This window comes from Sciurus carolinensis (genome assembly GCF_902686445.1).
Source record: "Sciurus carolinensis chromosome 19 unlocalized genomic scaffold, mSciCar1.2 SUPER_34, whole genome shotgun sequence".
Taxonomy (NCBI): domain Eukaryota; kingdom Metazoa; phylum Chordata; class Mammalia; order Rodentia; family Sciuridae; genus Sciurus; species Sciurus carolinensis.
The window spans coordinates 172,973-245,061 of record NW_025920112.1 but is presented as its reverse complement, the minus strand read 5'-3'; the positions used below and the strand labels follow the sequence as shown (position 1 = coordinate 245,061).

Sequence of the window (72,089 nt, the reverse complement as noted above, 5' to 3'; positions counted from 1 at the left end):
AGGGGGAGGGCCAAGGTGATTCAGGCAGATAAGGACCCAGGGGACACCAATTAGCAGCCCCTTGTTTGCAGTCCTTGATAAAGGCAGGTAAATTTTGGTAATCAATGGCCTCCGGAGATCCTTGACATTGCATTTTTCCAGGGGCAGTCTCCAACTTCCAGAGGCAGATGGCTTTATGGCTTCATTTCCTTGATTTGACCCGATCCCCTATTTCTACACTAACTACCTGTCCTTAATTCTGGCTTCATTCCACCCCCCTTTTGCTTTAGGAACTCCTAACTGCTATAAGGAAAAGAAAGGGGGCGCCGATTGTTCTGACTGCTTTGAAGCTGAAAGGGGGCAGCAAGGGGCAAGCAGTTTGGAGTTCCTATTTTAAAAATCGGGTCAATCGAGGGGTCCAAGGTAGAAGTCTGGGTGGGGAAGAGCAGGTTGTAAAGTCATCTGGGGGTGGGTGCTTCTATGATAGAAGAACAAATAGACATGCGTACTGAAATGAGATTAGTACAAAGTAAATGTTGCAGCATCTGAAACATGCCACTGAGTATCAAGAAAATGACAGAAGTCAATCTCTCACCAGGAGGTAGAAGAACTGAGAAATTATTCCCATAACTAGGCCTAACAAAGGTTGGAGAGGACAAGGCCTTCATTTGGGGACTTTAACATTGTCCAGGTTATCAGGAATGTAAACACAACATTTAACTCTTAACGTCATAGATGTCCCCAGAAAATATAGTTAAGGTACTTAATGTCATCTGATTTTTGTAAAATATCCCTTTATTGGTATAACCTGTGTTTAGTAGAGATCTCTATACTTCTGTTACTTAGGGATAGATAATCATATGAGCAAACATAGATTAAGTCTACCTGTGTAGCTTAGGAAGGTCTGCAGGCCTTAAACTGACTAAAAACTTCTGACTCTGGCAGTTTCTCTTGATAGTTATCAGGCACATTTGCTGAAGAATCTTTCTTTTATTTGTAGCTTCCAGTCTTTATTCTAGTGGGCTAATACAAGTGTACATCTTAAGTTACATTTAACTATTATTTCTTTTAAATGCCCAAGAATGGCTGTATTTTGGTTTTAACTATTTTGCTGGGTATCTAAGATCAAGTTGGTCAAATTGACCTGGTTTCTGTCTTGTTAAAGAGTCAGCTGAGTTCCCACAGGGGCCACTCATAGAGAACTTAAGAGCAGCTTCTTAGCTCCACCAGTGCCATTGGTTAGGCTGGGTCTTCTTGATGAGGTGGCTTCCTTTGGAAGCATTAAGGGATGTCTCCCTTTTTCCATGACCCTTCTCTGCAGCAGATGCACTGAGTGATTTTTCATCCTCTAGTCTCAACAATCTCCTTGATCAGGAGGTTGTGTGACCAGAGTTGCAAAGCTCCTTAGAGAAGTTCTCTTGTTCATGGGTTCAGGTTGACTGAGGGCAAAAGATCCAAATACTGGTCTATCTTGCCTTCTGTATTTAATTCCAATTTCTAAGTTTGATCTTAATCATCCAGCAAGCCAGTCTCACCAGTCATAAAGTAAGAGTACTAGGCTTTAACTTCAATGTCTGTAACTTTACAATTATTTACCCTTTTATCTAACTGGAGTCTGCATTAGTACTGGAAGTTACCACTATCTGTTCTATAGGTGATGGCTTATTATCACAAGTTACCTAGGTTGTGTGTTCTTGAAGCAGCTACTTCTGCAAAACATTAACAGGTAACAGTTTTACAAAATGAAATTAGCAAGAGAAAAATATATTCAGTTTGTATAATAGCTATCTTGAATTTTGACTGAGAACCACATTATATTCCCTATTTGAGATCATAATAATTTTACAACAAAAAATAATCTTTTGAATATAACTTTAAATATAAATAAGCTGAAGTCTGACTTGTTTTGGAGCCATTCTATTATGCAGTAAGGTGGGAGGCAGAACCTTATCTCAGGTAAGGCATGGCTCTTTACAGATCTTAAGTGTTCTAATTCTGATTTTGATCTTTGCTTCTTCCTTAAATATCATTAAGTAGTTTACATATACTGTTTCCTGAGTCTATATAAATTTTATAGCTAACACAATTTAACATTGTATCTAAAACATGAATCAAAGAAAGGCTGAGAGAGCTTTTAACTTTCCTTTTGTGTGTCAAAGTGGCAAAATGTTTTCATGTTTCACAATATTAACCTTTAAACAAGTCAGGCTCTAACTTTTATAAATACATTTATATTTGAAATTCTTTATCTCAGTGTAAAAAGTAACAAATTTTACATATACCCTATTGATAGCAGGTCCTATAATAGAACATTAAATGATAGAAATAAATCCCCAATTAAAATTTACTCTTTATAAGTTTAAGATTACCATTAGAAACAAGTTTAATCTGGAGAATAGCAGAGCTTAATAAATTCCTTGCTTTAAAAACTTGTGTATCTGAAAAATATGAACACATTTAATATACAACTAGTGACCATTTCACAATTACCTTGACACTTTTATCTTACCAAATTTAGTTTTTAAAGAAAAATTTAGACTCTGTAACATAGTACAATAGTCTAACAGTTGTTTAACCATAATTGTATAAACCCCAATTTTTAAGACTAATTGTTCTAAAGAATAAAACTTAATAGACACAAAGTTAAGAGTAAATTAGTGTTTCTAAGAAATCCTTGTCATTTTACCATATAGATTAAGCTTTGGTTTATATCAGAACATTAGTATTTCACCATAGGAAAAATCTTAAATAGCTTTAGCTGTCTCACATACATACAACCACTTAGTTTCACGCAAACTCGTTGAAATTTGCCCTTTAATTACACACAGACTTTCTTAGCACTTACTTAGACCCTCATGTATTTCATCACACAAGCACTTTCTTACCCAGAAACATTTCCTTTTCCCTTTTACTAAATATATTTCCGTACCCAGAACCTTTTATTTTTTCTTTTCTATTTGTTGACCCCTTTTTGTTCACATTCTGAGACAACTCTTATGAAATTTCTGAATTTAGATAAATTATTTTAATAAGATTAAAGATTTTGTTGTTTATAGTACTCTAATTAAAACACAGTTGAAACTTTTGGGACCCTTTGTATATAGAATTGCACTTGTTAGGACATAACTCTTAGTAACCTTGTTTTTAGTTTAGTGATGACACAAAGCAAGTTTAAACCCTTTTATTTACCAACCTATGAAAACACCAATATGTTTAAGTATGATACCCCATGGATTTTAAGGAGTTAAGAGTACTTGATGTTATTTAACAATTAGCATTTTAAATTTGTAAATTAATCAGATGTCTCTACAAACACATTTGAGTAATCCAATACATGTTAACTCTAATTTACTTATTCTGTAAAAACCAAGATATCAGACAAGTGTCCTGAACAGTATTTGCTGTCTCTTTCCTGTTGAAGAAAAGTCCTAGAAACAATTGATATTAGACATTTTATTAACAACAATATTTTATTAGCTTGACCACCTAGAGATTTGAGAGTTATTTTCAAAGACATTTTACTTTTATTAGTTTACCCCATTTGAATTGAACCTTTAAATCATGTGAATTAAAAGTATCTGGATCCATTTTTAAATTTTAATTTTAGGAGCACTCAGTTTTGATACAGACAAAACATGACATCAGACAGCACAATATACAAATAACACAAAATCATAGGCCTTGTAACTTTATAGGTGAATATCCATTGCAAAGTAACAGATGTTCAAAATCTCTAGTTGAATAAAAAATAGAAGTGATCAAAAAAATCATGAGCTCAAAAAAATATAGAATTAAAAAAAAAAGAGTCCTGGAAAAATGATACGGCCATTAATTACTTTAGTAAGGCACCATAAAATTTACTTTTGCTGGAGTTTATGTGAGGCTCTTTTTTACCTTTTTTTTCCTTGGGTTTTAGACCAGTCTCCTACTGAGCCTTTAGGCTTCCTTTATTTACATTTCAATGTAAGCCTTGACTGAGATCTGAAAGGATCTAACAGGTTTTAACAGAAGCCTTGTGCCTAGGGCTTTTTAGCCATCCTCATCAGGACAGGTTGGATGTCAAAGAAAATTATGACACCTTATTTTCCATTACTTTTGAGAATGAAGCTACTTTGCTAAGTTCCTCACTGAGATATGCCATTGGTTATTGAGTTGCCTATGGCTGCCTATCCAGGATTTATTTTCCCCTTTGTGGCAAACAGGTTAAATCTTGCTTCATAGTAAACTGAAGACAGGAGCTTGAAGTAAGGCTCCTTCTTGATATTCCTGGGGCAGAATATTGTCCTATAGTTGCTATTTTCTGTAGTATTGAACCTGTTGATGACATAATTAAGCTTTATTTTTTGAGATCTTTTAATTCCTTTTAGCTAAGAAGTTTAGGAGTTCTGCAATGGCCTTTTGATATTCCTCCTGGGTGGAGGCACATAAAGGATATACTTTACTTACTGGAGAACAATCACAGAACGTTTTATCTCTGAATTTTGTTAAGTCCTTAGCTAAGGTTTGTCCAGAACAGGTGAGGGCCATCTAAATCCTGAGGCAATACTGTCTAGGTTAGTTAAGACACAGTATCTGGTTCCTCAAAGGCAAACAGAAATTGCTATTCAGAGTCTAGCATAAACAGGAAAAGCCATCTTTTAAATCTAACTTAGTAAAACAAGCAGCAGTTGGAATCCAAGATAAAAGTGTATGGATTAAGAACTACAGGGTGGGGGAAATTACTGCTTCATTATTCTAAGGTCTTGGACTAGGCAGTTTGTTTTTTAACTCCTAAAAGGGGCAAATTGCATGGACTATTGCAAGGCATTAAAAATTTCTATCAGTTTGAATGATCTTTAATAAGTCCTTTTTCTTGCCTATATGTTCCCTTTTCTTTCTTTTTGATGTCTATTAAAAATGGAAGATGCAAGCTGGAGAAGATCATCTGAGGATTGATCAGGGCCACGTGCCAATTTTGTAATTTCCTCTAAATATAAATATAAATACGATAAATTTATATTTTAAAAGTAGGTGGCCCTTTATGGATTCAGGATTCAGAGTGGTGTGCTTTCTTATTGCTTTCCTAAGTCTCTCCATGAAAATAGCAGGACTTTCCTGAAGGCTGCATAATAGTTTTTTTTTTTTTTTTTTTTTTTTTTTTTTTGGCATTTTACTCAATATTCGAATCCCAGTTAGGATGGTTTCTGTGAACTGCCTGTTCTCTAGATGGTTAATAGCATAATTTTCCAGGTGAAGTCATACCTGGCATAAGTTTTGAAACATCTCAATATTTATTAGGATCCTTCAAAAGCCTCCTTAAATTTATTTTTGTCTGTCTTAAGTTGGGAGGGTCCCCTTGATTTTCCTCCCTTCGTAGGGGATTCCTCAAGGCTTTCACCTCTCATGGTAGAGATTATTGCTGTGAATCTTGGTAACATATGAAAGGCACTTTTCTTGATCATTTGTAATTTAGCAGTATGCAGGCTAGTGGTGAACCTCACAATAGTTTTGAGAGAGAAGCTCCCTTAGAAGTATTAGGGACGTCTCCCTAACTTTGAGCTTCCTTACGGTCCAGAAAAACCTGTCTCTCACTACCTGGCTTTGCCAAAGTTATTTCTGGCCTTCTTCAACAAAGTGCTAGGGTGCTAGTTTGCCTGTGCTAGAGACCCTGGGAGGATTCAGACTTAAGGGCATTACTGTTTTCCTCCTGCCACTATAAACTCCTATTATGAAAATGATGACAAAAGTAAAAAGTGTGCCTTTTGCCTATCTTTTTGCCCTGTAGACTAAAGGAATCTCCGGAGGGTGAGGGGACATCTATTGGTTGTTAGGCGTATAACGCCCTTTGCTTGGAGGGTCTCACAGGAGGGGTTTTTAAATGCCTCCCTCTTGCAGCTTAAAGAGAACACCATGAGCACATTAAGCACAGGAACAGTACTGGGGAGACTCTAGTGTCTAGACTAGTGAAGGCTAACTATTCGAACAATGGGAACCTGGGCATTTTCATACTAATCATCCCAGGCCTTAATCCTACAGTCCGAATTCCTAATGTCTGACCAGCAAGGGAAGGGGAGCATCCAGGAGGGAGTGGATGTGCGGAGTGTTGTGCACTGTATGGCCCATACGGAGGCAAAGGTAATTGGCGCTTTCCCTCAGTGCCACTCGTCTACCGATCACTCTGGATACCTCTCAGGGCTGTCGGGAGGGGGAGTCCTGCGAAGGAACCTCTGGGGTCCACCCGAGAGTACCCGGGCCGAGAACCCCACAGTTGTTCCAACCCTTCCTCCACCTCCACACATCCTGGGCAGATCAGGACTAGGGACACTGTGTACTCGCAGCAATTGCGCTCCAGGCCTGGACAGAAAAGTAGGAAACAGCTTCAGTACAGTCCAACATGCCTACAGAGCAGGTGATTGGAAACTTGCCTGGGCTGGGAAACCTCTCACCCAAGTCTTAAGAATGGTGGCTGCACTAACTGCATTTAAGTAGCCGACGGGTGCCCATTTTGCCCTCCAAAAATAAAGAGACAGAAAGCTGCACCTCAAACAGATGTGGGGTGTGTGGAGAGAGAAACTTAACTTACCTTGGCGTAAATCTCTGTGGGACCTCCAAATCTGATACTGCCGTTTACCGGTGGTGAGTTCTGCTCCTTCTAATGTTGAAGATTGAACACTAGAGAAGCACGCCAAGGCAAGCATATTAAGCCGGTTTTATTTAAAGGTAATAATACAGACTTCTCCCGGCAGGAAGAAGGGGGCCATGGCTGATGTTCTAAAGTCCCCAGAAGTGAGCACACCCTACATCTTTTATAGGTTAAAGTCTCTTTTGTTCTCCAGTTCTTTCCCCCCTTATCTGTCCTTCCTGCCTATGTGACTAGGCCTGGTTTTGCATTAAGTGAGAAGCCATGGGCAGGGGGAGGGCCAAGGTGATTCAGGCAGATAAGGACCCAGGGGGCACCAATTAGCAGCCCCTTGTTTGCAGTCCTTGATAAAGGCAGGTAAATTTTGGTAATCAATGGCCTCCGGAGATCCTTGACATTGCATTTTTCCAGGGGCAGTCTCCAACTTCCAGAGGCAGATGGCTTTATGGCTTCATTTCCTTGATTTGACCCGATCCCCTATTTCTACACTAACTACCTGTCCTTAATTCTGGTTTCACTATGGTGGCTATTTTCCTGTAGTATTGAACCTGTAGTATTAAACTTTATTTTTTAAGATCTTATAATTCGTATTGGCTAAGGAGTTTAGGAACTCTGTAATAGCCTTTTGATATTTTTCCTGGGTGGAGGCACATAAAGGATGTCATTTACATACTGGAGAACAATCACAGATGTTGTACCTCTGAATATTGTTAAGTCCTTAGCTAAGGTTTGTCTGGAACAAGTGAGGGCCATCTCTAAATCCTGAGGCAACACTGTCTAGGTTAGTTGAGATACATTATCTGGTTCCCCAAAGGCAAACAGAAATTGCAATTGAGAGACTAGTGTATACAGGAAAATACATCTTTTAAATCTAACTTAGTAAACCAAGCAACAGCTGAATTTAAGAACTACAGGGTGGGGGGAAATTACTGCTTTATTAAATTATTTTAAGGCTTTGGACTATTTAGGTTGCTTTTTAACTCCTAAAATGGGTGGATTGCATGGGCTGTTGCAAGGCATTAAAAGTTTCTATCAATATGAATGATCTTTAAGTCTTGAATGATCTTTATTAAGCCTTTTTTTTTTGTCTTTATGCTCCCTTTCTTTCTTTTTGATCTCTATTATAAAAAATGGAAGATGCAAGCTGGAGGAGATCATTTAAGGATTGATCAGGGCCGTGTGCCAATTTTTGTAATTTCCTCTAAATGTTTGGGGCTGACTGAATGATAAATTTATAATTTAAATGTAAGTGGCCCTCTATGGATTCAGGATTCAGAGTGGTGTGTTTTCTTATTGCCATCTTGAGTCTCTCCATGAAAATAGCAGGACTTTCCTGAAGGCTTCCTAATAGTTTTCTAGGCATCTTACTCATTGTTTGAATCCCAATTAGGATGGTTTCTGGGAACTGCCTGTGCTCTAGATGGTTAATAGCACAATTTTCCAGGTGAAGTCAAATACCTGGTGTAAGTTTTGAAACAACTCAATATTTATTAGGATTCTCCAAAAATATCCCTATTTATTTTTGTCTGTCTTAAGTTTGGGGGTCCTCTTGATCTTCCTTCCTTAGTAAAAGTGTGCATTTTTGCCTATCTCTTTGCCCTGTAGACTAAAGGAATCTCCAAAGGGTTAGGGGACATCTATTGGTTCTTAGTGTATCATTCCCTTTTCTTGGAGGGTCTCATGGGAGGGATTGATTTTAAATGTCTCCCTCTTTCAGCTTAAAGAGAACACCCTGAGCACATTTAAGCACAGGAACAGTAATGGGGAGACTCTAGTGTCTAGACTAGTGAGGGCTAACTATGCAAACAAAGGGAACCTGGGCATTTTCATACTAATTGTCCCAGGTCTTAATCCTACAGTTTGAATTCTTAATGTCTGACCAGCAAGGGAAGGAAAGCATCCAAGAGGGAGTGGATGTGGGGGAGTGGTGTGCAGCCAATCTGAAGGTGAAGGTAATTGGCATTTTCCCTAAGTGCCATTTGTCAACCGATCACCCTGGATACCCCTTAGGGTTTTTGGGAAGGGGAGTCTGGAGATGGAACCTTTGGGGTCTTTCTGAGAGTAGCCTGGGTCAGAGAACCCTGCAGTTGTTCCAACCCTTCTTCCACCTCCACACATCTTGGGTAGGTCAGGACTAGGGACACCATATACTGACTACAATTGCACAATGGGCCTGGACAGAAAAGTAGGAAGTGACTTTGGCAGAGTTCAACATGCGTGGTCTGTACAGAGCATGTGATTGGAAACTACCTGGGCCAGGAAATTTCTCACTCAAATCTTGAAGAATGGTGGCTGTGCTAACTGCATTTAAGTAACCCACAGGTGTTCATTTTGCCCTCCAAAAAGAGACAGAAAGATGCACTTCAAACAGATGTGGGGTGTGTGGAGAGAGAAACTTACTTACCTTGGTGTAGATCTCAGTGGAACCTCCAATTATAGAGATCACTGGTTGCAAAGGGCCAATAATGGTACTGCTGGTTTTCCTCCTCATTAGGGGACCCCATGACCCTGAGAGGAAGGACTGTTGAATCTGTTGGTCTTTGAGCAGCTGGGGAACCTGCCCAGTGGCTCCTTGCTCGTGCACCGGCTGCTGGTCCTATGACCGGTTGGGTAACTGTGGCTGCACCAGCCGAGTGGTGCTGGTTTTCAGGGGGTACTGGAACCCTGGGTTGATGCAGGGGAGGAAAGATGACTTCTTCTTCCATGCCTCCCTGAAAAATAGAACACAAAGAATGCAGGGGAGCAGAAAGCTTAGGTTTGGGGCGATCTTCCTCCGTGGATTGTGCCTTTAGTGCCAGAATCTTTCCTGCTAGAATAAATGGTTTTAACTAGGGAGTGGAATTTTCTACAAGATCCTTCCAGACCAAAATGTAGGGGATTTGGTCCAGGTGCCCCTTGGGTCCTCTGAGAAGGATCCTTACTTTTAAACTTCTGATCTTCCAAACATCAAAGATTCCCTCAGGCAGTCAACCTACTCCAAAAGTGGGCCATTCAGATCTGCAAAGAATGGTTAGTTTTCCTTTCTTTATGTCCACACTGAGGTTATGAGTATGAGTGTGTGCATCCTTAAAATGATCAATCACCAGAGTCAAGGGAGCCATCTGAGTTTGTCCCATGTCATCAGTCACAAAAAAAGCCACAAACAAAAGACTTAAGAAAACAGACAAAGAAGAACAGAAAAATGCCAGAGGTCGAACTAAAATAGAACCAAAAGTAAACTGATGGCCTCACGCCATAATGCGGGAGCGACCCATGACCGGTTTCAAATCCTACAGGAATTTGACCAATTTCAGTTCTTCAGGGGGACTTACATTCCCTCCAGGAGGGCCTGCAATGTCTTCCAAGATCCTCCATTGGTGACCCTCCAGTGCATCTGCCTAGGTCCTCTGCCAATTCTAATACAAAAGACCTCTACAGGAACTTGACCAGTTTCAAGTTCTTCAGAAAAAATTGCCAGACACCCAGAGACATAGACACACTTACTGGCTAGTGATTGACCCTTTGGTTTGGAAGTCCTGGGGGTCCTGGGGGATCCCAGATGAGCCCCCAACTGTTGTGCCCAGTTCACAAATCCCCAAAGACCACCAGGGAGCCATCTCCAATGCAAAAGCAAGAGGGCCTTTATTGCAAACTGAAGCTCAGACTCACAGTGTTCACTGATGCAGCATGTACTGGTTGAGAGCCCTCAGTCTCCATTTAGTGGGATAAATGAACTCCACAGTAGAGCAGGAAATTTGAACAAAGCAAAGTATGCGATTAGCTGATCTTTCAGCATGTGTGGTTTGGCATGTTTCCATTGGCTTAGGGTACCCAGATCTTAACATATTGACATATGTGGTTCAGAATGTTAGGCATTGACTCGTCAGTTCCTGATAGAAATCTAGGCCTGAAATCTTTCATAACCTAAATGCAGCCTGACATGGCTGTGGTTCAGTTCCCTTTTCAGCTGCCTTCTGTTCCTGATTCTCAATAAAATTTTATGTGGACAGTGAGCAAATCCATAACACTGCATAAAAACTTTGCTGCCTTGAACTTTTCACCATCAGATTAATTAGCCCACCACTTTTTAATTAAGTCTCACACACAGTCTCAAGACATGGACAAAATATAACATGGATGTTCTCTAGTCCAATTTTTGATACAGACCCATTCTCCTCTGAAACTTCATGAACACAGTCTTTACTGTCTTTGTTCTGGACTTCTGAGCTTCCATCAGAATATCTCATTAGACTCAGCTTCCAACATTCTAAACTTTCTCCAGCCTGAATCTCCAAACTGTTCCAAAGTCTTCCCACAAACCAGCTTCAAAGACTTCTGAAACACATGTTCAGGTAAGTCACAGCAATGACCCCAATTCTCAGTACCAATTTATGTGAGTCAACTTTTTCTTTCTGGGACCAAAATACCTGAAAATAACAACTTAAAGGAGAATTTTCAGATGTTCAGTCTATGGGCAGATAAGTCCATTGCTCTGAGCCCAAGGTGAGTAAAGCACCATGGCAGAAGGGTGAGGTGGAGGGAAGCTGCTCACTCATTGCAGCATGGACTTCTTTACACTGTTCCCCTCCTTTCTTGGAGACTGGAGGGATGGTACACCCTGCCAGACATGCCTACAGTGACACATCTCCTCCAGTCATGCCCACCTGCTTACAGTTACCACCAATGGGTCCACTTAAACTGAGATGGAGCTAATAAGTTGCAGTTATTAGAATCTGTTCAGTACATGTTTAACATTGCTATCTTAACAGAAGCTTTTGGGAGACACCTCATATTCAAACCATGAAATGAAATGTCACAGGACAGGAGTAAAAATACATTAAGTGGTCAGTCTTATGAAATACTGAGAGCAGTTGTTTCTGTATTTATTGTGACCAAGATGAAAAAACTCACACTATTACTACATATTTTCACAGATTTAACTCATATATCACAGCTTCAAGAAGTGCTTTGTGCTTTCCCCAGCTGGCACCACGAGAGAATGTTACCAAGCGTTTAATTTTGCACTAAGGTATACACTCTGCATGATGGTGAAAGTGGCAAGAGCAGTGGCTTCCATGGGAGTGAGTCCACTGCCCATTGGGCTTCACCAAAATCTGCCTGCTAGTCAGAGACCATAGGGTAGAGGATTCCAGGAATGAGGGCACATGTGTGCAAGAATGGAGATTCTTGGACTGTGCTACTGTCCAATAAGGTGGTTGCACAGGATAACAAATACAAAGGCCAAAACCTGTGCCCATTTGTTGGAGAACAAGCTGATGTCCTCTAGCACGGAAGAGTCCCAGTGAGCCTGCCTCCACGTGGCTGCTCATTGCCTCAGTGAATGAGTCTGTATCAGAGACTGAACTTGGGTTTCCACTGCTGAGAGGCAGGATATTCATCAAGTAACTCTTGAAAAGAGAAACAGATTGATAAAGTGAGGGAAGGCCTGCAGAGACTTCTCAATGAAATATGAATGACAAATCTATGAAAAATGCTCAATGTCATGTCAACAAGGAAAGGCAAACTGAAACCACAGAGAGACATTATTTAAAATAAGTTAGAAAGGGTTTTATGAAAATGCAAAAAGCCTAAAATCATAAATACTGATGTGATATGAAGAAAGGATAAATCTTTTACACTGTTGGTGATATTATAATTTACTGCAGCCATTATGGAAAACAGCTTGGGGGTTCTAAGAAATATTAAAGGTAGAACTCTCACAGGATCCAGTAATCCTGCTACCTGGTATAGAACCAAGGAAAGTGAGGCAATTGTATCAGAGAGATGCCTGCAATTTGATGTTTCTTGTAGCACTATTCACAAAACCCAATATATGGAATCAGCCAAGGTGTGCATCAATGGGTATATGAATAAAGAATGAAGCAACATGGGTTGTACTGGTAGTGAGTCATTAAGTGAAATAAGACAGAACTGAAGACAAATGCTATCTGTTGTCACTCAATTGTGGAAAATAAAATGTTGATCTCTTAGAAGAATGGTGATGAGACTGGCAAGAAAGTGGGTTCAGAGAGAGAAGGAGGAGAGGTAAGGAGGTAAGAGGAGGAGGTGAGGAGAGGAGGAAGTGAGGGGATGAGGTGAGAGGAGGTGGTGAGGGCAGGAGGTGAGGGAAGGAGTTGAGAGGAGGTAAGAGGAGGAGTTGAGAGGAGGTAAGAGGAGGAGTTGAGAGGAGAAGCTGAGAAAAGGCACAGACACAGGAAGAGGAGGAGGAGGAGTAGCTTCGGTTTTCTCTGTGTGGTAAGGTGAAGGCTGGCTGCAGGAACAGATGGTATGTTTCAAATGTCCAGAACATGTGAAGCTTCCCAAGACATCCACTGAAGCAATGAGTGTTGGAAGAGTATAAGGTATTTTTTGTCCTGATTTGCTTGTTGCACATTCTAAATACATAAGATTTCCCCAGAAAGATGATTCAACATTATTTCTCAACAATAAGAATAGCTCATGCTGATCAACTCCTGCACCGACTCCATCTAAGCCTCCACAGCTACTTCTAAAGGGGCCCCAGGTAGGAAGCAGCAGGGGGCTGGAGGGACAACTGATGTTCCCTGGAGAGTGTCAGTATTTGAACCAATTATTGGGGCCCTCTTTGGAAGTTCTCTGTACAGAGGCATTTGGAGCAGGTGGACACAATCACAGTCCTAAGGTGCCCATTTACATGTGCCTTTCTGAAAAGTAACCCTCTTCATTGTGCCCTTCCTGATCTCTTGCCATTGTCCACACTGAAGTTCTGGTTACTGATGTGCACCTCCTTCGCTGAATCTCTCCTGGCCTCCCACTCTTCCAAAATCTGCATGTGCCTGTCACACCAAGTTCCTCTGTGCTAGCAATGTCTTCTCAGTAGGACCTCTTCACCCTGGGACACCCAGCCTCACCTACCCATTAAGTGTGAAGAATTTCTCCGCACACAAATTTCCCAGATTCAAGAGACACCCTCTGAGTAGTCTCTTCCACTCTGGCTCCCCTCCTTGATCACTTTCCTGAAACTTCTTACCTAAAATACTCATTGCATTCCACCTCAATCATGAGCAATTTCTATCTCCACAGATAAAGGTGCTCCCTATGATGTCACAGCATTGATTTTTATATTGGTTTAGGGAGCAGGATTAGTTTCCACAGGGTCAAATTTTCCTCTAAAAATTATTTTTACATGACTGGGAGGAGGAATTGGTGGAGAGAAAGATGGAGACAAGAGATGAAGAGAGAAAGGAGTTCCGTGCCAGAGCAGGAGGGGGATCTAAGGTAGGAGCAGGCCACCTCCTGCACCGTCCCTGGAGACAGGCTGAGTGTGTGGGTATAGCATGAAGAAAGCTGAAGCATTTAGTGGCAGGAGAGTTGGATTCTGACCCATCTGGTTTCCCCACCAAATTTATACTTTTCCAAGTTGATTCAAGGGAATGTGAGGGGGTCTGGACAGAGCATTCCTCTATAGTAAAGTGCTGAGTGCATTAGTATTTTCACTAAAAACCTGTCTGCCTCTGAAATAAGAGGAAGTATGTCATCATAGCATAATTTAACTTAGTTATAGTCACCAATAAATGCCTTTGGAAGGTAGACTGTAGGAGGTAATTGTTCCTGATAATAATGGAGCCATTACTCAGTTGAACACTTGTAGAGTTGCCTGCTTCTTGTTGATCCTCAGGTCTCTCACTTACAAAACAGAGGATTTGGGTGAACATTACCAAGTATCTCACACAGCTCTCCATCCTGTTCTAGAATAGCTGGTTCCTCCCTCCTGAGACTAACTCTGGGCAGCAGACCAGAGCCGCAGAGCTGACCAGGTGGGAGGATTTGCTATAAGCTTGAAGTGAGTTCATCTCCACATAAGCAAAGTCAGGTGAAAGGGCCCAGGCTCCTGTCCCTGTGGACTTGGACACTGGGGATCAATTAGAGGGAAGATAGGACACATAAGGCCTGCTGGAGGAAGGGCCTGCACACCAGGTGCCGCAGCTCCTCCCTCTGTCCCCCTGTGTGGAACCTGAGTAACTGTGACATGTGTTGCTCTGTTTTGGTTGAACAAGGGAACAGCGAAGGAAGATGTGTGAGCAAATAACATCATAATAATGCAGGGAAGCATTGCATAAGGAAAAAGAGCTTTGTGGTTTCAGCATGAAGTTGATGACTAGAGGAGGTACCCTGAGCAGAGCGTCTTCTGAGGACTCCTTCCTGGTGCCTCTGGTGTCTCCTGTCAGGAGAGCTGGGTGAGATCAGGGCTGGGGCTCAGTGGCAGACCTAACTGTTTAGCCTCATAGAGTGTGGGCATGGCTTGGGGTTTAAATGTTTTCAAGAATACAAGGGACTGTCAGAAGATAATGTTTTAATTAAAAACTACTTCTCTCAAAATGCAAACTCAAGAACTTCAGATAAGTTAAATCAAGGCGATAATTTTGAATTGATTTGGGTTAGACTTAACTAATGGAGACACTTTGGAGATGAGGAATTCCTATTATAACATGCTCTGATGCACAAAGCATATACCATTCCATAACAACTTGGACAAACTAAGGATAAACTTAAGTATAAAGTGAGGTGATGTGAACCTGTGAAAATTCTACCTTGTACTGCTCTCAAGTTGAGGCAATGGATTTCTCTGCCCGTGTCTTCTCAGTGTTTAAAGTATGAAAGGAAGAGAAGAGATGAACACATATTCAGGACTATATGTGTTAAACATAGAGTTTGCTTAATTCCACTTTACAGCTGTCTTATGAGATTGGTGGGATTGATTTAGCTGAGACTTGGAGAAACAATTTGCTTATTGGTCTTGGGCTGTTGTTCATAATTTTTTTTATAATATTTTTAAAATGTACATTACCTGTTACTTTGCAAGATAAACTCAGGGTCCTACACTTGCTACACTTAACATTTATTAGGCCCTGTTCAGGAAGGGTTTTACTGTTTGACACATGTTTGACCAATGTGACTCAGGATGATCAAAGGAAATGCTCATCATAGACCCAACTTGTAGCCACAGGAAAAGTATTATCCAAGGGTTAACATGCTCAAGAGTGTGGTGTTTCATGTAATTATAGTTTATAAAATAATATCCCATGTCCAATAAAGAAAGTCTCTTGTCACGCATGGAAATAGACCCTCATGTCTAACTCCAATGTCATAGACCCTAAAGTCTTCAATCCCAAATATACAGGAAACTGAAAGGAACTAATCTCATCCAGGTTCCAGACAACAAGTAAGTTTTCTCTTTAGAAATAAGTAGTTATTGTGCTAAGTACCTTTAAACAACTTTTATGATGCTCTGAACTGTAACCCACACAGTAGAGAATCTAACTATAAACACACCTTTCCCTTTAAAATGAGTGAGTCAGAGTGTGTTTATTGCTTGGTACTGTCAGGGCTGCTGGCCCCTTTCTTCCTCTGAAATTGAATGTGGCCTAAGCAAAGGAATGAAGAAAGTACCATAAGAGGTTCTCATGTCTGACTTTCCAGGTGTGTATACTATAGACTGAGTAAAACATTATCTAGTCAGATTTGGTTAGTTCAGTCTATATTACTAATTTACTCATGAGGCTCATATTTGGTTCAGTCAATCAGAAGGTCTGCTGAGACTCCTATGCAATAGCCCCTGAGCCAGGGGGCAGAGACAGGATTCAGTGGGTCCCCCCTGTCCCTAAGCAGCACCAGCTCTGCTGATGTGCCTAGGCCTCAGGGGTCCCTAGCAGGCTTGGCTTCCTCTGCTAAACCCAGGGTAGCTCCACTGTCCTCACTGCCCACTGCCCAAGCTCTGTGGGGCTCCACCTCTAACCTCTGCTCAACCAGAGCGTCCTGTGTGAGCTCCAGGGGACCTACCCATGCCACACCCACTGGCCTCTCACCTGGTCCAGAACAGAATACAAGTCCTCTTTCCTCCCTCACACCTGCTCTGGACCCTTGAGCTTCCAGAACACTCTGTCTCTGTGCTGTGCTGAGGATAGCCAGGCTCCTCCAGGGCTGGTCCTGCTGCTCAGTCTGTGCACAGTGTTCCAGAGCCTGAGGCTCCCACAGCACCTCCTGGAGTGGTTCTCAGTGCCCTGCCCAGCTGTCCCTCTGTGCTTCCCCCAGCTTCATCTTTTTCTAATATGAATGAATATATAACCTCCTAGTATATATTTCAACTTGTGGTTTTATTATCTATATCACCCATTAAATTTTAGCTATAGGTTGCTGAATCCTGTATATTTTAATCATGAGCAAGTCTATATGTAGTAGCACTGACATAAAATAGAAACACTGAGCATATTTTTAAAGAATAAATGCATCTCAGTGATGAGAATTTTCTACTTTATAACTTTTCTTATGAGGTCATGAGTTTTTGTTTTGAACAGTGTTAGAAGCAGAGGAGCCTGTGATCCCACCTTTCCTGCCTGCCTAGTGACTCTCTGCTCCCATTAGGTTCCTGACCACACATTTCCCACCCTTGGTTATTTGTCAATTAGACAGTTATAAAAATGCATTCCCAGTCTTTATTACAAGCTATCTTTCACAATTTTACTCATGTTTACCTAACTATGAAACAAAAATTGATCCTAAGTGCTAAATGGGAATAATGGCAACAGAATATCACTTGCTGTTCTTTCCTGTTGAAAGAGCAATGATCCAAGATGACTACACAGATTAATATCTGGGACAGGATGTGGCATCAGCATGTCTTTCAAATGGAAGAACACAAACATAGAAAGCAGAAAGTCACACTGAGACTAGATGAGGGAGGAAGTCAAACATTTGTATTGCAAATCTAAGAAATGACAAAATTGCAGTTAATGTGAATTTTGGAGAAGGAATGAAAGAAAAAAACCAATTGCCAGAACAGAGATGACATAAAAAGAACACAAGAGGCTGTGCAGAGTCTAGGTGCAGATGCACCAAAACTCAAGAAAAATCATCTAGGAATGGAAATTTACACTTCCTTTCTCTTATGAATTCTCTGTACGATTGGTATAGGATTTATATTTTGCTTCTTCTACATAATTAAGTCTGGATGGGGTAAGTGCTCACCTGTGTGAGCTCCAATCAGGGAGCTGCCTCCCCTCACCTTCCTTCCCAGGTGCACAGCTCAGCAGTCCTCAGTTCCTGCCTGAACCTAGGAAGTTAAACTGCAGGACAGCAAGGGAGAAACATCCTCCCTAAGATCCAAGTGCCTGACCTAGACTGAATCATGGAATTGGGCATGACATTTTGGAGGAGCAAAATAAAAAAATAAATTGTGTTGAACAAGTTTTTTTTGTAGACACAATCAAAAATTTCCAAACAATTGCTAAATGTGATACTTAGAATTGGTTAATGAGAGAAACATCATTACCCTATGTACATGTACATTTACACAAATGATATGAATCTACATCATGCACAATCATAGAAATGAAAAGTTGTACCCTATTTGTGTACAATGAATCAAGATGCAGTCTGTAAAAGTCAAAAAAATATTTGGTCAGCATTTAGAAGAAGGCAGAAGCTCAAAGTTTGATCCAAGACCTTAATGTATTTCAGAGTGTTCTTCACATCTGCTTTTAATATTTAGAAAATGAAGACTTTAATGCCTTAGTTCATGGAACTTGGACTGTGGGCAGATTATAATCAATGAAGCAAACTGAAGAAGAATTCCCACAAGTTATTGCATCTCAAAGATTCCTACATAGAACAAACACCTGAGGGCATGTTTACTTTTTCCACATCTATGTATGTTTCCATTATTATATTAGTTTTAGCATGCCACCATGTCAGACAGAATGAAACCTTATATATTGTTAAATATGTTATTTTTATCATATATAATTTGCTTACTCAATGAAAGGAAAATTCATATGAAAATCTACATGTTTGATTTTCATTTTTTAGGACTTCAGAAAATGGAAAACTTTCTAGAAGAAAATATCCAAAGAACACATTATAATTAGGGTGACTCTTACAGAACAAAGGATACATTTACAATCCAAGAGCAATGCTTTGAGTGGTGACCCACTTTTAGGACCAGCAGAGAAGCTTCTGTTGAGAAGGTGAGCAGACAGTTCCTGGGAGAAGACCCAGTACTCAGCTGCAGTAGTGCCTGTGGGAAGGGATAGTAGCAACAGCAGATGTGGAGCAGACAGGTCACTGAGGATGCAGGTTCAAGCACACAGGGAACTTCTGAGTCACACAGCCAGGTCTGTGGTGAACCAGAGCACTGAGTTGAGGAAGGGAAGCAGGACCCTGGCTCCTCAGGAGCTGAGACTGGTGCATAGTACTGAGGAATGTCCTGCCAGGAGTCAGCAGGGAGGAAGGCTCCAGGTACTTCACTGGGTTTGCTGTGCCTGTACTAGACTTTGTATTCAGGACCATGTATGTGTCCATGTATGAGAGGCTGAGATGGTTACCAGAGAGAAGTAGGGCAGGAAATTCTATTCAGGTTTTAAAAACTACTGAACAAAGGCTATGGTTTTGGAGGAAGAAGATCCATTAACAAAGTCTAATAGAGTCAATTCCTTCTTATTCTCCCTCCTTGTTTCATTTCATGATTATTCCTTAGCATTTGTTTTTGTTTTTCTTTCAAGGAATTTAAAGCAGTAGCCTTTAATGGAGAAATGGAACCAAATTTCAAATGACTTTATTTTGTTGGGGTTGTTTCCACCAAATCAGAAAGGCCTACTTCTCTTGCTCCTGATCATCTTTGTGTTTGTTCTCGCCTGTTTGGGGAACTCAGGAATGACCGCCCTCATCCTCTTGGACCCCCGGCTCCACACCCCCATGTACTTTCTCCTCAGCCAGCTCTCCCTCATGGACCTGATGTACATCTCCACCACTGTGCCCAAGATGGCCATCAACTTCCTCTCCGGACAGAAGAGCATCTCCTTCCTGGGCTGTGGTGTGCAAAGCTTCTTCTTCCTGACCATGGCCGGATCAGAAGGCTTAATCCTGGCCTCCATGTCCTATGACTGCTTTGCAGCCATCTGCCACTCCCTCCACTACCCCATCCGCATGAGTAAAATGACATGTGTGAAGATGACCCTGGGGTCCTGGACACTGGGCTCCATCAACTCCCTGGCACACACTGTGTATGCCCTCCATCTTCCTTACAGCAGATCCAGGGCCATCAATCATTTCTTCTGTGATGTTCCCGCCATGTTGCCTCTGGCCTGTGTGGACACCTGGGTCTACGAGTACATGGTGTTTGTGAGCACAAGCCTCTTTCTCCTTGTTCCTTTCCTTGGGATTACTGCCTCCTATGGATGGGTTCTCTTTGCTGTCTTCCACATGCGCTCAAAAGAGGGAAGGAGAAGGACCTTCACCACATGCTCCACACATTTGACTGTGGTGACCTTTTACTATACACCTTTTGTCTACACGTATCTCCATCTCAGGAGTCTCCGCTCACCAGAAGACAAGATTCTTGTAGTTTTCTACACCATCCTCACTCCCATGCTCAACCCCATCATCTACAGCCTGAGGAACAAGGAGGTCCTGGGGGCCATGAGAAGAGTGTGTGGAATGTTCTCCTCCAGGAAGACATGAGCATGGCTGTTGCTGCTCCTCTGTGTGGCTTCTTTCCATGCTGACTAGCACTTCAAAGCAGAGCAGTAAACCACATATATAACTTAAGATTTTCTAGTTATATGTTTAAAAGTAATATTAACTTAATTAATAGGTTATGATATACAGCTATAATGGTTATTAATTTATCTAATTGAAAACATCATAGTTAATCTGATTGCTAATTAATATTTATTATAAATTGTGTTATAGTGTATCATAAGTGGTATATTCTGTTTGCAAATATACTATCACCAGTGTAATAGTATCTGTGTTGATGTGTAATGTCCTCACTTCCGTGTATTTGAGACACAGTCATGCTTGCATACCTTGTCTCCTTCTAAACCATCACAGTGTTGCAGTGTATACTCACAACACACAGCCCAGTTCAAGGGTCCCATTGCCACATCTGCCAGGGTACACACAGCACAGGACCTCTGGGTGACTGACAGTCCTCCCCTTCAGGGTCAGATGTGGCTTCTTTTTCTGATCATTATTCCTGGTGTTGGGACAACGCATTTTACCCACACGCTTTAAAAGATCTGTTTATTTTCTTTTAAATTCCCTTTTCTTTCCCTCCTCCCTCTGCCTCCCTCTCCTCCTTAAACTCCAGTGATCTTCTTTAGATACTTCCATATCCATTCCTCTCCTTTTTATTACTATTTTGCTCTAGCGTCTACATATGTGAGACAACATTTGCTCCTTGATTTTCTGAGTCTGGCTTTTTTCACTCAGCATGTCTGCCACTTCCATCTATTTACTGGCAAATGCCATAATATCATAATTCTTGATGGTTGAGTAAAACTAATTGCGTGTATGTTCCATGTTTTCTTAATCAGTTCTTCTAAGAATGGGCACCTGGGCTGGTACTATAACTTGGCTGTTGTGAATTGTGCTGTTACAAACATTCATGTGACTGTATTGCTACAGCATGCTGACATCAGTTCTTTGGAGAAATACTGAGGAGTTGGATAGCTGAGTCTTATGGTGATTTCATTCCTAGTTTTAAGAGGAATCTCCCAGCTGCCTTCCAGAGTGGTTTGACTAATTTGCAGTTCCACCAATGAGTGAGTGTGCATTTCCCTAAAATTCCCAACATTTATTATTTGTATTCTTGATAATTGCTCTCATGACTATAGCAAGATGGAATCTTAGTGTAGTTTTACTTTGCATTTCACTGATTGCTAGAGATACCAAATGTTTTTTCACAGTTCTTTATACATTTGCATTTCTTCTTCTAAGAAATGTCTCTTTAGTCCTTTAATCCATTTACTGATTGGGTTATTTGTTTTGGCAATAAGCTTTTAGAGTTCTTTATATATTTTGGATATTATTCCCCTGTCAGAGGAGCAGCTCACAAACAGTTTCTCCCATTCTGTAGGCTCTTTATGCTCTCAGCCATTTACTTTTCAGCACTGAGTCTTTTTAATTTGATCCATTCAACTTGTTAATTCTTTATTTCTTGAGCTTTAGGGTTTTTGTAAGGAAGTCAGTGCCTGCACTGCTATGTTGGAAGATAGAAGATAAGTAGTAGATGCTATTTTTTCTCCTAGCAGTGGCAAATATTCTGACTCAATTTCTGAGTTTTTAATCCATTTTGATTGGGCTTTTGTTCAGGATGAGAAATAGGGATCTCATTTTATTCTTTTACATATTTTCTAGCACTATTTGTTAAAAAGGCTATTTTTTTCTGCAGCTTTTTTTGCACTTTTCTCAGGTATTAGATGACAGATGTGAATTTCATTTGTGTCTTTTATTCTATTCTGTTGATATTCATGTCTGTTTTGATACCATTATGGTACCATTTTTGGTACTATAACTCTGTAGCATAATTTGAATTCAAGTATTCTGATGTGTCCAGCATCACTCTTCTTGCTCAGGATGGTTTTGGTTATTCTGGGTCTCTTATTCTTTCAATGAATTTTAGAACTTGATGATGTTGTTGTTCTGTGAAGAATTCCATTGGTATTTTGATGGAAATTGCATTGAATGTGTATACTTATTTTGACAATATTAATTCTGCTTATCCATGAACATGTAAGGCCTTTCCATATTCTAAGGTCTTCTCCAATTTTTTCTTCATTGTTCTACCATTTTAATTGTAGAGCTACTTCAACTCCTTTGCTAGATTAATTTCTGAGTATTTTATATTATTTGTTTGAGGTTATAGTGAGTGGAATTATTTTCCTGATTTCTTTTTCAGCAGAATTATTGTTGGAGTAAATAGAAAGGCTACTGATTTATAAGTGTTTATCTTGCATTCTGCTACTTGCTTAATTTGTTTATCAGTTCTAGAAGTCTTCTGGTACTAGCAATGGTACCAGAAGTCTTTCAATGGTACCAGTCTTTCAAATACCCAAAATAAATCGGTATTTGAAAAGATAAATGAGATTTACAAACCCTTAGCCACACTAACCAAAAAGAGAGAGGGAAGACCCCAAACAACTCTACACATTGAAGGATTATTGAGGTTCACATCAGGCTAGTTTATGTGTAGACTTAAACTGCTAATACTTTGCTGCATTTTGAATATTTTTCAGCCCCAGGATCTCTACTCCATGAACTTTAACTTGAAAATGAATGTTCTGATCATTTTCCAGCCCATCTTAGAGAAAAGGGGAACCAGGAATAGATATACTGTTAGCAACAGATGTATAGCCTTAAAATAAATGTCTACAACTGGTGAGGTCAGAATTTAACATCAGCACCACTAACAACCATGATTAGTTCAGACATGAAGCAGCAGGCGTTTACTATGCATCCACTACATTAAAAATCACAACAGAATAAATGCATCAGGAATTGTATAAACTACATAATTCTATCAGACTGTGTAATTACAGCTTTTTCTTTAAATGCAGAGAAAATAGGGTAGGGAGGCAAGGGAAAATGTGAAACATTTAAAGAATGAGCAGAGTAGAAATAGAAGATAAGTAGTAGATGGTGGCTATGGTGGCTATAAAGAAAGAGAATAATAACATAATTAAAAACCATAAAGTAATGAAAAAGAAGAAGGTAGAACATCAAAGTTTGGCTAGTAGTGGAGGAAGAAGTAAAGAAGGGATAAGGGAAAAACCCAAGGTAGAAACAAATGAATGTAAGATCAAAACAACTCAAGCTAACATATAATTTTATCCCACCAAAGTCAAACCAAGGGTGAATAATAAGTAAGCGAAGAAGGAAATTGAAATGAATGTAAGATTATATGAAAATATATATCCAAATCTACCTATCTGCACAGTGAGAAGAAACACACATACTCAAAATCATTCAAAATGATAAAACATAGCAAGTAAAATTAAAAGTACAATTTTAAAAAAGTAAATGTATAGGGAATAAAGCATGGTAAAAATTTTTAATGAAAAGCAAAGGGTGTGTTTCCACAGTGGCTATCAAAACTGTTGGCCAGGATGGACGTCCCTTGCCTCTACAGTTGGTCATTTGTTGTGTTTATTGTTTGGCTCTGTAACGTCCTCAGGGGTGGTTGAGTCCAGTGTCTGGTTTTCTCACCGTGGTTCCAGGTCTTGGGCTGAAGTCAGAGCTGGTGGTATAACTCCCAGTGCCCCATCTTCCAGTATTGTATGGTATAGACTGGGGAGTGCTGACCAGTGGTGTTCTCCCATTGCAAGCTTGGTGCAGAGCTCTAAACTGGAAGTTCCTGTAGTCGGGATTAGGCATGTCTGATCTTTGGAACTATTTTGATGGGTATTTTTTATTTGACCCATAAACCCCTGTTGCTGGGAGGTGCTGGCTCTGCTGGACATCTGAGTCTCTGGGGCCTCCTGTAAACTCCTCTTTTAGGATGTAGAATCCAAACCTCCATAGGTCTCACCTTCACTGCTATGAATATGAATTACCCATGGTCATGCTGGAGAATGGACACTCCTGTCCGACTGGCTGTTGCCATTTTCCAATTAGCTTGCATGGGATGCCAGCAATTTAGAGCCACCTCTGTCCTTAATATCTCAAGGCTGGATCACTACAGGCACCATTCTCTCTGTGCCTGCTTCACTCACCCTGACTCAGGCACAATCTGTACCCCACAATAGGTGACTGCTCTGTCCAACTAGCAATACTTCATGAGTTCCTGATCTCCTGCCTCTGCTTCTGCCTTGAGGCCACTTAGAAATGGTGCCCAATTTCAGTGACCCTGGTTTGCTCAGGACTCTTAACCTGTGGGCCTGGCAACTTTGGCTGCTTTTCCCTCAGTAACTTTCTTGTAAAGGTTAATTTGAATTGTTAACTCGATTGGATTAAGGGAGGCCCATGATTAAGAGGCCTCTGAGTGTGTCTTTGAGTGTGTGTCTAGAAATGATTGGCACGTGGGATAGTGAATGAAGTGGAACCCCTCCCTAAGCATGGGTAGCACTGCCCAATAGCATGGAATAAAAGCTGGAAGGACAAGGAAGCAGATGCAGATGGAAGTGTGACTCTGCTTGAATGAGTTCTTGATTCCTGCTTCAATCATCTGAGGATATCAGACTCTTGCTTCTTTACTCTTCCAAAGTGAACTCTGCCAGGGATTCTCCGGAGAGTTTCCAGATGCCTTGGTCTTGGACTAGGGTGGTCCTGTTGATGTTTCTTGTTCTGGGTCTTAGATGATCTTGGACTGTGCAGGTGCTGTTCTTCCAGCTCTCAGCTGCACATGGCCATTGTGCACTATCCAGATTCTAGTAATGTAAGTCAATCTAATAAATCTGCTTTTATAATCACAGGATCCTGTGGATCCTGTTCCTCTAGAGAACCTGACTAATACATTTCCCCACAACCTGTGAGTCCATGAAGGACAGCCTCCCTCTGCATGTCACAGACTCCCCCACATCAACTTTTCCCTGTTCTGACCTCTCTCTCTGCCTTTGCTTCTCTTTCCCTCAGAATTGACTGCCACTTGCCAAACTGATGTGAGTCTAATGCATGACTTCTCATATTGTGCACAAAGCACCCAACTTTCTGTGTCCCTGTGTTTGTCTTGTTTTGATGTGGTTTTACTGTCCACAGTGAATTTTAGTTAATTTCCTTAGATTCACACCTTGCTCAAGAGCAGTCTTCTTATTTTTTAAATCTCAAGCTAAGAAAATGCTGGGAAGGGCACCCTTCCTCTAATCTGCCATCTTCTCTTCCACTAATTTTTAGTTTTAATCCTTCTAGGGATATTCAGTTCCAAGTGGATCCAAGAAACCATGCTTATTATTCTCCTGGTGTACAACAGGTAAAGAAGCTCTTTCTACCATAGGGAGAGTTGCTTACACTTTTCTTTCATTGCCCTATTCAAACTCTTGATCCAATACTGTCCATGGTCCTTGAACTTCACTGAGAGATTCATCCTTGATTTTAATCATCAGTGGTTCATCTGGGCTTGATGTTGGGATGTCTGTTTTGCTAAAATCTATGCTGTTAATATCTCGTACCTCTCAAAGGACACATGAGTTTACCATCTAAAGCCTCATAGACAGGCTTTCAGATATAATTGTCACTATGTTCTTGTCCTTTCTAATCTATTGTTTGTTCAGTTCCATGAGTTGTTGACCACATGACTAATTCCTTCCTGGATGTAATTCTGAAATCTGTGCTTTCCACATTTCACCAAACCCATGCTCATGTGCTGTCCTGAGGTCCTGTAATCTGAGAATGAATTAAAACAATTTATCTGCTATTTGACCTGCTAATATCTTTTATTAATCCTATTTCTTGAGAGTGCATTGTTCTTGGTATGTATATATCCAACCTGATTCCTCTGTGTTTTGGAGGATTTTAAGGGCCACCAGATACTTTAAATATATTTCTTTCTTTCATCAGTGAAGATTAATTTTTTAAAAAAATTTATATTTATTCTAATTAGTTATATAATTTCTTTTTTTCTTTCTCAACTAAGAATCCTGGCTGATACAATCATATTCCAATGTCAGTTTGAATGTAACTGGATAATCCTATGGAAATTAAGGGCAGTGATTACAATCAAGGAGCAGGGATAAAGATATCTTTACATACTTAGGAAACAGAGTAAGATGAATTTATCATTGTTCAGAGTTGTGGCAATGGAATAAAATAACTTAGTTTAAGACCTAAATGTCACACTTGTTTCCAATTTATGAGACACTTACACCTCAGTGCCCCCGATATAATAAGTACTCAGGACTTAGTGACTGATAAAGTTTCCACTCTTAGAAGTAACTGCTCTTTTTTCCTCCAGATTTTAAAGGCAAAAAGCAGTGGAAGATTGACTCCTGATGGTCCTTTCTGAGCTGCTTTCCTCCCCAGTGCTTCTACTATGATCTCTACCTCACCTTGGGCACAGGGCTATGGAGCCGGATGTCTGTGGACTGAGACCTCAGAAACCATGACCACAAATAAAATTTCTTTCCTCTGCATACTTCTCATCAGGTTTTTCAGTCAAAGGGATTACAAAGTGACTAAAACAGAAGCTGGAACCAAGAATTGGTTTGTGAGACAGTCATGAGCATTTTAGGGCCAGGAATGTTACGGTTTGATGACCCTGCAGGGCTCATGTGTGAGATAATGTAAAAATGTACAGAGGTGAAAGGATTAGATTATGAGAGTATGACCTAATCTGTGACTTCATCCCCTGTGGGATAAACTGGGTGGTGGCCACAGGCAGGTGGGGTGTGACTGGAGTAGTGAGTCACTGGGGATGTGCCTCTGGGCAGTGTTCTGTCCCTGGTGAGCAGAACTCTCTCTGTTTCCTGCTTGAAATGTCCTGAACTGACTTTCTAAGCACAACCTTTCATTATGATGTTCTGCCTCACCTCACATGCACAGCAGTGAATTCAGCTGCTGTATGGACTGAGATCTCTAAAACTATGCCAAAGGGACTTTCTCTTCTCCTCAAAAACAAGCAAACAAAATATAAATGGTAGGTTTGAGTAAACCATAGAACAGGAGGATAATCATCACTACATTCCACATTATCCCACTGCTGAACCACAATTGGGATGAGAAAGATATCAATCCTTGAACATAGGAAGAGAGAAAGAAAATATTTTTATTTCAGTAACCCATGTTCTGCTAAACAAATATAGAGGAAAACAAAAAATGCATTCAGTACGCATTATAAAATCATTTAAATAGATAGCATGTGGTTTAAAATTTGCATCTCACTGTTGGAGGCAAAAAATAACTGAATGAGTGAAAGTGCAAAATAATGACTGTAGATTGACATTTGGGTGAAAAATGGCAAAATGATGATCAATGAAGAGGGTATCAGGGGCATATGAAGAGGTGGTTCTCCCCAAGGGCATCCGAGTCTAACATTCAGGACAACCTGGAGTAGATGCTAGGAAAGAGTGATGCATGTTGCACAGATTTGAGCAAAGCTACTTCTTTCTACATCACTTCTGTGAACAACCTGAATGTAAAGGGAAAGGAGGGCATGTGGGTGGAGTCACATGGCAGTGGGAATTACTATATTATTTTTCCAAGTCTGAGAACTTTCTTGGTCAAATTTAAACAAGTCAATTTCAAGCAATGACATTGAAGAAGCCATCAAAACCCTACCAAAAAAGAAAAGCCCAGGACCAGATGAATTTTCAGTCTAATTCTACCAGACCTTCAAAGAAGAACTAATACCAATCCTCCTCAAAGTATTCCCTGAAACAGAAAAGGAGGAAACCCTTCCAAATTCATTCTATGAGGTTAGAATCAAACTGACATCAAATCCAGACAAAGACATGTTAAGGAGAGAAAACTTCAGACCAATATCCCTCATGAACATAGATACAAACATTCTTAATAAGATACAGGCAAATCATACACAAAATCATAGTTAAAAAAAAGTGCACCATGATCAGGTGGAGTTCATCCCAGGGATGTAAGTTTGGTTCAACATATGAAAATCAATAAACACAATTCATCACATCAATAGACTTAAAGACAAGAATCACATGATTATCTTAATAGATGCAAAAAAAAGCATTTGACAAAATACAGCACGACTTCATGTTCAAAACACTAGAAAAACTAGGGATAGTAGGAATATACCTCAACATTGTAAAAGGCCAAGATAATTCTAAATAGAAAAAAATTGAAAGTATTCCTTCTAAAAGTGGGAAAAAGACAGGAATGACCTCTTACACCACTTCTATTCAACAGTCCTTGAAACCCTAGCCAAAGCAATGAGACAAATGAAAAAAATTAAAGGGATATGAATAGGAAAAGAAGAACTTGAACTATTCCTATTTGCCAATGACATAATTCTATATTTAGAAGGCCCCCAAAACTCCACCAGAAAACTTCTAGAACTCACAATGGAATTCAACAAAGTATCATGATATAAAATTAACACACATAAATCAGTTGTGTTCCTATACACCAATGATGAGTCAAGTGAAAAGGAATTAGTAAAACTATTCCATTCACAATAGCCTCAAAAAAAATCTTGGGAATCACTCAAAAAAAAAGAAATGAAAGACCTCTACAAGGAAAACTGCAGAACACTAAAGAAAGAAATTGAAGAAGACTTAAAAAGATGGAAAGATCGTAGATGTTCTTGGACAGGCAGAATTAATATTGTCAAAATAGACATACTACCAAAAGCACTATATAGATTTAATGCAATTTTTATTAAAATCTCAATGACATTCTTCATAGAACTAAAAATGGCACTCTTGAAATTCATTTGGAAAAATAAGAACCAGAAGAGCCCAAGCAAACCTTAGTGAGAAAAGTGAAGCAGGAGGTAACACAGTACCAGACCTTAAATTATACTACAGAACTATAGTAACAAAAATGACATAGTATTGGCACCAAAACATATATGAAGACCAATGGAACAGACTAGAAGATACAGAGACAAACCCACACAAATAAATTTACCTCATATTAGACAAAGACACCATAAAACATACATTATAGAAAAGATAACCTCTTCAACAAGTAGTGTTTCCCAGCTGGGAAAACCGGAAATTCATATGCAATAGAAAAAGTTTAACCCCTATCTTTAACCTTGCGTAAAACTTAAAGTGGATCAAGGACACAGGTATTTGACCAAAATCCCTGCATCTACTAGGAGAAAATGTAGGTGCAACTATCCATCATGTCAACTTAAGAACTGAGTTCCTCAATGAGACTTATAAATTGCAAAAGTAAAATCAAGGATCAGTAAATGGGATGGTATTGAATTAAGAAACTTATTCACCGCAAAGGATACAATCAGAACATGAAGAGAGAACCTACAGAATGGGAAAAAGTCTTTACCATATGCACCTCAGATTGAGCATTAATCTCCAGGATATACAAAGAACTCAAACAACTTAAAACCAACAAAAGTAAATAACTGAATCAATAAACGAACAAAGGAACTGAACAGGAATTTCACAGAAGAATAAATATGAACAATCAACAAATGTAAAAAGTTCAACATCTCTAGCAATTATAAAATTGCAAATTAGAAACTTTCAAGATGGCAGACTAGAGGGTGACAGCATTTCATGTCGCTCCGGGACTCAGGATTCAAGAAGAGGAGGTATTGAGAGAATCGGGACCAGCTCAGAGCAGCTAGGTGAGTCTCTCCCACTGGGCGAGGCTGCCTGGACTGGGCAGTAATCCTGGAATGCAGGAAACTTTGTGGGGTACAGTTGCCCAGCGAGACTCCCCCACTGGAGCTGTGAACCTGTACCACCAGGAGCATTGTAGAGGAGAGACCGCTCAGCGAGGGACTTCGGAGCAGAGCGAGGGTCCCGGGTCCAGCAGCAGGATAGGACCACAGGCAGCTACTGAGAGGAGGGGCTACCAGTGAGAGGCTTTGGTGCGGGGTGAGGTTCCCTGGCACAGGCGGTAGTTCCAGACCCCAGGGAACGTTGCAGAGGAGGGCTGCCCAAACCAGGGGTTAGTTCTGGACTGAAGGATACTTCTCGGAGGAGAGCTGCCCAGTGATACTTCCCCACCGGTGAGTCTTCCCCACTGGGTGAGTCTTCCCCGCTGGGTGAGGCTTTCCCACCAGGATGGTAGAACCAGAGACATAGGCCCGGAACAGCCATGCCCCAGCCTTCAGCCTAGTCCCCCTTCTGACTGACCATCAGTCAACAAGTGGAGGTGCCTCTGTTGACTAGCAGGAAAAGCACCCTACATGAAGGCCAACACCCCTAGAGGGACAGCTTTCTTGTGGAGCCCGGCATTACCAAGCTCCTCCAAGACTTCAGGGTACTGAATTCTAGGAGGTGAGTTATTGGAAATCTACAGGAACACTATCAGTCAATAGAGGAAATCTGCAATATCTCAGAGTTTCACTACTAGAGGGGTAGATACCTGACCAATATGAGAAAATAAGAGAAGAAAATGTCCCAAATAAACCTAGCTGCTACAACAATAAAATCCAATGACAACATGGCAGCAGAAATGTCAGAAAGGGAGTTCAGAATATATGTAATTAAAGTGATCAGAGAAGCAAATGAAGAGATGAAAGAGCAAATGCAGGTTTCCTGATCACACGACTCAACAATTAAAAGAGCAAATACAGGAAGCAAAAGATCATTTGAATAAAGAGAGATACTGAAAAAAAAAACAAAAGAAATCCTTGAAATGAAGGAAACAATAAACCAAGTTAAAAACTCCATAGAAAGCATAACCAATAGGACAAAACACCTGGAAGGCAGGACTTCAGACATTGAAGACAAAATATTTAATCTTGAAAACAAAGTTGACCAGAGAAGATGGCAAGAAATCATGAGCAGAATCTACAAGAATTGTGGGATATCATGAAAAGGCTGAATTTAAGGATTATTGGGATTGAGGAAGGCTTAGAGAAACAAACCAAAGGAATGAACAATCTATTCAATGAAAAAATTCCAGAAAATTTCCTGCATATGAAGAATTACATGGAAAATGAAATATAAGAGTCTTATAGGACTCCAAGTATATAAAATTACAACATAGTCACACCAAGGCACATTATAATAAAAATACATAACATACAAAATAAAGACAGAATTTTAAAGGCTGCAAGAGAAAAGAATCAAATTATAATCAGGGGGAATCCAATATGGATATCAGCAGAGTTTTCAACCCAGACCCTGAAAGCTAGAAGGGCCTGGAACATTTTTCAAACTCTGAAAGACAATGGATGCCAACCAAGAATCTTATACCCCACAAAACTTACCTTCAGATTTGACGATAAAATAAAATCCTTCTATGATAAACAAAAGCTAAAAGAATTTACAAAAAGAAAGCCTACACTACAGAACATTCTCAGCAAAATATTCCATGAGGAAGAGATGAAAAACAATGATGGAAATCAGCAAAGGGAGGAATGACTCTAAAGGAATTACCAAATAAAGAAGAAATGAAGTCGTGTCAAAAAACAAAAATGAGCCAAATGACTGGGAATACAAATCATATTTCAATAACTCTGAATGTTAATGGTCTGAACTCATCAATCAAAAGACATAGACTGGCAGATTGGATTAAAAAGAAAGATCCAACAATTTGCTGCCTGCAAGAGACTCATCTCATAGAAAGAGATACCCAGAGACTAAAGGTGAAAGAATGGGAAAAAACATACCGTGCACATGGACTCATCAAAAACCTGGAGTATCCATCCTTATATCAGATAATGTGGACTTCAAGCCAAAGTTAGTCAGAAGGGATAAAGAAGGACATTTCATATTGCTTAAGGGAAGCATAAATCAGCAAGACATAACAATCATAAATACCAATGCCAAAAAACAGTGACTTATCCACATACATCAAACAAATCCTTCTCAATTCCAGAAATCAAATAGACCACAACACAAGAATACTAGGTGATTTTTACACACCCCTCTCCCCACTGGACAGATCTTCCAAACAAAAATTGAACAAAGAAACCATAGATCTTAATAACATAATCAATAATTTTGACTTAATGGACATTTATAGAATATACCATCCAATGAAGAGCGAATTCACTTTCTTCTCAGCAGCACACAGATTCTTCTCTAAAATAGACAATATATTATGCCACAAAGCTACTGTTAGCAAATACAAGAAGACAGAGATACTACCTTGTATTCTATCAGATCATAATGGATTGAAATTAGAAATATATGACAGAAAAAAAATGGAAACTACTCGAACAACTGGAGATTAAATAATACACTATTGAATGATGAATGGAGAAGAGAAGGCATCAGGGGGGGAATTTAAAAATTTTTAGAGGTAAATGAGAACAAAGAAACAACATATCAAAATCTCTGGGACACTATGAAAGCAGTTCTTAGAGGAAAATTTATTTCATAAAGCACATTCAATAAAAGATGAAAAAATCAACAAGTAAACGACCTAATACCACAGCTCAAATCCCCAGAAAAAGAACAGAGCAACATCAAAAGTAGTAAAAGACAGGAAATAGTTAAAACCAGAGCTGAAATCAATTAAAATTGAAACAAAAGAAACTATCAAAGAAATTGACAAAATAAAAAATGTTGTTTCTATGATAAAATAAACAAAATTGATAAACCCTTAGCTACACTAACAAAGAGAAGACGAGAGAAAACTCAAAATACCAAAATTCGGAATGAACAAGAAAATACCACAACAGACTTGAATGAAATACAAAACATAATTAGAAACTATTTTGAAAATCTATACTCCAACAAAATAGAAAATCTTGAAGACATCAACAGATTTCTAGAGATATATGAATTACCTAAACTGAACCAGGAGGACATACACAATTTAAATAGATTAATTTCAAGTAATGAAATAGAAGAAGTAATCAAAAGCCTACCAACAAAGAAAAGTCCAGAACCAGATGGGTTCTCAGCAGAGTTCTACAAAACCTTTAAAGAAGAGCTCATTCCGATACTTCTCAAACTATTTCATGAAAAAGAAGAGGAGGGAACCCTCCCAAACTCATTCTATGAAGCCAATATCACTCTGATACCTAAACCTGACAGAGATACATCGAGGAAAGAACATTTCAGACCAATATCCTTAATAAACAGTGACACAAAAATTCTCAAGAAAATTTAGCATACAAAAATATATTAAAAAGATTGTGCTCCATGATCAAGTGGGTTTTATCCCAGGGATGCAAGATTGGTTCAACAACCGGAAATCAATAAATGTAATTCACCATATTGACAGACTTAAAGTCAAGAATCACATGATTATTTCGATAGATGCAGAAAAAGCATTTGATAAAATATAGCACCCCTTCATGCTCAAAACACTAGAACAAATAGGGATAGTGCGAACATTCCTTAATATTGTAAAGGCCATTTATGCTAAGCCCATGGTTAATATCATTCTAAATGGTGAAAAACTGAAAGCATTCTGCCTAAAAAGTGGAACAAGGCAGGGATGCCCTCTTTCACCACTTCTATTCAATATCCTCCTTGAAACTCTAGCCAGAGCAATTAGACAGACCAAAGAAATTAAAGGGATACAAATAGGAAAAGAAGAACTCAAACTATCCCTGTTTGCTGCTGACATGATTATACACTTAGAGGAACCAGGAAATTTCACCAGAAAACTTTTAGAACTCATAAGTTAATTCAGTAAAGTAGCAGGATATAAGATCAATGCTCATAAATCTAATGCATTATTATACATAAGTGATGAATCTTCAGAAAGAGATGTTAGGAAAACTACCCCATTCACAATAGCCTTGAAAAAAAATAAAATACTTGGGAATCAATCTAACAAAAGAGGTGAAAGACCTCTACAATGAAAACTACAGAACACTACAGAAAGAAATTAAAGAAAACCTTAGAAGATGGAAAGATCTTCCATGTTCTTGGATAGGCAGAATTAATATTGTCAAAATGGCCATACTACCAAAGACCCTGCAGAGACACTTCATCTTATAGAAAAAAAGTAGGTGCAAATCTTCAACATTTCTGCTTAAGGTCAGACTTCCTTAACAGGTCTCCCATAGCAAAAGAAATAAGAGCAAGAACCAATAACTGGGATAGATTCAAACTAAAAAGCTTTCTCTCAGCAAAGGAAACTATCAGCAATGTGAAGAGAGAGCCTACAGAGTGGGAGAAAATCTTTTGCCACTCATACTTCAGATAGAGCACTAATTTCCAGAATCTTTAAAGAACTCAAAAATCTCTACACAAAGAATACAAATAACCCAATCAACAAATGGACTAAGGAAATGAACAGACACTTCACAGAAGAAGATCTACAAGCAATCAACAGATATATGAAAAAAATGTTCAACTTCTCTAGTAATAAGGGAGATGCAAATCAAAACTACCCTAAGATTCCATTTCACCCCAATTAGAATGGCGATTATCAAGAACAATATGTGTTGGCAAGGATGTTGGGAAAAAGGTACACTCATACATTGTTGGTGGGGTTGTAAATTAGTGCAGCCACTCTGGAAAGCAGTGTGGAGATTCCTCAGAAAGCTTGAAATGGGACCACCATTTCACCCAGCTATCCCATTCCTCAGTCTATACCCAAAGGACATAAAATCAGCATACTACAAGAAGTACAGCCACATCAATGTTCATAACTGCTCAATTCACAATAGCCAGATTGGGGAACCAACCTAGATGCCCTTCAATTGATGAATGGTTCAAGAAACTGGGGTATATATATAATGGAACATTACTCAGTCATAAAGAATCATAAAATTATGACATTTGCAGGCAAATGGATGAAATTGGAGAATATCATGCTTAGTGACATAAGTCAATATCAAAAAAAACAGAGGATGGATGATCTCACTAATAAGCACATGATGACACATAATGGGGGGTGGGAGGGGGCAAGAATGGAGGAAGGAAAGGCTGTATATAGGAAAAAGAGGGGTGGGAGGGTTGGGGGGGAAGGAAAAAATAACAGAATAAATGAAACACCATTACCCTGTGTAAATATATGAGTACACAAATGGCATGCCTCTACTTCATGTACAAACAGAGAAATAAGATATATCCCATTTGTTTACAATAAAACAAAATTTTTAAAAAATGCAAATTAAAACTACACTGAGATTCTATTTCACTATAGTCAGAATGGCAAGTATCAAGAATACAAGTAACAATAAGTGTTGACGAGGATGTGGGGGAAATGATACACTCATACATTGCTGGTTGGACTGCAAATTGGTACAACCACTCTGGAAAGCAGTATGGAGATTTGTCAGAAAACTTGAACTGGATCCTCCATTTAACCCAGTTATCTCAGTCTTGGGAATATAACTAAATGATATTAAATTAGCAAACTGCAGTGAAATAGCATCATCAGTGTTTATAGCAGCTCCATTCACAATAGCTAAGCTATGGAACCAAACTGGGTGCCCTTCAACAGATGAAAGATTAAAGAAAATGTATCATATGAACACCATGGAATATTGTTCAGCCATAAAAAATGAAATTATTCCAATTGTGGGTAAATGGATGGAACTGAAGTCTAACATGCTAAGTGAAATAAACCAATCACAAAAAACATAAGATCAATTTTCTCTTTGTTATGTGTGTGCTAATACAAAATAAGCAGGGGAGGGAAGAATAGAAGTTCATTGAATTAGACAAAGGAAATGAAGGGAGTGGAAGGTGATGGGAAAATCTAGGTCAAAGATTTTATATAATCATTTCTGATGGCCTTGGAGTTCTCTGTATTTGCTGGTAGTAAGGTTACTGGTAAGAAAAATTATATTATCTCTGACCTTTGTAGGAATGTCAGTATGAAAGTCAATCAGAAAAACAAAGACAATTGAGAGATGAGTCTACAAATATAATTTTACCTGGGGATAGAGAATAGGGTAGAAGTTTAGGATGCTGGTGCACCGGCTTGGGTGCTCTCTGGTATGCCTGAAGAACCAAGGAAAGATTCACAGGTTTATCAGGAAGGGGATGTGCACATGCCTTTGAGGGAGCTGTCAAACAAGGAAGCATGTATTCAGAGCTACTCTGTGAAGCCCGTCTTCAGGTCATGTTTGGCAGTTCCATCAACAGATGTGAAGGGGAACAAAATATGGGCTTAGAGATAACGAGCTGCTTTCCTGCACTGCTGGTGCAGTTCCTTGAAGAGTTGCTAGTGACCTATAGTCTAGGACTTTGTGAGACAACTATTTATGACTAGAATGCTTTGCAAGAAATTTGAAAATGTATGGTACAAAACCATCTTTGTTTTAATTTCAGTAAGAAAAAAAGGTTTTATAGCCACACAGGAACTTACATTTTATCTAAGTCAGATACTCTACTCAAAATATGGAAATTCAGTAAGTGCATACCATATGGGTATGTACTAGTTAGACTTTTGTTGTTGTTGTCATGACCAAAGACCTGATAAGAACAAGGGAGATGAAAAAAAGTTTATTTTGGCTCACAGTGGTTTTTTTGAACTTCTAAAAAATTCTTTTTGAATATACATCACAGTATAGCATTTTATACATACATGGAATAAAACTTATTCTAATTAGGATCCCATTCTTCTGATTGTACATGATGTGCAGTTTCACTAGTTGTATATTCTTATATGCACAAGAGAAAGCGATGTTCAATTCATTCTACTGTCTTTCCTATTCCCAACTCCATGCTTCCCTTCATTACCTTTGTATAATCCAATGAATTTGTATTCTAACCTCCTCCACACACACATTACTGTGTGTTAGCATCCTCATATCAGAAAGAACATTTGGGCTTTGTTTGTTTGGGATTGGCTTTTTTCACTAAGGATGATAGTCTTCAGTTTCATCCATTTACCAGCAAATTTCATAATATAATTCTTCTGTAAGACTGAGTAATGTTCCATTGTGGATATGCACCACATTTTCTTTATGCATTCGTCTGTTGAAGGACCTCTAGTTTGGTTCCATAGCTTACCTACTGTAAGTTGTTGGCTCACAGTTTTCAAGGTTCAGTCCATGGTTGACTGACTCTGTAGCTGCGGGTCCACATGTGAGGCAGAAAATGATGGTGGAAAGCAGCTCAGAACATGGCAATCAGGAAGTAAAGAGAGAGCTCCACTCACCAGGCACAAAATATAAACCCCAAAACCAACCTGCAGTGACCTAATTCCTTCAGCCAAACCCTGCTGGCAACAGTGACCCCTTCCTATCAGTGGATCAATGCACTGGTCAGGTGAGGACTCTCATAACACAGTCACTGCACCTCTGAACTTTCTTGCATTGTCTCACCCATGAGATCTGAGGGACTGGACCCCTCATATCTAAAACATGACTTTTGTCCCTGAACCTCCAAAGCAAATGCCCATCTCACAAAGCAATACACATTTAGTCTAAGGTAGGGTCAATGAGCTCTTGCAATGACTCTATCACCAGGGTTACTTTCTCAAGAGACCCATGAAGTCTACCACAGGGGCTGGACAGAGAACTGGCATATCCGGAAAAGTGCAAATACGTGAACTCCTTACTGGGTCTTCATAAAATGACACAATACTGAATTGAACACTTAGAACATATGGAAATAATCACATTCCTAAAGGATCCATTTATATGTGCCATTCCAAAATGTCACCATTCTAAATCTTGCTGTTCCCAAACCCCTTACTGGTCATTTGTCAGCACACAGATCTGGGACTCATCTGTACAAGCTCCATTGTGTCCCTTCCCGGGCCTCCCACACTCCCAAAGTCAGCATGACATTCATGCCATTCTCTTGAGGACTGCCTGTCACAGCAAGTGCCCCTGTGCTGGCAAAGTCTTTTCACAAGGACCTCTTCCCCCTGGGAAACCCAGGCTTTCCTTCCCATTAAGGGTGAGGAATTTCCTGCTCTAAGTCCTGGGCACAAAGGTACCCCATGCACAGTATTCTCTTACACTCTGGATCCCCTCCTGGATCACATTCTCAAAACTCCTTACCCATAAGTTATTGTGAGGGACTGGGTGTGGATGGCCCGTCTGTAATTCCAGCAGCTTGGGAGGCTGAGGCAGGAGGATCAGGAGTTGAAGACCAGCCTCAGGAACTTAGCAAGGCCTGTCTCAAAATGAAATATTTAAAAAAATGTCTATGGATGTGACTCAGTGGTTAAGCATCCCTGGGCACAATACTTGGGACTAACAAAACAAAACAAAGCAAAACAAACAAAACAAAACAAAACAAAAACCGTATTGTGACACACCACAGGGCCAAGTTGAGGTTCCTGCTCCTATTTTACAGCAGAGTCCAGTCAACCTGACCTGCTCTTTTCTTCCTCCATGTGTTGTTGTTCCTCAAGGATTTCAAAGCCTGGTGGGGTTAGCTGAGTTGGCATCGTGCAGGTAAAGGCCCTGGGTGACATGCAAAGGGAAGACAGAGCTGGGCACAGAAATGAGCAGTGACAGTGACAAATAAGAGCCCTGTGTACCTTTGCCTTACCCAACCCCAAATTCAAAGCAACAGAACCCACTTGTTGAGTTTGGTACATTGTGTGTTTCCATGGTGCTGGTCACAAGTGTTGATGGAATAAAACCTCATTGAATAACATTGTCACGTCTTTGTTTTAATTTTTTTTTTTTATTTTACAGACTTCATTTTTATTCTTTGACAAAAAATCGGGTACAACTTTTCATTTCTGTGGTTGTAGATTCACATCATTCATGTAATCATACATGTACATAGGGTAATGATGTTTGTCTTATTCCACCATCTTTCATACCCTGCCCCCTCCTTCCTCTCATTTCCCTCCATGTAATCTAAAGTTCCTGCACTCTTCTCTCACCCCAACCCTCCCACCCCCTTTATATATCATCATCCACTTATCAGGGAAAACATTCAGTCTTTGGTTATTTGGAATTGGCTTATTTCACTTAGTACAACAATCTCCAATTCCATTCATTTACCTGAAAATGCCATAATATCATTCCTCTTTATGGCTGAATAATATTCCATTGTGTATACATACCACAGTTTCTTCATTTGTTGAAGGGCATCTAGGTTGGCTCCACAATCTAGCTATTGTTAATTGAGCTACTGCAAACATTGATGTGGCTGTGTTAATGTAGTATGCTAATTTCAAGTCCTTTGGGCATAAACCGAGGAGTGGGATAACTGGGTCAAAAGGTGGGTCCATTCCAAGTTTTCTGAGGAATCTCCACACTGCTTTCCAGGGTGACTGCACCAATTTGCAACTCCGCCAGCAATGTAAAAGTGTGCCTTTTCCCCCACATCCACACTAAGATCTATTATTATTTTTATTCTTGATAATAGCCATTCTAATTGGAATAAGATGAAATCAGAGAGTTGTTTTAATTTGCATTTCTCTAATTACTAGAGATGTTGAATGCTTTTTCATATATTTGTTGATCACCTGTATATCTTCTTTTGTGAAGTGTCTGTCCAGTTCCTTGTCCCATATATTGACTGGGTTCTTTGTATTTTTGATGTAAAATTTTATAAGTTCTTAATACATTTTGGAGATTAGTGCTCTATCTGAAGTGCATGTGGAAAAGATTTTATCCCACTCTGTAAGCTCTCTTTTCACTTTATTGATTGTATCATTTGCTGAGAAAAAACTTTTTAGTTTGAATCCATCCCATTTATTGATTCTTGCTTCGATTTCTTGTGCTTTGGGAATCTTGTTAAGTAAGTCTGATTCTAAGCCAACATGATGAAGTTTCGGCCTGCTTTGTCTTCTATTTGGTGCAGGGTCTGTGATCTAATTCCTAGGTCCTTGAGTCATTTTGAGTTGAGTTTTGTGCAGGGTGAGAGATAGAAGTTTAATTTTATTTTACTGCATGTGGATTTCAAGTTTTGCTTGCACCATTTATTGAATATGCTATCTTTACTCCATTGTATGTTTTTGGCTTCTTTGTCTATAATGTGGTAACTGTATTTTTGTGGGTTCGTCTCTGTGTCTTCTATTCTGTACCATGGGTCTAACTGTCCATTTTGGTGCCAATACCATGCATTTTTTTGTTACTATTGCTCTGTAGTATTGTTTAACATCTAATATTGTGATACTTCCTGCTTCACTCTTTCTGATTAGTATTGCTTTAGCTATTCTGGGTTTCTTATTCTTCCAGATGAGGTACATGATTGCTTTATTTATTTCTATGAGGAAAATCATTGGGATTTTAATTGGAATTGCATTGAATCCGTATAGTACCTTTGGTAGAATGGCCATTTTGACAATATTAATTCTGTCTATCCAAGAACATGGGAGACCTTTCCATCTTCTAAGATTTTCTTCAATTTCTTTCTTAGGTTGTTGTGTAGTTCTCATTGTTTAGAGGTCTTTCACCTCTTTTGTTAGCTTTATTCCCAAGTATTTTATTTTTTTTTTGAGGATATTTTGAATGGAGTGGTTTTCCTAATTTCTCTTTCAGATAATTCAATACTTATGAATAGGAATGCATATCCTTGATGCATATGGATTTTATATCCTGCTACTTTACTGAATTCATTTATTAGTTCTGGAAGTTTTCTTGTGGAGTTTTTGGGTCCTCTAAATATAGAATCATGTCATTGGCAAATAGTGATAGCTTGAGTTCTTCTTTTCCTATTTGTATCCATTTAATTTCTTTGGTCTGTCTAATTGCTATGGCTAGCATTTCAAGGATGATGTTGAATAGAAGTGGTGAAAGAGGGCATCCCTGTCTTGTTCCAGTTCTTAGAAGGAATGCTTTCAGTTTTTCTCCATTTAGAATGATGTTGGCCATGGGTTTAGCATAGGTAGTCTGTAAAATGTTGAGTTATGTTCCTACTATCCCTATTTTTTCTAGTGTTTTGAGCATCAAGGGGTACTGTGTTTTACAAAATGCTTTCTCAGCATCCATTGAAATAATCATATGATTCTTAACTTTAAGTCTATTGATGTGCTGAATTATGTTTATTGATTTCCAGATATTGAACCAACCTTTCATCCCCAGGAGAAATCCCACTTGATTGTGGTGCACTGTCTTTTAAAAACTTTTTTGTATATGATTTGCCAGAATTTTGTTAAGGATTTTTGCATCTATGTTCATCAGGGATATTGTTCTAAAGTTTTCTTTCCTTTCTGTGTCTTTGCCTGGTTTTGGTATCAGAGTAATACTAACTTCATAGAATGAGTTTGGGAGGATTCTCTCCTATTCTATTTCCTGGAATATTTTGAGGAGTATTGGTGTTAATATTAAGAATGGTTTGTTTGATGTACATAGATACCCCATTGTTGGGGCATAAATATTTAAAATCCTTATGTCTTGCTAGTTTATATTTCCCTGAAGTAGTGTGAAATGTCCTTCATCCCTTCTGATTAACATAGGTTCAAAGTCCACTTTATCTGATATTAGGATGGAAACACCCACATTTTTACTGAGTCCATGTGCATGATATGTTTTTCCCCATCCTTTCACCTTTAGTCAGTGGATTTTTTTTCTATGAGATGAATCTCTTGAAGGTGAGTTTTTCTTTTTAATCCAATCTGCCCATCTATGTCTTTTGATTGATGAGTTTGGTCCATTAACATTCAGGGTTATTATTGTAATATTATTTGTATGCCTGGTCATTTTGGCTCATTTTTAGTTTCTAACTTGACTTGGTTTCTCCCTTAATTGACTTTTCCTATAGGGTAGTTCCTCCCTTTGCTGACTTGTATTGTTGTTTTTCATTTCCTCCTCATGAAATATTTTGCTAAGAATGTTCTGTAGTGCAGGCTTTCAATTTGTAAATTCTTTTAACTTTGTTTATCTTAGAAAGATTTTATTTCATCATCAAATCTGAAGGTTAGTTTTACTGGGTATAAGATTCTTCATTGACATTCATGTTCTTTCAAAGAAATATATTGTTCCAGGTCCTTCTAGGTTCTAGTTCCTGGGTTGAGAAATCTGCTCATTTCCATATTTGTTTTCCCTTATATATAATCTGATAATTTTCTCTCACACCTTTAAAATTCTGTCTTTATTTTGTATGGGAGGTATTTTCAGTATAATATGCCTTGGTGTGAATCTGTTGTAATTTTGTACATTTGATGTCCCGTAAGTCTCTTGTATTTGATTTTCCATTTTATTCTTCAGGTTTGGGAAGTTTTCTGATATTATTTCATTGAACAGTTTGCTTATTTCTTTGGTTTGTATCTCTGTGCCTTCCTTAATCCTGATCAATCTTAAATTTGGTTTTTCTTTATATCCCATAATTCCTGGAGGTTTTGGTCATGATTTCTTACCATCTTCTCTGTTTGGCCAACTTTATTTTCAAGACTAAATATTTTGTCTTCATTGAGAGTCTGTCTTCCATGAGATCTATTCTGTTGGTGATGCTTTCTATTGAGTTTTTAATTTGATTTATTGTTTCTTTCATGTCAAAGATTTCTGTTTGTTTTTTTTCCCAAATCTCTATCTCTTTATTAAAGTGCTCTTTTGCTTCCTGCATTTGCTCTTCTCATTGTTTATTGGTGTAATCATGCATTGCCTACATTTGCTCTCTTATCTCATCTTTTGCTTCACATATCATTTTAAGTATGCAGATTCTAGTCTCCTTTTTTGTCATTTCTACTGCCATGTTTTCATTGGATTCTATCAAAATAGCATCTTACTTTGTTAGGGACACTTTCTTCCCTTGCTTTTTCATATTGTTTCTGTATATTTCCTTCTAGCAGTGAAGATGCAAGGTTGCAGCTTCCCTTCTGTAGGCTTATTGTGACCCTGCAGGTTTCCAACACCTCTCCTTTGAGGGGAATATGAATATCAGCAGCACCCAATACAAACATGCAGCCCTACACCAGATAGCCCCTATGAAGACATTAACAGTATTGCAACAAACAGGATGAGTTCCATTTTCATCCACAGTATAGCCAATAGGCTTGCAATGAGCTCTACATCTTCTAGTGGTGGATGAACAGGATGGGGAGGGGTGTAGAATGTAATGGTTAATGGGATAAGAAGTGAGTAAACAGAGGAATCTATTCAAGGGAAGAGTGAGACCAAAATCAAAACAAATTGATCTTAGGCCTGAGAAAAGAAGAAAGGGACTCCAAGGAAAGAGGTAAATAAAAGGAAAAGAGTGATAAAAAAAGAAGAAATAAAAAATTAAAAAATAAAAAAAATCTGTGGTTTACAATCATCCACCTCTTAAACCTCAGTCCTCAGTATCTCAATGTGAGTGTAATACTTGTCAAAGGGCTCCCAGTCTCCTGTAGGTGTCTCAGGATGGGAGCTGCCCCACCTAAAGATGGTGTCCATACCCTCAGGGATAATTCAAAATGTCTGCACCAGCCTCTAAGCACGCTGGGGAGCCATAGATTGGGCACCAAGTAGTCACGGGTTGTGGGTGGTCTACAGGGTCCAGAAGCAGTGGCCTGTCATCTCTTTTTATGATAAAAGATCAAAGGACAAAGATACAGATCCCAAAAACCTTCAAATGCACACCTGTCTGGTTTATAACCCATGGAGTGAGTGAGAAGGTAAGAGATCCTACATCTACCCATTCTGACCCTGCAACAGACACTGAGACCTGGCAAGCACACTACCATCACTTCTAGAATAGTCCCCTAATTAGTCTGGTTTTAAGGATGTGGCAACAAACTAATGTCTCCTGTAGATTTTCTAGCTCCATCTCCTAGTCAGGGTGAATTTAGGAGACTGGACTGGTCTCTCTGAGTCTAAGGCCTTATTTTCACACAAGACATCTGAGTCTGTTTCAATTAATAGCACTGATGAGTGCATGAGTCATTTCACTAGCCATCTGTCTGTCCCCAAAGAAAGAAAGTATTTCATCAGAGCATAATGTAACTTAGTCACACTCACCAATAAATGCCTTTGGAACCTAGACTGTAGGAAGTAATTGCTCCTGCTACTAACGGAGTCATTACTCAGCTGAACACTTCTAGAGCTGCCTGCCTCATATTGTTCCTTATATCTCTAACTTAGAAACCAGAGGATTTGGGTGAACATTACCTAATACCCCTTACAGCTCTCCATCCTGTTCTGGAATAACTGGGTTCCTCCCTCCTGAGACTAACTCTGGGCAGCAGGCCAAAGATGCAGATCTGACCAGGTGGGAGAATTTGCTCTAAGATTGAGCTGAGTTCATTTCCACATAGGAAAGTCTGGTGAAAGGGCTGAGGCTCCTGTCCCTGTGGGCTTGGACATTGGGGATCAATTAGAGGGACGGGAGGCCATGTAAGGTCTGCTGGAGGAAGGGCCTGCACACCAGGTGCCACAGCTCCTCCTTCTGTCCCCCTGTGGAACCTGAGGAAGTAAGTGTGACATATCTTGCTTTATTTTGGCTTGAAAAATGTTATAGCAAATGAAGATTATGAAAAAAATAATAACACAGGGAACCCTTCAGAAGATGAAGGGCTTTGTGAACTGAGCACAAAGACGATGGTAGAGGAGGGAGCAGTGGGCCCTGACTGTGTTCTGAGGATTCCTTCCTGGTGCCTTTGGCTCCTAACATCAGGAGAGTTGAGTGAGATCCCAGCTGCTGCAAAGTGCAGACCTAGCTGCTTATCCTGGCAGACTATGTGGGTGGGCATGGCTCAGGGTTTAACTATTTTGAAGAATTCAATAAACTCTCAGCAGGTAAACTTTTAACTATGAGACTACTTCTCTCAAAATGCCAACTCAAGGACTTCAGAGGAGGTGAGTCACACTGATATTTTTATACTGAGTTGATTTTGGCTAGATTTAAACAAGAGAGATATTTTTGAAGTGTGATTTTCCCATCATAAGGACACACTTTCTGTTGACCAAGGAAGAAGTTGTTCCTTAACAAGGTCCAAACAGAACGATCTTAAGTGTAAAAGGAATTGATGTGCACCTATTAAAATTCTACCCTGGGGTACCCTTCAGGGGTGTGACTTTAATTGAGATCATAAATTTTCTTTGGATCTGCGTGTCTTCAGGGCTTAAAGTATGGGAGGAAGAGGGGAGATGGACACACCTTCAGGACCACTGTGTTTTGGACACACAGGGCTCACTGATCCATCTCCTCAGCTCTCACCTGAGGTTGATGGGACTGAGTGAGTGGAGGCTCAACCATTGCCTGATTAGTGTAGCAATGAGTGTGTACAAGACTTTAAAAATTCTTTTCCTTACAACTTATAGAGACAATCAGCTTTCTACACTTGATACTTCTACATGTATGACACCCTGTCACCTGAGGTTAGTTTTGAACTCTATACATTTAAACTCTTGCCTTGTATCATGATCAAGAGGGAAACAGATCTTAGACCCACCTGAAGTCACAGGAACAACACTCTCCAAGTTATAACCAAGAGGGTGATGCTTTATGTAACTATGATGCTTGAAATAAGGATGCATCCCTTAAGAAAAAAAATCACTGTTCACAGATGGAAATAGACCCTCTGGTTAGCTCCTGGATCTTAGAAATTTCAAATACCAGATGTACAGAATTCTGAAAATTACTATCTTCATTGATTGCCTGACAATATGAAAGCTTTCAGTGTGGGTAAGAAATGTAGTGCTGTAGTAATGACCATCAAACCATTCATATCATACTCTGAACTCCAATTTAGGCAACAGATAGTATACATGTAAAAACCTCCCTTCAAACTTAAAGACCCATGAAAAATGTGAATTTACAGGAGACTCAGGATTTGGCACTGCCAAGGCTGCTGGCACCTTTACTCCTCTTAAATTAAACCTGGACTAAACAAAGAAAGGAGGAAAGCACCCCGAGAGGCTTCATGCCCTACAGGCCAGGGTATGATTGTTAAATATTGATGTGTAGAATGATTCAGACACATTTTGTTAGTTTGGTCTATATTACTAATATACTTGTGAGGCTTATATTTGGCTCAGTTACTCAGCAGATGTGCTGAGACTCCTATGCAATAGTCCCTGAGCCGGGGGCAGAAATAGAGGATTCAGTGGGTTCCCCATGTCCCTAAGCAGCACCCAGCTCTGTTGATTTGCCCAGGCCTCAGGGCTCCCTAGCAGGCTTGGCTTCCTCTGCTAAACCCAGGGCAGCCCCACTCTCCTCACTGCCCACTGCCCAGCCTCTGTAGGGCTCCTTCTCTCACCTCTGCTCAGCCAGAGTCCCCTCTGTAATCTTCAGGATCCTGACTCATGCACACCCACTGGCTCTCACCTGGTGCAGAACAGACTCCAGTCCTCTTTCCTCCCACACACCTGCCCTGGAGCCTGGAACTTGCAGAGCACTCTGTCTCTGTGCTGTGCTGAGGACAGGCAGGCTCCTCCAGGGCTGGTCCTGCTGCTCAGTCTGTGCAGAGTGTTCCAGAGCCTGAGGCTCCCAGGGCACCTCCTGGAGTGGTTCTCAGTGCCTTGCCCAGCTGTCCCTCTGTCCTTCCCCCTGCTCTCCTGTGCCTGCTCTTACTGATGTCCACACACCTCACAGCACATGTGTGAGCTGCTGCTCTGTGGTCTTGTCACCCACTAAGCATGCACTCCAGATTGTGGAACCTTGTGTGCTTTAACCACTGAAGCAAGTCGATACCTGCAGCACTGCCACAAATCAGCAGCACTGAACACGTTTTGAAGGGTGAGTGTGTCAATGATGATGTGATCTTCTGTATTTTTCTATGAGGTAATGAGTTCTTGCTACTCAAAGTTGTTAGAAGCAGAGGAACCTGGGATCATTCCATGCTCCTGGTGGGTGCCTGAGCATGTATTTTCATTCTCAGCATGTGATGACTGCAGAGAGCTAATGATGCATTCCTGGTTTTATGATTAGCTCTCTTTCAAAATTTTATTCCTGTCAACCAAAGTTACATGAAGCAACAATTTAAGTTACCAATGGAGAATAATAATATCATCAAAGTATTAATTGCTCTTCTTTGCTGAGGAAATATCAATAATCCAAGAGGACTGCCAAAACTGCCATCTGAGACTGGATCTGGCCTCACTGTTGCTTTCTGATGGAAGAGTCAAAACATGTTAAATACAAACTCTAAAACCACAATCAGGACAGAAGTCAGGCACATATAGTGGAAATAAAAGAAATGCTAAAATACATTTTATGCACATTTGGGAGAGCAAAAGAATAACAGAACAATTGCCAGAGAGGGAGGGTAGAAAGGGAGAAAGAAAGGAAGTAATGGGGTGAGATGAAATTTCCCAAGTAATGACCTTGGTATAAGAAGTAAGAAAAAAGTATCAAGGAAGGTAAATTACCTCATTTTTTACTGTTTTTCATTTTGTTACTATCGATGCTGAGCATCTGACTTTTGTGACTCTCCTATACACTTAACTAAGGAGAGGACAGCTAAGGCAGATGCAGCCCATGCTCCTTCCCAGCTGAGCAGCTCAGCTGCACACTGACCCTCCTGCCTGCTGCTAGGAAGACCACGCACAGTCTAGGAGAGCAGGCCATCATCCCCTCTGAGCTCTGTGTGCCTTCACCTGGATGGAATGTGGACTTCAACATGTTTTGCAGGAGAGTAGTAATTACACACATTGAATTGAATGAATGAATGAATTTACACACAGTGAGTCTTCATCAGTTACTCAGTTTGGCATTTTGAAAGATAGAAATGTGAAGTAGGAATGCAGATTCCAAGTCTGATCCCAGGCACAGCTGCATTTGATAATGTCATTCTCCACGCCAGTGAGTTCTGCCCTTTGTATTTGGAAAATGAGGGGGTTATTGTCTAAATATACAGTATTGTGTTATGAATGGGCAAACAAAAATCATTAACATGTGAGAAAAGTTCAGAGAAGTTATGGAATTGTGAAGTTTCATGTATAGAAAGAACATGTGAGTGTGTGGGTCTGTTGTCCACACCCATGTTATATTTCCTTTATCACACCACTTCTAGTTGCAAACTGCATGAAAGCCATGTGCATTATTTACTCTGTCACCTTTACACGGGCCATTGGCTTACTCAAAGTAAAGAGAATATCTAGCTGTTGGATATTGGGTTTGTAGGGCCTCAGAGAATGGACCCTTTATTAGGGAAGAAGCACATTATGATTGGGGTGATCTCGTAGGACACAGAACACATTTATAGTTCAAGAACAATGATCATACATGGTGACACACTTGAAGCCCAGGAGAGAATTGTCTTGTAGAAGGTGAGCAGGACCGTCCTAGAGAGAAGATCCCAGTTTACTGAGTTGCAGTAGTGACATCTGTGGAGGGGAGATACGAAATGAGAGATGTGGAAGGGGGAAGGTCATTGAGTACCTAGCGTCAAGCTCACAGGAACACTGAGTCCACATACCATGCCTGTGGTAAACATGGGTGCTGGGTTGAGGTGACGGAAAGCAGTCCCCTGGCTTCCTCAGGTGCTGAGACCAGTTATTAGTCCTGATTAAGTTTCCTGCCAGGGTCAGGAACTACCCCATTTGTGTTTTATACATATGGTATGTTTTCATATTATTGATACAAGACCGTAGAAAGTGTATATATGCATTATATGTGTATATATATGTGTGTATGCATATGTATATATATATATATATATGCACATATGGAGAGTCACTTCCCATTCTTCTATTTGTACATATTATGGAAATTCATTGTTCCTCTATTCATATATGCACATAGAAACATTTTGTCCTTTTAATTCTAGTATCATTCCTATTCACATATCCTTCCCTTCCTTCATTCCCCTTTATCTAATCCAAATACTTCTAATCATCCCTAACAACACCCCTTATTGAGTGTTAGCATCACATTTCAGAGAAAATATTTGGCCTCTGATTCTTTGGGATTGACTTATTTCACTGAACATGATAGTTCCTAATTCCCATTCACCAGCAAATACCATAATTTCATTCCTCTTTATGGTTGAATAGATTCCATTGTTTAAATGTACCACATTTTCTTTATCCATTTATCCCGATGGTACTTGACTTTGTATTTCCTATGTGTGTCTATGACATGCAGAGTTTGTTACTAGGAGAGATTGGAACATGAACAATCAATTCAGATTTTAAAATCACTTCCAGAAAAGGTACACTGATGAAGGAAAAGCAATTCATTCTAATCAATAATAAAGTCGACTCCTTTTTTATTTTCCTTTTCTCTTTCATTTCAGGTTTAGTGGCTAGTTTTTACTTTTGTTTTTCTCTCAGGGAAATTAAAGCAGTGCATTTTCATGGAGAAATGGAACCAAACTTCAAATGATTTCATTTTGTTGGGGTTGTTACCCCAAAACCAAACTGGTTTACTTCTCTTGCTCCTGATCATCTTTGTGTTTGTCCTCGCCTGTTTGGGGAACTCAGGAATGACCACCCTCATCCTCTTGGACCCCCGGCTCCACACCCCCATGTACTTTCTCCTTAGCCAGCTCTCCCTCATGGACCTGATGTACATCTCCTCCACTGTGCCCAAGATGGCATCCAACTTCCTCTCTGGACAGAAGAGCATCTCCTTCCTGGGGTGTGCCATGCAGATCTTCTTCTTTATAACCATGGGATGTTCTGAGGGCTTACTCCTGGCCTCCATGGCCTATGACCGCTTTGTGGCCATCTGCCACCCCCTCCACTATCCCATCCGCATGAGTAAAATCATGTGTCTGAAGTTGATCCTGGGATCCTGGACACTGGGTGCCATCAACTCCTTGGCACACACCATCTACACTTTTCAAATTCCTTACTGCAGATCCAGGGCCATCAATCATTTCTTCTGTGACATCCCAGCTATGATGCCTCTGGCCTGCATGGACACTTGGGTCTATGAGTACATGGTGTTTGTGAGCACAACTCTGTTTCTTCTCCTCCCTTTCCTTGGCATCACTGCCTCCTATGGACGGGTCCTGTTTGCTGTCTTCCATATGCGCTCAAAAGAGGGAAGGAAAAAGGCCTTTACCACGTGCTCCACACATTTGACTGTGGTGACATTTTACTATGCACCTTTTGTCTACACTTATCTTCGGCCCAAGAATCTCCGCTCACCAGAAGAAGACAAGATTCTTGCAGTTTTCTACAGTGTCCTCACTCCCATGCTCAATCCCATTGTTTACAGCCTGAGGAACAAGGAGGTGCTGGGTGCCATGAGAAGAGTGTGTGAGATATTCTCCTCCAGGAAGAAATAGCTTGCCTGACCCTGCTGCTCTGCATGGCTTCTCCCAAGCCAACTGGAGCACGAGAGAGCAGTGCTGGCCAACAGAAGTATGAGACACATATGCAATTTAAGTTTTCTAGTCAAACATTCAACAATAAGATTTATTAAAATAATATATTGATGATTATAAACAACTACATTATTAGTATTTATATTTAATTGAAAAGATTTCAATCAATGTTAATATTAAAATGGTGAAATTAATTATGAACAATTTAAAGCAAATGATATTTTACATCATCTGTTGGGGTATACATTGATATTAATGTAATAATATTTGTTATGCTATTGACATTATCTTGTCTATATATTTATACATGAAATTATCACTGTACATTTCTATTTTTTTTCACTCTAAGTTGTCAAATCTTGGGCGTATTTTATATTTTCAGCATATAGGAAATTGTATCCTCTGACTGGGGATGTGGGTCAGTTGGTAGAGTGCTTGCCTTGCATGCATAAGGCTCTGGATTTAATACCCAGCTGTCCAAAAAAATAAAGAAAGAAAGAAAATTGTATCCTCCACATTTCAAGTGTCCACACCATATGTGACCAGGGTCTACAAAAGTGCACGAACTGGGGGGGAGGTTAACCTCCTTCAGGGACAGCTCTTTCATGATCACTGTACTTAGGACAAAGAATTATCTGCTATACTCTTATCATTTTCTTTTAATTTTATTTCTGCAGAGATATGGAAAATCATGTGACTCCTAGAAAGCACAGCTATTCACACCCCTAATTATTCTCCTCACATGTAATATGTAAACAAGCTCTTTTTGCCTTGGGGACAAATGCTATATACACTTTTGTTGTTGCTGTTTATTGCCCTGTTCAATTCCTGGGTTGAATACTGTGAGTGGTAGTTGACTTTACTGAGGAATTCATCCTTGGCTTTTATCATCAGTGGCTCTCTGAGCTGGATTTTGGAGTCTTGGGCTCCCTAAACTATAGACAGATACTGTTATGTGCCTCTCTAAGGGTACATACATTCACCAACTAAAGGCTCATAGACAGACTTGTGCATATAGCTGTGTTTTAGTTAGCAGCTTAGCACAGGACCATCAGAAGCAGAGAGAGCACTAGGTCACCTAGGAGAAAACTTACACCCCAAAGCCTTGTCCCCAGTGACCTACGTCCTCCAGCCACATGCTAACAGCCTACAGTTATCAACCAGTTAAACCTCACCAAGGAAAAATATAAACCCCAAAGGTACGACTGGAGGACACAATACCTCTAGACACAACCTACATGTCTGCAGTTATGACCAAGTGAACCCTAATAAAACTCTCAAGACCTGATCATTTTACGTCTGAACTTTCTTACATTGTGTCACACAAGAGCTTGTGGGGGACACCTAATATCTAAACCATAACAAGTTTTCACTGTGTCTGAACTTTTCTGATCGGTTTTCCTGATCATTTCTGTGAGCCCTCAGTCACATGGAGGTAACTCTCCATCCTGTGCCCTCTCCATATCACCCAAGTCCATGCTCATGGGTGGTTGTTCCACTCTTGTTCTGAGAATCCTGGAAGAGGTAACAAAATTTTCATTTTGTTTCATGGGTGACAGTCATTAATGACTCTTTCACATGCATGTGCAGGGCACTGTCCTTGGTGTGCACATGCAACCTGATGGTTCTTCTGATGCATGTGCAAGACACTGTCTTTGGTGAGTATATGCAGCCTGATGGCTATTCTCTCACATGTGGTGGAAATTGTATTTGGTGGGTACATGCATCCTGATGACTCTTCTCATGCATGTGCAGGACACTAAATTTGGTGTACCCCTGCAGCCTGATGACTCTTCTCATGCCTGTGCTGGGCACTGTCCTTGGTGTGCACATGCATCCTGATGACTGTTCTCATGCATGAGCTGGGCACTGTCCTCTGTGTGCACATGCATCCTGATGACTCTTCTCATGCATGTGCTGGGCACAGTCCTTGGTGTGCACATGCATCCTGATGAATATTCTCATCCATGTCCAGGGTACTGTCCTTGGTGTGTTCATGTATCCTGTTGACTCTTCTCATGCATGTGCAGGACACTATTTTTGGTGCACACAAGCAGCCCAATGACTCTTCTCATGCATGTGCTTGGCACTGTCTTTGCCGTGCATGCATCCTGATGACTCTTCTCATGCATGTGCTGGGTACTGTCCTTGGTGTGCACGTGTATCCTGATGACTCTTCCCATGCATGTGCTGGACACTGTCCTTGGTGTGTTCAAGAATTCGTATGACACTTGTAATCCATGTGCTGGGCACTGTCCTTGGTGTTTACATGCATCCTGATGACTTTCCTCATCATGTGCTGGGCACTGTCCTCGGTGTACAAATGCATCCTGATGACTCTTCTCATGCACGTGCTGGGCACTGTCCTTCATATGCACATGCATCCTGATAACTGTTCTCATGCATGTGTTGGGCACTGTCCTTGGTGTGCATATGCATCCTGATGACTATTCTCATGCATGTGATGGGCACTGTCCTTGGTGTGTATATGCATCCTGATGACTTTTCTCATGCATGTTCTGGGCACTGTGTTTTGTGTGTAAATGAATCATGAGGACTCTTCTCATGTGTTTGCTGGGCACTATATTTTGTGCTTGTATATGGATAACTTCTCATGCATGAGTTGGGCACTGTCTTGGTGTGTACATGCATCCTGATGACACTTCTCATCCATGTGTTGGGCACTGTCCTTGCTGTGCACATGCATCCTGATGTCTCTTCCCATGTATGTGCTGGGCACTATTCTTGTCGTGTTCATACATCCTGATGACTATTCTCATGCATATGCTGGGCACTGCCCTTGGAGTGCACATGCATACTGATTACTCTTCTCATGCATGTGCTTGGGCACTGTACTTTTTGTTCATATGCATCCTGATTACTCTTCTCAGGCATGTGCTGGGCACTGTCCTTGGTGTGCACATGCATTCTGATGACTCTTCTCATGCATGGGCTGGGCAATGTCTTTGGTATGCACATGCATCGTGATGACTCTTCTCAGGAATATGGTGGGCACTGTTCTTGGTGTGTACATGTATCCTGATGACTCTTACATGCATGTGCTCGGCCTTGTCCTTGGTGTACACTAACAGCCTGATGTCTCTTTTCATTCATATACTGGGCACTGTCTTGCTGTGTACATGCATCCCGATGACTCTTCTCATGCATGTGCTGGGCACTGCACTTGGTGTTCCTATGCACCCTGATGACTGTTCTCATGCATATGCAGGACTCTGCTCTTGGTGTGTACATGTATCCTGATGACTCTTCTAATGCGTGTGCACAGCATTATACTTGGTGTACACTTACAGCCTGATGTCTCTTCTCATTCATGTGCTGGGCACTGTCCTTCGTGTGTACATGCATACCGATAACACTTCTCATGCCTCTGCTGCACATTGTCCTTGGTGTGCCCTTGCAATTTGATGATTTTCTCATGAATATGGTGGGCACTGTTCTTTGTGTGTACATGTATCCTGATGACGCTTCTAATGCATGTGCTGGCCATTATCCTTGGTGTGCATTTATAGCCTGATGTCTATTCTCAATCATGTTCTGGGCACTGTACGTGGTATGGACATGCATCCTGATGACTCTTCTCATGTATGTACTGGGCACATACTTGGCTTTCATATGCATCCTGATGACATTTCTCATGCATGTACAGGGCACTCTCCCTGTTGTGCACATGCATCCTGATGACTCTTCTCATGCATGTGCTGAACATTGTTTTTTGTGTGAACATGCATCCTAATGAGTATTCCATACATGTGCGGGGCACTGTCCTTGGTGTTTACACGCATCCTGATGACTCTTCACATGCATGTGCTGGGCACTCTCCTTGGTATGTACATGCATCGTGCTGACTCTGCTCATGCATCTTGGCACTTTCCTTCATGTGCACATGCATCCTGATGACTATTCTCATGCAAGTGTTGGGTGTTGAGGGCCGTCTTGGACAAGATGGCGCCTGGCAATGAGCCAAAAAGCACTGGGTACCAAAATAAGGAAGTACACATAAAGGTTGCTTGCCTACTAGTTTCTTGGAGACTTATGACGTGTTGACGCCAGGCTCTAGGATTGACTATCTAATATCATGCCATGCGTGAACAGCTCATGATTCATATAGTGCTATGCTGACATTCCTCTGTATGCTCTCCTGTGTGAGAGAAAGCTTTGCTATAATTGGCTGATAAGCTAGGAGCCTGGAGGAGGAGAGAGGGAGAAGGAAGAAGAAGGGAGATAGTGGCAGAACAAAGGAGGCAGAAAAACAGGGAGGACACAATAAATCTGGTCAACTAAAGATTGGTGGTGTCTCCTTTCTCCGCGCCGGTTCCGCTGGACGCAACAAGTGGTGGCCCGCACGGGGAGCTTCTTCCTCCTTCTGTGTCCTCCCATGTAAGAAACTTAAGGTAAGCTATAGGAAAACTAAGTAACTTTAGGTAAGTTATAGGAACTGTAGGAAATAACCCCGGTAAAGGGAGGCCACATAACCCTGGTGAAGAGAGTCTGCATAGCCCCGGTAAAGGAAGGTCTCGTGACTCTAGGATGGGGTCACAAGTGTCTAGAAATCAAATGATAGGAATCATACAAGATGTACTTAAGGCTAATGGAACTGCCATGAAACGATCTACTGTAACAGCATATGTAACTACACTGGCCAAGGTTAGTCCTTGGTTTTTGGAAGAGGGAGTCCTAAATATTCCACAATGGGAACATGATAAAGAGGATCTTATTAAAGCAGAAAAGCAATCCCCATTACCTAGAGGTACTTTTCCCATGTGGCAGCTCATTAAGGAATGTCTAACATCTAAAAAAGATAAAATAATAACTTTAGTTAAAAAAGGAAATATGTGTCTGGAAAAGAAAAAGAAACAACTAAGTGTAACTTCTCCTGAAGAGGAAGAAGAGGAGGAGGGGCTTACTGGGGAGGAATTAGAAAGAGCATCAAGGACACAGTTATATCGGGAAGGAATACCAATCCCTTCCTGGAGGCAGCCGCTCCCCCTCAAGCAGCCTGCCCCCTATATCCTCCAAAGTATCCTTGGGAGGAGTTATCTCATGCTATAAATCAGATGGGTTTTTCACCGTGGGGAGAAGAAACCCCCCTTAAGGAAACCTCAGCAGTCTCACAATTCTTCCCTGTACTATAGGACCAAAATAGACAAAGGTTCCACCAACCTCTGGATTTCAAAACAGTAAAAAATTTTAAGGAGACAGTGGCTACATATGGTCCACAGGCCCAAATTACAATTAGTATGTTGGAATCAGTAGCGGGGCTGAATCTAGTGCCGGAAGATTGGAAAAGGCTATGTAAAGCTGTGCTATCATGGGGGCAGTACCTAGTGTGGAAAACTGCATGGCAGGAAGCCTCATTAAAAACGGCACACTGTAACGCTGCCACAGGCTTTCCCCAAAGAAATGTAGAAATGCTAACAGGAGAAGGAAACTATGAAGGTATTCAACAGCAGATTATTTACGATCCTGGGGTGTATGCACAAATTGCTGCTGCTGCCACTAAAGCCTGGATGTTAATTCAAGGGTCAGGAGATTTACAGGGCCAGTTGTCTAAGGTGATTCAGGGGAGTAATGAACCATTTGCAGATTTTGTTGATAGACTAATCCAAATGGCTGCTAGAGTATTTGGGGATTCAGAACAAGCTATGCCCTTAATAAAACAATTAGTTTATGAGCAAGCAAATAGATGGTGTAAAGAAGCTATAAGACCATGGAAAGATAAAGATTTAAGTACATATATAAAGGTCTGCAGGGATATCAATGATGCAGTCATTACAGGACAAGTAATAGCTGCTGCTCTTCATGGGCCAAATCAGGGGCAATCAAGAACTAAAAAAATAATATACTTTAAGTGTGGGCAAGAAGGGCACTTCAGAAGAGACTGCCCTGAAGGGCCCACAGGATTAAAGCCCAGGGGAACACCTAAGACTAGAGAACAGCTAGGGACAAATCAACCTGCCCTGGGTCTATGTCCCCGGTGCCTGAAAGGAAGGCACTGGGTGAGATTTTGTACATCAAGATTTGACATAGAGAGAAATCCTCTTCCTACACAGTCAAAAAACGGCCAGGGGGAGCCCAACCCGGGGCCCTCAAACATACGGGGCCTTTCAGAATCCCATAGTACAGATCCCCACTCACAATCCTTTCCGACTATCTCCTCATTGTCCCAAGGAACATCAGGGAGTGGGAGATTGGACCTCTGTGCCTCCGCCTGACTCGTTCTAACCCCAGAGATGGGAGTACAAGTGGACCCCACAGGCATACATGGACCACTCCCTGAGGGCACAGTAGGATTATTGTTGGGGCGGAGTTCCACAACTCTGTCAGGATTACAAGTATTTCCAGGAGTCATTGATTCTGATTATAATGGGGAAATAAAGATTATGTTATCCTCCCCTCAAGGGGTATCTGTTGTTTTTCCAGGAGACAAAATAGCCCAAATATTGATAATGCCTGGCCATCATGGGACTTTTCCCAGTTCACAAAGGACTAGAGGAGACAATGGGTTTGGATCCGCAGGATCGGGTGTCTTTTGGGCACAATCAACAAAAAATAGACCCATACTTAAATTGAAAGTTAATGGTACTCCCATAGAGGGTCTAATAGACACAGGTGCTGACATCTCTATTGTAAGACAGAAGAACTGGAACTAATCTTGGCCTGTTACAACATCCAGTACTACCTTATGGGGACTTGGATTTGCTCAAACCCCATTACAAAGTTTAGCTGTGTTATCTTGGGAGGACCCTGATGGGAAAAGGGGGACATTCCAACCTTATGTATTAGCTCACCTGCCTGTCACTCCTTGAGGAAGAGACATTTTAACACAGATGGATGTTGTCATTTCTTCCTCAGTTGAACAAAATATTTCCTGTCTAAACCCAACCGTTTTACCAGTCATGGTGGGACAAGGTTATATCCCTGGAAAAGAACTAGGCAAGAATCTACAAGGTATGACCTGCCCCATTCAAGCTGAAGGACAAACAGGGACTAAGGGGCTGGGTTTTCTGGAGGGGCCACTGAATCATTAAAGATAACATGGAAATCCAATAATCCTATCTGGGTCCCCCAGTGGCCCCGTTCTAAAGAAAAAATAGAGGTGGCCCAGGAAATAGTTAATCAAGAATTGAAGGAAAATCATATCATTCCTTCCACTTCCCCTTGGAATACACCCATTTTTGTCATAAAAAAAAAGTCTGGAAAATGGCAACTCTTGCAAGATCTGAGAGTCATAAATTCCAGTATGCGGATTATGGGCCCGGTGTAACTGGGTCTCCCCTCGTTAGCTGCTGTTCCAAAACATTATCATATCATCTCTATAGATATAAAAGATTGTTTCTTTTCCATTCCTGTGCATCCCGAGGATGGCCCTCGATTTGCCTTTTCCATTCCCTCTTTGAATAATGAAGGGCCTAGTACTAGATACCAATGGGTGGTCCTTCCCCAGGGAATGGCAAATAGTCCCACTATGTGTCAAATATATGTTGGCCAGGCTATATCACAGATTAGATAAAATTATAAAGGACTTTATTGTCTCCATTATATGGATGATATTCTTTTGGCTCATAAGGAACAGGAGACCTTATTAGGGGTATTGATGATATTATCAAAACCCTAAAAAAATGGGGATTACATGTGGCCCCAGAAAACGTGCAAACCCACAGCCCTATTACCTTTCTAGGACATCAAATATTAGATACCTATGTTAGGCCACAAAAAATTAAATTAGCCACAGGAAAGCTTAAGACTCTAAATGATTTCCAAAAATTATTAGGTGATATAAATTGGGTAAGACCAAATTTGGGAATCACCACTGGTCAACTTAAGCCTCTGTTTGATATTCTCCAAGAAGATTCAGACCCTACATCCCCTAGAATTTTAACTCCTGAAGATAGAAAAGCCTTAAGGTTAGTAAAACAAGCTTTAGAAAATGCTCATAGTGATAGAGTTGATCTATCCTTGCCTTTTAGCCTCATAGTGTTAGATTCTGAATATACTCCTACAGGTCTGGTATGGCAAACTGGACCCCTGATATGGATCCATTTGCCAGTATTCCCCAAATATGTTGTTTCCCCATATCCTGTGATGGTAGCAAATCTAGTTACATTAGGACTTAAGACAGCCCTTCGAGTTTTTGAAGTTCATCCTCAGACAGTTATTGTCCTGTTCTCGGCAAAACAGATTGAAATACTAGTTAACAGTAATGAAGATTGGGCAATTTATTGTTTCACCATGGCCACATTTGATAATCACTTGCCAAGTTCACCTATTGTCAGCTTCTTCAAAAAACATCCTGTTATTTTCCCTCAGATTGTTAAGGCTCAACCTATCCCAGCAGCAAATACAATCTTTACAGATGGCTCCTCCTCCGGCACAGCTACAGTAGTTTCTGACATAGTACAGACTTTTATTACTTCTCATAAGTCTGCTCAAAAAACTGAACTAGAAGCAATTATATCTACCTTACAACAATGCTTTTGTCAAGCATAAACTCTTCTGTGGGCTCGCAAAGAACCTTTATATATAGGCCATATCAGAGCACATTCAGGCTTACCTGGGCCTTTAGCTCAAGGAAATTCTACTACAGATTCAACTACTTGACATTCTCATGTGTTTAACATTTTACAAAAATCAATTAATTTCCATAAAGATTTTCATGTCAATGCTACTATTCTCAAAATAAAATATAACATTACAAAAGAACAAGTCAGAAATATAGTAAAACAGTGTCCTGCCTGTGTGCCTCATTTATCTGTTCCTCATTTTAGAGTCAATCCTAGAGGACTCCTTCCAAATCATCTATGGCAGATGGATGTCACCCATATCCCTGAATCTGATACTTTAAAATTTGTACATGTAACTGTAGATACCTACTCAGGATATATATTTGCTACCGCTCATACAGGGGAAAAGACAAAAGATGTAATCAGTCATTGCCCTCTAGCCTTTGCTACTATGGGAAGGCCAAAATCATTTAAAACAGATAATGGGACTGCGTATACTTCTTCTTCATTTCAACAGCTTTGCTCAAAGTTTAATATCTATCATTCTACAGGATTGTCCTACAATCCACAAGGACAAGCTATCATGGAAAGGGCTAATCAAACATTTGAAAGTCTGCTTAACTAAACAAAAAGGGGGAATAGGGGCATCAGCCCCTCCCAAGAACAGACTTAACCTTGCTTTATTCACCCTCATTTTTTTAACTTTGGATGCTATGGGGTGTACTGCGGTTGATAGACATTTTAGTGGAAAGTCTGGTGGCCATCCACAAGCAAAGTGGAAAGACATCTTGACTGGGTCCTGGAAAGGACCTGACCCAGTATTAATTTGGGGAAGAGGATCTGTGTGTGTTTTTCCTCAGGACCAACAACAACCTATCTGGGTCCCAGAGCGCTTGGTAAGAACTATCCATAAGAAAGAAAATGGCACCGAAACACAAAATGATGGTGATGGTGGTAAGCCTGCTGTTGTTAGCTCTTCCTAAAACTTTTGGGGATATATCACTCATGGCACACAAATTTTCCCTCAATTATTTCCTAGTACAGAACTTCTAGGTATTCCTTACCTACCAGCTGGTTCCACTGTAAAGCCACTTATTACTAGTCTAAACTTCAAGTTAAGAGGTAGTCTTTGCTTCCTCTGGTTAGCCACCTCAGAAACTGCCACAATACAGGGAGGCAATCTCTTTCTCATTCATTAAAGGTACAGTCTAAAGCAAACCTATATAAAGGGAAGTAATACACCTGTTTATAGTTATACAGGGTGCGAGGCCAATTACTCTTCCTTTTATCAGGTTTTCCCCCCTACTCCCGTATGTGTCACGTCTCCGTTTGTGTTCATTCTGTCTAAGAGTTCTAAGTTTGATATTAACATTACTAATAACAATGATAATGATACTGAGGTCCTTAACTGTGTTATGTGTTAAGAGTGTTATGTGTTATGTATTAAGAGTGTTATACGTCTAGTTGTTGGGATGCCTCACTATTTCCTCTGGCTGTGATTGCCGGTATTCCAAAATTCATTCCAGTCCCAGTGACCTTAATTCATAGTGAGTGGAATTTCCTACCCGTGAAAGCAAAAAGAGATTTTGGTATCTCAACCATTATAGCCATCACTGTTGCTGCGGTGGTTGCTGCAGCTGCTGCCACTGCTGCTGGACTTGCCCTAGGAACTGCTATTCCTACTGCTCACCGCTCAACAATCTGTCACAAGCCACTGCCGAAGCATTGACAGCCCAGGAAAACATCAAAGCGCATCTTGCCACGGGAATCCTGATTCTAAACCAAAGAGTGAACTTACTACAAGAACAAGTGGAAATGTTTTTGACTGTTACCACACTGATGGGCTGTCTAGTGCATGCCCAAGCACTATGCATTACCTGATACCCTATTCTAATATTTCTGCTGCTTCCAATCTGTCCAAATGGCTTGGTAGCATGCTTAATGGGATATGGACTAAAGAGTTTACTAATTTGACTACCCTATTGAGAAATTTTATATTTGTGGTAAATAGTACTCAGGTCAAGGTCCGGGGTATGCCAGAAGCCATTAGTTTCTTACAGTCAGTGTTATAATTTGGTAACAATGGATGGGAAGTTTTGCTATGATGGGATTGTTGTTCTTGCTGTTATTATTGCTGCTCAGATATCTGTTGTCTCTAAGGAGTCATCAAGATGGCAAGCCTTAGTGGTGTGGCAAGCCCTTATGGCCATGGACCAAGGCTCTGATCCTCAGATTTGGCTCTCCCAATTACAGGACTGGTAGTCAATGACGGGTAAGCACAGGGTGGACTTTATACCAACCTAAGACAGGGATCAAAGCATGCCAACAGCTCTTTGACTCCCAATGACGGGTAAGGATAAAGTCTGACTCTGGCATCTAAGACAGGCACAGTCGCTGTCCTTTTCTTTTTATAACAAAAAGGGGGAGCCTGTTGAGGGCCGTCTTGGACAAGATGGCACCTGGCAATGAGCCAAAAGGCACTGGGTACCAAAATAAGGAAGTACCCATAAAGGTTGCTTGCCTACTAGTTCCTTGGAGACTTATGACGTGTTGACGCCAGGCTCTAGGATTGGCGATCTAATATCATGCCATGCGTGGACAGCTCGTGATTCATGTAGTGCTATGCTGACATTCCTCTGTATGCTCTCCTGTGTGAGAGAAAGCTTTGCTATAATTAGCTGATAAGCTAGGAGCCTGGGGGAGGAGAGCGGGAGAGGGAAAAGAAGGGAGATAGTGGCAGAACAAAGGAGGCAGAAAAACAGGGAGGACGCAATAAATCTGGTCAACTAAAGATTGGTGGTGTCTCCTTTCTCCGCACCGGTTCCGCTGGACGGAACAGTTGGGCACTGTCCTTGGTGTGCACATGCATCCTGATGACTCTTCTCATGCATGTGCTTGTCACTGTCCTTGGTGTTTATATCCATCCTGCTGACTCCTCTCATGCATGTGTTTGGCACTGTCCTTTTTGTGTTCATGAATTCTTAGGACACTTCTCATACATTTGCTGGGCACTATATTTTGTGCATGTACATTGATAACTCTTCTCATACATGAGCTTGGAACTGTCCTTTGTGTGTGCATGCATCCTGATGACACTTCTCATGCATGTGTTCGGCACTGCCCTTGCTGTGCATATGCATCATGATGCCTCTTCCCATGCATTTGCTGGTCACTATCCTTTGTGTGCACATGCATCCTGATGACTCTTCTCATGCATATGCTGGACATTGTTTTTGGTGTGCACATGCATCCTGATGACTCTTCTCAGGCATGTGCTTGGCATTGTCCTTGGGGTACACTTACAACCTGATGTCTCTTCTCATTCTTGTACTGGGCACTGTCTTGGTGTGCACATGCATCCCGATGACTCTTCTCATGCATGTGCTTGACACTGTACTTGGTGTTCATTTGCATGCTGATGACTCTTCTCATGCATATGCTGGGCTCTGTTCTTGGTGTGTACATGCATCCTGATGACTCTTCTCATGTATGTCTCAGCATTTTCCTTGGTGAACACTTACAGCCTGATGTCTCTTCTCTTGCATGAGCTGGGCACTGTCATTTGTGTATACATGCATCCTGATGACTCTTCACATGAATGTGCTGGGCACTGTCCTTGGTGTGCACATGCATCCTGATGACTCTTCTCATGCATGTACTGGGCATTTTTTTTGGAGTGTGCATGCATCCTGATGACTCTTCTCATGCACGTGCTGGGCACTGTCCTTTGTGTGCACATGCATACTGAAGACTATTTGCATGCATGTGCTGGGCACTGTCCTTGGTGTGCATATGCATCCTGATGACTCTTCTCATGCATGTGCTTGTCACTGTCCTTGGTGTTTATATCCATCCTGCTGACTCCTCTCATGCATGTGTTTGGCACTGTCTTTTTGTGTTCATGAATCCTGAGGACATTTCTCATGCATTTGCTGGGCACTATATTTTGTGCATGTACATTGATAACTTCTCATGCATGAGCTTGGAACTGTCCTTTGTGTGTACATGCATCCTAATGACACTTTTCATGCATGTGTTAGGCACTGTCCTTGCTGTGCACATGCATCATGATGCCTCTTCCCATGCATGTGCTGGTCACTATCCTTTGTGTGCACATGCATCCTGATGACTCTTCTCATGCATATGCTGGGCATTGTTTTTGGTGTGCACATGCATCCTGATGACTCTTCTCAGGCATGTGCTGGGCATGTCCTTGGTGTGTTCATGAATCCTGATGATTCTTCCAATGAATGTGCTGTGCACTGTCCTTGGTGTTTACATGCATCCTGATGACTCTTCTCATCCCTATGCTGGGCACTCTCCTTGGTGTGTACATGCATCCTGATGACTGTGCTCATGCACGTGCTGGCACTCTCCTTCTTGTGTACATGCATCCTGATGACTATTCTCATCATGCACTGGGCACTGTCCTTGGTGTGCATCCTGATGACTATTCTCATGAATGTACTGGGAACTGTCCTTGGTGTGTATATCCATCCTGATGATTCTTCTATGCATGTGCTGTTTCCTTTGTGTGTTCATGAATCCTGAGGATTCTTCTCAAGTGTTTGCTGGGCACTATTCTTTTTGTACACGTACATTGATAACTCTTTCATGCATGAGCTGGGCACTATCCTTTCTGTGTACATGCATCCTGATGACAATTCTCATGAATGTGTGGGGCACTGTCCTTGTTGTTAACATGCATCCTGATGACTCTTCCCATGCATATGCTGGGCACTATCCTTGGAGTTTTCATGCATCCTGATGACTATTGTCATGCATATGATGGTTACTGCCCTTGGTGTTCATACACATCCTTTTACTCTTCTCATGCATATGCTGGGCACTGTTTTTGGTGTGTACATGCATCCTGATGACTCTTCTCATGCACGTGCTGGGCACTGTCCTTCATGTGCACATGCAGCCCAATGACTCTTCTCATGCATGTGCTGAGCACTGTCCTTGGTGTGCATATGCATCCTGATGACTATTCTCATGCATGTGCTGGGCACTGTCTTTGGTGTGTACATTTACACCACTGTATGTGGTGTTCATAAGCATCCTGATGACTCTTCTCATGCATGTGCTGGGCACTGTCCTTTGTGTGTATATACATCCTGATGACTCTTCTCATCCCTATGCTGAGAACTATTCTCATGTGTTTGCTTGGCACTATATTTTGTGCATGTACACTGATATCTCTTCTCATGCATGAGCTGAGCACTCTCCTTGGTGTGCACCTTCATTTTGATGACTCTTCTCATGCATGGGCTGGGCACTGTCCTTGGTGTGCACATGCATCCTGATGACTCTTCGCATGCATGTGCTGGGCACTGTCCTTGGTGTGTGTATCCATCCTGATGGCTTTTCTCATGCATGTGTTGGGCACTGTCCTTTGTGTGTTCATGAATCCTGAGGACACTTCTCATGCGTTTCCTGGGCACTATATTTTCTGCATGTACATTGATAACTCTACTCATGCATGAGCTTAGCACTGTCTTTGTGTGTACATGCATCCTGTTGAATCTTCCAAGGCATGTTCTGGACACTGTTCTTGGTGTGTACATGTATCCTGATGACTCTTCTAATGCATATGCTGGGAATTGTCCTGGGTGTACATTTATACCTGATGTCTATTCTCATCATGTGCTGGGAAATGTGCATGGTGTGGACATGCATCCTGATGACTCTTCTCATGCAAATGCTGGGCACTGTACGTGGTGTTCATAAGCATCCTGATGACTCTTCTCATGCATGTGCTGGGCACTATCCTTTGTGTGCATATACATCCTGATGAGTATTCTCATGCATGTGATGGGCACTGTCCTTCGTGTGTATATCCATCCTGATGACTCTTCTAATGCATATGTTGGGCAGTCTTTGGTGTGTAAATGAATCATGAGGACTCTTCTCATGCGTTTACTGGGCACTATATTTTGTGTATGTACATTGATAACTCTTCTCATGCATGAGCTGGGCACTGTCCTTGGTGTGTACATGCATCCTGATGCCTCTTCCCATGCATGTGCTGGGCACTATCCTTGGTGTGTTCATGCACCCAATGACTATTCTCATGCATATGCTGGGCACTGCCCTTGGTGTGCACATGCATCCTGATGACTCTTCTCATGCATGTGGTAGGCACTGTACTTGGTGTTCATATGCATCCTGTTGACTCTTCTCAGGCATGTGCTGGGCACTGTCCTTAGTGTGCACATGCATTCTGATGACTCTTCTCATTAATGGGCTGAACAATATCTTTGGGGTGCACCTGCATCCTGATGACTCTTCTCATGAATATGGTGGGCACTGTTAATGGTGTGTACATGTATCCTTATGACTCTTACATGCATGTGCTTGGCATTGTCCTTGGTGTACACTTACAGCCTGATGTTTCTTCTCATTCATGTACTGGGCACTGTCTTGTTGTGTACATGCAGCCCGATGACTCTTCTCATGCATGTGCTGGGCACTGTACTTGGTGATCATATGCACCCTAATGACTCTTCTCATGCATATGCTGTGCTCTGCTCTTGTTGTGTACATATATCCTGATGACTCTTCTCATGCATGTGCTCAGCATTATACTTGGTGTACACTTACGGCCTGATGTCTCTTCTCATTCATGTGCTGTGCACTGTCCTTCATGTGCACATGCATACCAATGACTCTTTTCATGCACATGCTGTGCATTGTCCTTGGTGTGCACAAGCATCTTTATGACTTTTCTCATGAATATGATGTGCAGTGTTCTTGGTGTGTACATGTACCCTGATGACTCTTCTAATGCATATGCTGGGAATTGTCCTTGGTGCACATTTATATCCTGATGTCTATTCTCATTCATGTGCTGGGCACTGTAGAGGTGTGCAGCTGCATCCTGATGACTCTTCTATGCATGTGCTGGGCACTGCACGTGGTGTTCATATGCATCCTGATGACTCTTCTCATGCATGTGCTGGGCACTCTCCCTGGTGGGCATATGCATCCTGATGACTCTTCTCATGCATGTGCTGGGCATTGTTTTTTGTGTGATCATGCATCCTGATGAGTGTTCCCATACATGTGCTGGGCACTGTCCTTGGTGTGTTCTTTAATCCTGATGACTCTTCTCATGAATATGCTGGGCACTGTCCTTGGTGTTTACATGCATCCTGATGACTCATCTCATCCCTATGCTGGGCATTCTCCTTGGTATGTACATGCATCGTGATGATGCTGCTCATGCACCGTGGCACTGTCCTTCGTGTGCACATGCATCCTGATGACTATTCTCATGCATGTGGTGGGCACTGTCCTTGGTGTATATATCCATCCTGATGACTCTTCTCGTGTATGTGCTGGGCACTGTCCTTGGTATGTAAATGAATCCTGAGGACACTTCTCATGCATTTGCTCTGCACTATTCTTTTTGTGCACGTACATTGATGAATCTTCTCATGCATGTGCTGGGCACTGTCCTTTGTGTGTGCATGCATCCTGATTACACTTCTCATGCATCTGTTGGGCACTGTCCTTGCTGTGCACATGCATCCTGATGACTCTTCTCATGCATTTGCTGGGCACTGTCCTTAATGTGCGCATGCATCTTGTTGACTCTTCTCATGGTTGTGATTGGCATTGTTTTTTGTGTGAACATGCATCCTGATGAGTCTTCCCATACATGTGCTGGGCACTGTCCTTGGTGTATATGTCCATCCTGATGACTCTTCTGATGCATGTGCTTGGCACTGTCCTTGCTGTGTAAATGAGTTCTGAGGACACTTCTCATGCATTTGCTGAGCACTATTCTTTTTGTGCACGTACATTGATAAATCTTCTCATGCATGAGTTGGTCACTGTCCTTTGTGTGTGCAGGCATCCTGATTACACTTCTCATGCATGTGTTGGGCACTGTCCTTTGTGTGCAAATGCATCCTGATAACTCTTCTCATGCATGTGATGGACACTCTTTGGTGTACACATGCAGCCTGATAACTCTTATTATGCATGTGATTGCACTGTACTTGGTGTTCATATGCATCCTGAAAACACTTGTCATGTATGTGATGGACTTGTCCTTGGTGTGCACCTGCCACCTGATGATCCTTCTGAGGCATAGGCTGGGCACTGTCCGTGGTGTGCATATGCATCCTGATGACCCTTCTCATGCATATGCTGGGCATTTTTTTGTGTGTGCACATCCATTCTGATGACTCTTCTCATGCATGTGCTGGGAAATGTTCTTGGTGCATTCATGAGTCCTTTTGACTCTCCTCATGCATGTGCTGGGCACTGTCGTTGGTGTGCACATGCATCCTGATGAGTCTTCCCTTTCATGTGCTGGGCATTTTTCTTGGTGTATACTTACAGCCTGCAGACTCTTCTCATGCATGTGCTTGGCACTGTACTTGGTTTGTAAATGCATCCTGATGACTCTTCTCATGCATGTGTGGCGCACTGTCCTTGGTGTGCACATAAATCTTGATGTCTCTTCTCATTCATGTTCTGGGAACTCTCCTTTGTGTGCATATGTTTCCTGATGACTCATGTATATGCTGGCACTGCATTGGTGTGATCATGAATTCTGATGGCTCCTCACATGCATGTTCTTGGCATTGATCTTGGTGTGCACATGAATCCTGATGACTCTTCTCTTTCATGTGCTGGACACTATTCTTGGTGTTTTCTTTCACCCTGAGGAATCTTCTAATGCATGTGCTGGGTATTATTATTTTTGTGCACAAACATTGATGACTCTTCTCATGTATGATCAGGCCACTGTCCTTTATGTGTACATGTATCCTGATGGCTCTTCTCATGCATGTGCTGGACACTCTATTTGGTGTACACATGCAACCTGATGACTCTTCTCATGCATGTGCTAGCACTGTACTTGGTGTTCATATGCATCCTGAAGAACCTTCTCATGCATGTGCTGGGCTTGTCCTTCGTTTGCACATGCAACCTGATGATCCTCCTGAGGCACACACTGGGCACTGTCCTTGGTGTGCACATGCACCCTGATGACTGTTCTCATGCATATGCTGGGCATTGGTTTTTATGTGCATATGCATCCTGATGACTCCTCTCATGCATGTGCTGGGAACTGTTCTTGGTTCATTCATGAGTGTATGACTCTTCTCATGCATTTGCTGGGCACTGTCCTTGGTGTGCACATGCGTCCCGATGACTCTTGTCATGCATGTGCTGGACACTGTTCTAGGTGTGTACATGTATCCTGATGACTCTTCTAAGGCATGTGCAGGGCAATGTTCTTGGTGTGCACACGCATCCTGATGACTCTTCTCATGCACGTTCTGGGCACTGTCCTTGTTGTGTACATGCATCCTGATGACTCCTCTCATGCATGTGCTGGGCACTGTACGTGGTGTGTACATGCATCCTGATGACTCTTCTCATGCATTTGTGGGGCACTGTCCTTGGTTGCACATAAATCTTGATGTCTCTTCTCATTCTTGTTCTGGGCCTATCGTTGTTGTGCACATGCTTCCTATTGAGTCTTCTCATGCATGTTCTGGCACTGTTCTTGGTTTGCTCAGGCATTCTGATGACTCTTCACATGCATGTGATGGGCACTATCCTTGGTGTTTGCATCCATCCTGATTACTCTTCTCATGCATGTGCTGGTCACCCTCTCTAGTGTGTACATGCATCCTGATGACTCTTCCCTTTTATGTGCTGTGCACTGTCCTTGTTGTGCACATATATCCTGTAAACTCTTCTCACGCTTAATTGGTGTACTGTCCTTGGTGTGCACATATATCCTGATGACTCTTCTCATGCATGCGCTGTGTACTATTCTTTGTGTACACATGCATCGTGGTGACTCATCTCATGCATGTGCTGGGAACTGTCTTTGGTGTGTTCATGAATCCTGAAAAATCTTCTCTTGCATGTGCTGGGCACTGTCCTTTTTTTGCACATGCATCCTGATAACTCTTCTCATGAATGTGCTCGGCATTCTCCTTTGTGTGTACATGCAACCTGATGACTATTATCATGCATCTCCTGGGCACTGTCCTTGGTGTGCACATACCTCCTGATGTCTCTTCTCATGCATATGCTGGGCACTGTCCTTGGTGTGCACATGCATCCTGATGACTCTTCTAATCCATTAGCTGGGCCCTGTACTTGTTTTGCACATGCATCCTCATTACTCTTCTCATGCATGTGCTGGGCACTATCTTTGGTGTGTACATGCATCCTGATGACTTTTCTCATGCATATGATGCACACTGTCCTCAGTGTGTATATGCATCCTGATGACTCTTCTTATGCATGTGCTGGGACTGTCCTTGGGGTGTAAATGTATCATGATAACACTTCTCATGCATGTGGTGAGCATTGTCCTTGGTGTACAATTACAGCCTGATGTTTATTTTCATGATTGTGCTTGGCACTGTACTTGGTGTGCACATGCATCCTGATGACTCATCTCATGCATGTGCTGTGCACTGTCCTTGGTGTGCACATTTATCCTGATGACTCTTCTCATGCATGTCCTGTTTACTTTTCTTGATGTGTACATGCATCCTGATGACTCTTCTCATGCATGTGCTGGACACTCTTCTTGGTGTATACATGCATCCTCATGACTCTTCTCATGCATATGTTGGGCATTGTCCTTGGTGTACATATACAGCTTGATGACTCTTCTCATGCATGTGCTGGGCACTGTCTTTTTTGTGCACATGCATCCTGTTGACTCTTCTCTTGCATGTGCTGGGCAGTGACCTTGGTGTTCACATGCATCCAGATGACTCTTCTCATGCATTTACTGGGCACTGTCCTTGTTGTGTACATGCATCCTGATGACTCTTGTCATGCATGTCCTGTTTACTTTTCTTGGTGTGTACATGCATCTTGATGACTCTTCTCATGCATATGCTGGGCACTCTTCTTGGTGTGTACATGCATCCTCATGACTCTTCTCATGCACATGTTGGGCATTGTCCTTGGTGTTCATATACAGCTTGATGACTCTTCTCATGCATGTGCTGGACACTGTCCTTTGTGTTTACATGCATCCTCATGGCTCTTTTTATGCATTTCTGGGCCCTGTCCTTGTTGTGTACTTCAGTCAGGTTGCTCTTCCACACATATCCAGGGCACTCTCCTTGATATGAACCTGTGTCCTATGTGCTCTGTGTTCTTCGTTCCACATTTTTCTTCAGTATATGCCTTTGTATTCATGGAAAATGATTTGTTTCATTTCCTTTCCATTTAAAATCTGTCTATCCCTAATTGATTCCAATTGCCATTGAATTTAATTACCAAATTCTATGGATAGCATGAGTCTTGATTACAGTGACTGAGGAGGTTAAAAATATTTCTAAATAATTAGGAAAGTAAAGAATAAAACAATTTGATTGTCTAGAGATGTGACATTGGAATAAATGACTCAGTTGAAAATCAAAATATCCAATCATGCTCCAATTTATGGGATACTTGAATATCCACAAAACATTGTATGGACTCACTATTCAGAGTCTAAATAACACCTTCTCCTTGAAGTAATTATTTTTTCCCATTCACATATTTTAAATGCATAAAGAAAATTGAATAATTGGGTGGAGGTAAATCTTAAAACAGGAAGTTAATGTTTATTACATTCCACATTATTACACTGCTGAGAGTCCATTATGATGAAAAAAATACTCATCTGTCAACACAGGAAGGAAAGTCATACCATTTTCTTTCCTTAAATCAAATTTTATTACATTAATTTATAATAAAATTGTGAATGCACACACTATAAAGTATAAAACCATTAAATCAGGTACCATGTGCTAAGAAATTTGCATCTCACAGTTTAAGGACTAAATTTAATGAGTGAGAGGGAGTGTAATACAATGATTGCAATTTAGTAGGTGTCTGAAAATGGCTAAAATGATGCATAGTGACACTCTGAGGGAGTGATGATTTGGGTATGTCTCCCAAGAGGCATTGATGCCTGACAGTAGAAATTATCTGGAGTAGAAGTTACTACACAAGGTATTAGATGGCAGAATTTGACCTTTCTGAGTGTTATCTACATTGAACTTCCTAATGTCCTGGGCTAGGAGGAAAGGAGTGTCTTTGTGTAGTCAAATGTGAGGGGGTTTTATTTTTCTCCTGAGTCAGGACTTTTTAGGGCAAAGGATTTCACAAAGACATTTCCGAGAGCATTTTGTTTGTCCGTATTTCCTGGTAGTCCAGAGTTATTGGGCATGAAATATTGGATTACCTGTGACCTTTGCAGCAGCAACAATGTGAAAGTCAATCAAACAAGCAAAAATATAATGATGAATCTTCAGAAAAGGGAATTTCTCTGGGAATGAAGCACGCAGAAACCAGTGCACATGCTAAAGTGGACTTCAGTGTCTGGAAAACATAAGAAGGTTGAAGGTTCATTAGAAGGAGGAATCTGCAAGAGGTTTTCATGAGCATTCAAGCTCTGGAAAGTGGGCCCTGCAGGTACTTGGTGAAACTAGTCTCAGGTCATGGTGGACAACTCCATCAACAGTTGCTAAGAGCAAAACATGTAATCTTGAAGACAACCACTTTCCCTGAATTGGACTGCTGAGTCTGCTCTGCTACAATTGTTTGTCACCTTGGTGCTATTTCCTTCTGATGTCTCATCTCTACCTCAGAGGGGTGTGACAAGAGTAGATTTATTTGTGTGCTCCCTTCCACAACAGCAAGAGGGCCTTGAGTGATTCCATTGCTAATATTACAGGGCAGGGTGCTGACATTTGGCTTTCCACCAAACTAAGTTCAGAGAGATGCACGAGTTCCCCTAGAACATGTGTTTCAGAGAGCAGTGGACCACGATCCTGCTTTCTTCCACTGCTTGCTGCCTGAAATGAGCACACGACCTGCACTCAGCACCTCTGCTTGATTCAATTTCCATCAGGTTCTTTTCAGGGACAGCACCTGACAAGAACAGCAGAGATTGTACCCTAGTGCAATCAAGCTGTGATAACAAGACACCTTCGGGTAGGAAGCATATGAGAAATGTAAATCTATTCCTGCAGATTCAGTGAATGGTGAGGGCTGCATCCTGGTTAAACATGGTACACTCTTGCTGTGTTCTCACTTGATGTGAACAAATTCTGTAGTAGCTTGATCATTTGTGAGGCCCAAAGCTCATAACTGATTGATCAATTCCCAAAGATCCTACCTCCAATGCCATCAATGCAGGGTTAAGATTTTAGCATTCCCATCTATACCTACATTTCCATGATGACCATATCATTCTACCCCCTGCACTTTCCTCCCCAGGTTGACTTGGTACATGTGACCTGTGCACCTGCCCAGTGCCACACACTCTGAAGGTGCCCTCTTTTATTTATGACTGTGCTGTTGCCACATTCAAATTCTTAATCATTTCATCTCTGGCATGCATGAAATCTGGTAAGCTGGTGACAGCATCAGCACAGAGTTTATTCCAGCAACAGGGCTCACACATCTGCTCTCAAGCAACATGTACACAAAGAACTCAGCTTCTTTCATGTGCACACATATGTCTTGGAGTAGCTCTTGGTTCCAATGAACCAGGGAAGCTGCAGAGATTGAACTGGTTTCGGATGATGGTAGGGATGGTAGCAGCAGCAGCAGATGTA

The 72,089-nt window shown here is 41.0% G+C and overlaps 2 protein-coding genes across 2 annotated transcripts; both read left to right on the top strand.

The window, feature by feature from the left end:
• The first annotated feature begins 19,135 nt into the window (after nt 1-19,135).
• On the top strand, nt 19,136-20,071 carry LOC124973445 (olfactory receptor 2L13-like). Its single transcript, XM_047537374.1, has one exon. It carries the CDS (start codon nt 19,136-19,138, stop codon nt 20,069-20,071), a length of 936 nt encoding a protein of 311 aa, XP_047393330.1.
• Nucleotides 20,072-48,979: 28,908 nt separating this feature from the next.
• On the top strand, nt 48,980-49,918 carry LOC124973552 (olfactory receptor 2L13-like). The gene has a single exon (XM_047537426.1). The coding sequence runs from the start codon at nt 48,980-48,982 to the stop codon at nt 49,916-49,918; it is 939 nt and encodes a 312-aa protein (XP_047393382.1).
• The last annotated feature ends 22,171 nt before the right edge of the window (nt 49,919-72,089 follow it).

Coding starts and splice junctions, on each gene's coding strand:
- LOC124973445 (XM_047537374.1), top strand. CDS start 19,136: ATGGAGAAATGGAACCAAATTTCAAATGACTTTATTTTGTTGGGGTTG.
- LOC124973552 (XM_047537426.1), top strand. CDS start 48,980: ATGGAGAAATGGAACCAAACTTCAAATGATTTCATTTTGTTGGGGTTG.